Source organism: Humulus lupulus, chromosome 3 (genome assembly GCF_963169125.1).
Source record: "Humulus lupulus chromosome 3, drHumLupu1.1, whole genome shotgun sequence".
Lineage (NCBI taxonomy): Eukaryota > Viridiplantae > Streptophyta > Magnoliopsida > Rosales > Cannabaceae > Humulus > Humulus lupulus.
The window spans coordinates 117609507-117670454 of NC_084795.1; the positions used below are offsets into that span (position 1 = coordinate 117609507).

Consider the following 60948-nt stretch of genomic DNA (forward strand, 5'->3'; position numbering starts at 1 on the left):
TCAGATAGAGGATCGGTGTTTCTATCAAGATTTTGGGGAAGCTTACGACAAGCTATAGGTACTAAGCTAGATTTTAGAAGATATGCTACGCGCATGTGTACTTGATTTCGGAGGATCATGGAATAAGTACTTGTCGCTGATAGAGTTCTCCTACAATAATAGCTACCAGTCAACGATTGGGATGGCACCTTATGAGTTGCTTTATGGAATAAGGTGCCGATCACTGTTGCACTGGGATGAGGTAGGAGAAAGGCAGCTTCTAGATCCCGAAGCTGTTAGACAAGCTCAAGAAGCAGTAGCGCTTATTAGACAGCGTATGCTTGCTGCTCAAAGCCGTCAGAAAAGCTATGCAGATGCCAAGTGACCCGATGTAGAATTCAAAGTCAGAGTTCAAGTCTTCTTAAAGATATCTCCTATGAAAGGTGTAAAGCAGTTTGGGAAGAAAGGAAAGCTTAGTCCCCGATTTATAGGTCCTTTTGAGATATTGGACAAAGTGGGACCAGTTGCATATAGACTAGCCCTACCGCCAGAATTAGCAGATAGTCACAACGTGTTCCATATCTCAATGTTACGCAAGTATGTGTCAGACCCATCTCACGTCCTCAAGTACGATACGATAGCACTCCAAAAAGACTTGAGTTATGAGGAACGACCGGTTAGCATCCTGGATATGGGGGTGAAGCTGTTACGGTCCAAGAACTTTCCTATAGTCAAAGTCCTATGGAGTAATAATTCTGAACGAGAGGCAACGTGGGAGTTGGAGGAGGACATGCAAGGCTGGTATCCGGAGTTATTTGGTAAGTAAATTTCGAGGAAGAAATTCTTTTTAGTAGGGGAGAATTGTAGAGTCCAAGAACTTTACTTAGCTAGTTAGATAGTAGTATAATAGTAATAGTAGTAGTATTTTTTATGACTGTGGATTTTGGTTCAGACCGGGATTTATTTGGACACTCATAGTAACACTTGTAGATTTTCTAAGTTTAACCTATAGTTTAAGAATATTAATTTTAACCTAAGGTCTGATTAATATGACCGATATTGATGGTTATATTTATTATATTATAAGGTTTAGATAGACCCAATAAGAAAGTAACACTTGTCATGTGTATGTTTAATTATAATTAAGTATTTTTGAGGAATAAGTTTATTAAGAGTAATATTTGAATATCCTAGGGTCTGCCAGCAGCTTTGAAAATGTTAGAGGAGTTACTCAAGGTTGTTTACTCAATTCAAATTAAGCTAAAATTGTGTAATTTCGTATTTAAATATTCAGCGTATGCCGATATATCGCAGCTATAGGGGGCGATATATCGTAGTACGGGGATATGAAAAACACATAACTTCGCACGAGCACCTCGACGAGCCTCAGGCATGCTGGCCCAGACGATATATCACCTACAGGGGGCAATATATCGGCCCCTTCAGTGCATTTTGAAAGTTTTTGAAAACGTTCCCATTTTAAATCTTTAACCTCTTGATAAGTCCAGCATCTTTCTGAACGAGTCTTCAGCCTCTGCTGAACGATAATTCAAATATTTTTCACTTAAAAAGCCATTATTTTTATTCAAGTTAAATGAAGATCTTTTCATTCTTGAACTCTATAAATAGGACCTAGTACCCAACCATTTATTCATTCATCAAGCTAAGTTCAGAGGCTGCAAGTTGCTAGGTTATTGTGAGAGTGTAAACACTTGGGTTAGGAATTATAAGCTTAATCATTATAAGCTTACCAAACACTTGGGAAGTCGGGTTTATAGCACATTTCGGGTCAAGGTTTAGAGTGGCTATTGAAGCATTCAAGGTATTCCACACTCTAGTTCATTTGGTATTATTTTTCTTTAAGTTCTTATAGTTTTCTACTCAGCATCCTAACCTTATTCTTTATTCTTGGATAGGAAATCTAAGTTCTTGAACAGAAGGTTTTTGGTAAGTATATTCTTGATGGTATAGTTCTTTCATCACTTTCATCTCATTCTCTTTAGTATACTCACCCTTCCATTTATGGCTTTTAGGAGTGTTCCAAAGTCCCAAATCTGTTCTCATATCTCGGTATTTTTGGTAAGGAAAATAGGATAGGATTCTATATGTTATGTTATGTGTTATCTTATAATATATGTGTTATGATTAACCTATGATTTATGTGATGTTATGTTTGTTTGTAGACTTGGGCATATGACCTGTATAACTAACAAGCCCCAATAAATTTATGGGCATATGACTTGCTTCGCTAGCAAGCCCAACAAATCTAATGGGCATATGACTTGTTTGTTTATGGGACCCCAAGTAATAATGGCCATTATAGTATGTATGTGACAGATGTTTATGATATGTTTTATGTTACATTATGAATTTTATGTATATGGTTTATGTGTTAGATTTTCCTTGCTGGGCATTAGGCTCACTCCTTTTATGTTTATATGTGCAGGAAAATAGTTTTGGTGGCGGGAAAGGTTCTTGGTAGTTTGGGCATGTGTATTGAGGCGGAATGGAATCGAAGGGCCGAGAGTTCGATTCGAGGATGAAGTTTCTTTACTTATGGTTTATATGTATTTTTCGGCATTTTACTATGTAATCAATTATGTTACGTTTTTTCTTTTAAAACAATGGGATCCCATATCCTACCTAAAGTTTTATATAGTTTAAACATTTTTTTTACAAGTTTTTAATGAAGTAATATTTATTTCCCTTGTAAGTTTTATTAAAGATTAGTGTTTATGTATAGTTATCGTTAATGGTCCAAAGTCTAGAGTAGTTGGGTAATTACAATATGGCCCCTTTCTATGAAGTTCCCGACCAGCGCAGGCATAGGTTGCGTCCGAGGAGACCAGAGAGAAGTTAGAGAATGTTATAATGCCTTGGTGGTTAAAGCACGAAAGGCTGCTAAAGAAAACAACATGATTGTATGTGTAGATAGAGAGGAGGTAGAGGAGATGGATGTCGACCAAAGCTTTACAGTCGTAACCGATGAGGAAGGAATGTTTGAAAAGTTTGGCCAAGAAAGCACTCTGGGTTTAAGTAAACAACAAGCCCCATCTGGTGATGTAGTCACGAAATAGGGCATTGCCCAAAGTGAGGGAATGCATTTGGATCCTCGCTTTGGGGATTATGATAGTGAGGTGGGACCTGTGAAAGAGTTAGAGGAGGTTCCAATAAATGAGAATGACCCGACCAGAGGGGTCAAGATTGGAAAATAGTTAAAGTTAGAAGTAAAAGCACAGCTGGTAGAAGTTTTGCGGAGGAGTCAAGATGTCTTCGCCTGGTCTCACAAGGATATGGTGGGTATCTCACCAACTGTGATCACCCACATGCTCAACATGGATGAAAGCTATCCAGTAGTGCAGCAGAAAAGAAGGTTGCTTGACATGGATCGAGAAAAGGCTCTCAAGGAGGAGGTGGAGTGGCTAAAGGAAAATGGGTTTATAAGGGAAGCATATTACCCTGGCTGGGTTTCAAACCCAGTATTAGTGCCCATGTCCAATGGAAAGTGGAGGACTTTTGTGGACTTTACCAACCTAAACAAAGCATGTCCAAAGGACTGTTTTCCTTTGCCAAGAATAGATTAGTTGGTGGACACGACCTCTGGTCATGAAACATTGTCCTTCATGGACGCTTACTCAGGGTATAACCAGATTAGTATGCACCCTCCCGATGAGGAGCATACCAGTTTTCGAACAGACATAGGACTGTACTGTTATAAGGTCATGCCATTCGGCTTGAAGAACGCGGGAGCCACATACCAACGTTTAGTGAATGGCATGTTCCGTGACTTAATCGGCAAGAACATGGAGGTGTACGTAGACGATATGTTGGTGAAGTCAAAGGAAGCTGAAGGACATGTACGAGATTTGGAGGAATGATTTGTAGTACTGAGAAAGTACAGCATGAAGTTGAATCCCATCAAATGCTCATTTGGAGTAAGTTCGGGAAAATTTCTTGGGTTTATTGTTAACTCACGAGGAATAGAAGCAAATCTAGAGAAGATAAAGGCGCTCGCAGAAATGAAGTCTCCAGCCAGAATTAAGGATGTGTAAAGCTTGACTGGGTGGATTGCTGCTCTAAGCAGGTTCATCTCTAAATCAACGGACAAATGTGTCCCATTTTTTAACTTGCTTAGAGGAAGCAAGAAGTTTGAATGGATGGAAGAATGTGAGCAAGCTTTCCAAGCCATAAAGGAACACTTGGCTCAACCTCCTGTTCGTTCGAAGCTAGTTGATGGGGAAGACCTCTTTATTTTCCTAGCAGTCATAGAGCATGTTGTTAGTGCTGCTCTAGTGCGAGAAGAAGATAAAGTGCAGCGTCCGGTGTACTATGTAAGCAAGCGACTAATAGGAGCAGAGTCCAGGTATCCCGTGATCGAGAAGTTGGCCTATTGCTTAGTACTTTCATCTCGCAAACTGCGACCGTACTTCCAGGCACATCCCATTAAAGTCCTTACCGACCAGCCCCTACGTCAAGTCTTACAGAAGCCGGAGTCATCTGGTCGTCTACTTAAATGGGCAGTTGAATTGGGCCAATTCAAAATAAAATACCAACCGAGGTCAACAATCAAGGGACAGGCTTTGAAGAGAACATTGATTCCCAATTGGTGGTCTACCAAGTCTTTGGGGAATATCAAGCAAGGGGCCTACGCATGATGGTGTACTTGAATAAGACCAAGGATCTGCTAGCACAATTCGAAGAGTATACTATTAAGCTGGTACCACGGGAGCAGAACTCTAACACAGACGCTGTAGCAAAATTAGCTAGTGCAAAAGATGCTGAAACTTTGAATATAGTACCAGTGGAATACTTGGCAGAGCCGAGCATTAACGAACAAGAAACCATGCCCATCACAATAGTTGACACTTGGATGACTCCCATCATTACTTACCTTGAGCAAGGAATCCTCCCAGATAATCGTAATGAAGCTAAGAAAGTTATGAGGCAAGCTGCTAGGTATATTATGATGGATGGGGTGTTGTATAGAAGAGGGTACTCTTTGCCGCTACTAAGGTGCATAGCACCCGACCAGTCAAAAAACTTATTGGCTGAAGTGCATGAGGGGTTCTGTGGAGATCATGCTGGGGGCCAGAGTCTATCTAAAAAGATTTTGCGGCAAGGGTTTTTCGGGCCTACAATGAATGTAGATTCCATGGAGTATGTGAAGAAGTGTGATAAATGCCAGAGATTTTCTAAAGTACCCAGGGCACCTCCAAATGTCTTGAAGCAAATGCAGAGGTCGTGGCCTTTTGTAGTATGGGGCATTGATCTGATCGGGAAACTACCCAAAAGGAAAGGAGGAGTATAGTTTGTAGTAGTTGCTATGGATTATTTCACCAAGTGGAACGAAGCCGAACCACCAGCAACGATCACCTCGAAGAAAGTGTTAGATTTTGTGGTTAAGAATATAATATGTCGCTAAGGTCTGCCTAAGAAGATAGTCTCTGACAACGTCACTCAGTTCGATAGTGACTTATTTACCGATTTCTGCACTAGGCATGGCATTATGAAAAGTTTCTCCTCGGTAGCTCATCCGAAAGCCAATGGGCAAGTTGAAGCCATAAATAAGACTTTGAAAGACACTCTAAAAAAGCGTCTAGAGCGAGCTAAGGGTGCTTGGGCAGAAGAATTACCAGAAGTCCTTTGGTCATAGAGAACTACTGCCCGGACAGCAACTGGCCATACCCCTTTTTCCTTGGCATATGGATATGAGGCCATGTCGCCTGTTGAAGTAGACCCACCATCTCATCGGAGAATTATGTATGACTAGGAGGAGAATCACCGGTTGCTAGCTGAATCTTTAGATTTTCTTGAGGAGAGACGAGAAAAAGCAAGCTTGAGAGTAGCTGCTCATCAGCAAAAGGTGGCCCGCTATTTTAATTTTAATGTTAGAGATCAAAAGTTCCAGGTCGGAGATTTGGTCCTCAGAAAGGTGTTCATACGAGACCCAGCAGCTGGAGTGCTAGGACCAAACTAGGAGGGACCTTATCAGATTGAGCAAGTCTTACCACCCGGCACTTACAAACTTTCTCGATTAAATGGAGAGCTGATCAGGAACTATTGGAATGGCGAGCACTTGAGGAAATATTATCAATAAATACTGCTTACAGAGTAGTAGCTTTGTCTCAAGTGTTTAACTTGTTATTTAAGTGTGTTTGTGAACTGGCTATTTGCTAACCAGTCATTTATTTTGAACAATTTTATTTTGTTTGAGACTCGTAATTAGACACGCTTTGTCCTTTTTTTTTACGAGTAATAAATGAGATCATGCGCAGCGCGGTCGAATCTTGCTACAAATTTTGCATATGTGTTGATTATTCTTACTTTGGCAGTGTTCAACTGTCATTACATCTTAAAACAAAAAAGGTTTTCTGGAGGAAAGACCGGGCAGTGTTCAACTGGTCGGTATCCATCCGATGAATGACCAACGTTTAAATAGTGGCATGTTTTTGCAGTGTTTAACTGCTGAAATATCCTCTTTATATTCAATGTGTTTCACGAGTAATAACTGCTCGGACAAATTTGGTCAAGTAGCAAGTGATCAAGGATTTTTTAACCCTCAATCACTTGGGGGGCACATAGGGTATACTGGTATACAATTCAACACAAGCAATAAGAACACGAGCAAAGATATTTGTTTTCAGGCTGAGTTGTAAATCTTTGAAGTCAAAAGGGCCGTTAAGCTAACTTGTTTTACAAAGCTTAAGTAATTTGGAATTTTTTCAAAATTTCAAGTTAAGAACAACTATTCATGTGCACACAAAACCTATGCTCATAAAATGTTAGCGCAATAAGAATGTGAGAAAGCATGCTTAGTAGTAACTTATGAAATGTTTAGAATTTCTAAGTTACAAAACTAAGTACTCATATGAAAATATAAGGCATCTATTTAATAAAACTTTTAAATGAATTAAGTCTATAAAAGTGAAGTGTTCATGCCAATAGCTCACCCATGCGAGCAAAATTACAATAGAGAAATAGAAAATAAATGTCTAATAAGGAGTCAGCTGGTCGGATGGAGGCTCACTGGTCGGTTATTGGGCTCCCTGGTCAGGTTGTCACTCAGGTTGATTAACACCTTCCTCAGCATCAGTGACTTCTTCTTCCAGTCGGAACGATAGCGTGGGAGAAAAAGGTGTGGTACCAGCAGGATTAGCTACCTCCTTAGTAGCCTTTGCCTCACATTTGGCAAGCTCTTCTGTTTTGGCCTCCTCTGTGAGAAATTCAAGGTTGAGAGGTTTGTTCAACTTCCATACCTAGTAGAAGTAGTTGAAACAAATCTCCTCGTAGTGAGCAAGATCAGCTTCCTTCTCTCGCTTCAGCTCCTCATTCTCACGAGTCAGTCTTTCCAGCTGATCAGTCAATGTCTTGTTGATTTGAGTTTGTTTCTGGTTTTTCGTCGGCCAGCTCCCTAAGAGACCCATCGCGCTATGAAACGGTATTTTCTGCCTGCTCAACCTTGGATTTGAGATCCTTTTCCGAGGAAGTTAAAGTCTCTACTTTGGTCTGGATTTCCACCAGCTGATCATTTAAGACCTTGATGAATTCCTTGTAGTCTACTGCTCGATGCTGAGCATGGCTTATAGTGATAAGCGACTACATGGAAAACAGGAAGTTACTACAAGTAAAAACGATTAATAACAAACTGTCTTGTGATAAAATACTTACATTCATCAGTTGAGCGAGCCCTCTTTGCAAGACGACTTCAACACTAAGCCGAGGCAAGGATTTAAAGCTTTGAATCGTTGAAGCATCAAGAAGGGTTTGGTCGAGCAGTTCCTTCCCAATGTTACCAGCAATGTGAAGGGGCTCACTTAAGCCAGTCAGGCAAGTGGGGGTTAGGCTCACAGAGGGAGAAATCGATGAGGGGGTCAGCGGCGGGATTGTAATTAGCTGCTCGGATTGTCTTCCCTGGCTGGTCGGGGTTGTCCTTGGAACTTTGTTTGGGGGGTTTGAGCCACTTCCCTCCCCAGATTTCCTCTTTTGGGCAAGGGTGGTGTTGAATTGCTTGAACATCTCTGAATTTGCAAAAGAGTAAACACAAGATTTGTTAGTAAAATGTAGAGCAATATGTAGATAAATACTTTACTACTACCTGACAACTCTATATATCCCGTATAACCAAGTTATTTAGAAACCAAACATCACACTATGACTACTAGACCTGAGTTTAGGATTTGATCAAGGAAGACATCCTCTTCATCAGATGATGAGGTGAAGTCTCTATGAAGCTGAATGGTCTTTCCTTTCCTAGGATGTGTGGGAATGACACATCTACGTTGGTCCTCTGGCAGGGGTTCCCTAATGATAAGATCACCTGGTCTACGAGAGTAGGGAGACGGTCCGGGAGAGAACTGATCGGTCACTACCTCAGTGTCAGCATTGGACTAGTCAGTTGCATTCGCTTCCTCAGTAGTACTTTCTACTAGGATGTTTTGGTTACTTGGTAACAGCCCCACCATCTGAAGATTATCCACGGTAACCAACTCTTTTACATTCTTCTCCTCGGTGGGCATGTTAGCCAATTCTTCTGCTCGGGAACACATTTCCTTGGTAGGCAAGGGCTGGTGAAATGGACCCTCATGTGTAAAGGCTAAGTTGTTGGCTTTGATATCTAAAGTAAGAAAATACTCTGTATAGTATTTTCTAGGATTTGACTTATGAACGATACCATGGAGGTATTTGATCCCTTTATGCCTGTGGATGAGGTGGAAAAAACCTGTATTCTTGTGGCTTGGGTTAGTCCTGAAGTCAAAGAGATAATGCACTTCATGAGGAGTGGGTGGATCCCATCCTTGCAAGAAGTAAAGGATGTATAAAGCGGACAACGCCTGAATCCCATTGGGAGCAATCTGGAAGGGAGAGACGTTGAAGTAATTCGCTACTGACCGAAAGAAAGGATGCAGCGGAATGGTAGCTCCTTCGAATATGTGGTACCTAGACCAGGCACAGTAAGGTCCACCAGGCTTGTTGGCTCTCTGATGAGGGCGCAGACATATCGCGTTAACCCCTTTCAGGCCCGAGGCTTTAATGTGTTTGTCGAACATGAAGGGGTTAAGTTTGGAGGGTTTGGCTGTAAACCAAGAGGGTGTTTCTTCTCCTTCTTTTCTTGGTTTTTGAACGGATAATTGTTGGATCTCGGTAGTAAATTCCTTAATGATTTTTCTCTGAGGCTTGCTGGGTTTTTGTATCTGGCGAGGCGGTCTTGAAGAAGCCCCAGTTCGGACTTCACTACATTTCACTACCTTTTGTGTGGCCCTGCGAGCCACTTGAGGGTCTTGGTCCTGAGGAAGTCTTTTGGATTTCTTCACCCTCATTTCTGAATGTTCAGCCTACTGATTCAGAAACTATTCTTCGTGGAGGAAATATAAGGCTGATCAGGGAAGGATCTTTTTAAGACGACGAAGGCGATCTTCGGGGGTGCAACTGCTAGGAGACATCGATGAAGATTCGCTGCTTTGAGGAGTATCGCTTGATTGCGGAATGGAAGTGTCAGAATTTGTATGGTTGTCACCTCCCCTATAGTGGAAGCGATTCATCTACAAAAAATAAAAATGGGGAGGTGAGTAACCATACAAGTATAAATCAATTAGTTCAAGAAAACTATTTATTTTTCTACTCAGAAAATATTTATCTAAGTAGCGTGCATGAGGGAAAAAGAAATATTGTAAGAATAAAGGCTTGGAGGCGCAATATGTCCGAGCGGATGCACACCATGCCTGATCGGCTGTGTGTGTGAATCTGGGCGGTTGAAGGGTTCTGAGCCAAGGTGTGACCCGAGGAGCGCGGCAGGTGCGCATGTGCGAACGGCTGGGCAAGCGTGCCACCGTTCTGACCGATCGGGTGTGGCGTGTACCCTAGGGGGTGTTCAATCGGGTGCATCCTATCTGGCAGGCATGTGCGCATCCGAGGAGTGGCAGGCATGCTCGCACCCAACGAGCTTCCCAGGCGCGGTGTCCGCGAACTGCTGCGCGTGTCTGATTGGTTAGGTAGGTGATATCCGAGGAGCACCAAAGTGCCGAGGGGCATTAAGGCACCAGAGGTGCCTTTGTCTGAACAGCCATATGCATTTCCCAGGAGCGCAGCAGGCACGCGCGTGGTGACCGATCGGTGCACCTTTGGTTATGCCAAGGCATCCGAGGAGCATTAAGGTGTCCGAGGAGCATCAAGGGTCCGAGGGGCCAGCGCATAGTGACCGATCGGCTGGGGTGTTGGTCCATGGTGTCCGATTGATGGGACATTAATTCATACCAAATTGCTTGGAAAAGGCATGCCCGAATATTGAAAGGAAAAAGGACCATGACCGATCGGCACAAACACTTTTCCCTTAACCCATTTCGAAAAATTCTAAATCCCAAAGAGCATTGACACAAACACTTTTCCTCACTCAAAATAAACAACAACAAGATCAAAATGGGGGATTTCAAAGGTTTCAAAAGTTCTAGGGATCCTATCTATCATCAAATACCCAAGGACCTAAATATGCAATTTGGGATAGAAAGTTAATTTTTCATCAAATTTTCAAGAAATTGAAGACAAAATTGATCTACCCATAGCCTATATAACATCAAAACAGCCACAATACACATTATATATCAAAGATTCATACAAAAATTCAAGGGAGTATTTCCTATGGGGGTTTCGACACATATGGGTTTTAACAAACTTTTATGTGAAATTTTAAAGCTTAAAAAGCTTAAAAATAAAGATGAGGAAGAAGGACTTACCCAAATATATCTTGAAGAGGTTTTGACTTCTTGAAGAACCCTTGGATTTGCTTGAGGAAATTAGAGCTTTTTCTTGAAATCCTTGAAGCTTTTTGGCCAAGAGAAGAGTCTTTGGGGGTACACGGCCAAGAGAAAAAAAAGATGAGGGAGATGGGGAGCTTTTTGGTCTTCTTTTTCCTTATGAGATTATGAGCACTTATGGGCCTATTTAAAGGGAAAAAGTGGAAATTGTCACTTAGTCTTAGACTCTTGTAATTCCTTTGGGTATATTTTCTCCCCTACGATTGGAGCAGTTAATTACAGTGATCATGGTCTGCTATGGCGTCGTGGTCTGTTGCATAGGTGGAAAAATGTACAGTTATATTTTTTATTATTGTGCCGTCAGCAGTGGAGAAAAAAGTTTATTATGTGAGAATATCATATAATAAATTTGGGGGGCAAATGTTATCCCCAAAATTTGAAAATGATGATGTGGCAATATAAGTGACAAATGGAAAGGAATGGCTGGGTGATCTGTCTTGGGAGTGATCCAGTGGACCGGTAAAGATTTTTAACTGACCAGTCAAGTGTCGTGCCGACCAGTCATGTGCTTGACTGACTAGTCATGTGCTTGTCCGGCCAGTCATGTGCTTGTCCGACCAGTCAGGTGCTTGTCCGACCAGTTAGGTGCTTGTCCGATCAGTCAAGTGTTTGGCCGACCGGACATGTGTTTTGCTGACCAGACATGTTTTTGGCCGACCAGTCACTTGTCTTGGCCGACTAGTGAGGATGTGGCTGACCATGGTCTGCTATGGCATCATGGTCTATTGCATAGGCGGGAAAATGAACAGTTAGATTTTTTATTATTGTGCCGTCAACAGTGGAGAAAAAAGTTTATTATGTGAGAATATCATATAATAAACTTGGGGGGCAAATGTTATCCCCAAAATTTGAAAACAATGACGTGGCAATGTAAGTGACAAATGGCAAGGAATGGCTGGGTGATCTGGCTTGGGAGTGATCCAGTGGACCGGTGAAGATTTTTGACTTACCAGTCAAGTGTCATGACCGACCAGTCATGTGTTTGACCGACCAGTCATGTGGTTGTCTGGCCAGTCATGTGCTTGTCCGACCAGTCAGGTGCTTGTCCGACCGGTTAGGTGCTTGTCCGACCAGTCAAGTGTTTGGCCGATCGGACATGTGTTTGGCCGACCAGTCACTTGTCTTGGGCGACCAGTGAGGATGCGGCTAACCACTGAAGTGTTTTGGCCTTTCAGTTTTCCTTCTGGGTGTGGTGTGGACTGACTAAGTAGAACAGTGCTACGCAAAAAGATCCCAGTAACGGCTTCAGCTAGAATCGGTCATACCCGCGCGGGAATCTCTCATTTTATCCCAAAGGATCGTATATTGTTGTATTTTAGATATTATTATTAATTAAATATTGAAAGAATAACAGAAAGATCCCGATTATGAGGGACTGCATTTGTACGATCCTGGGCTGATAAATACAAAGCTCATGGTATCATAGAGAAAATTCAAATTCTAACTTTCCTAAGAGAGCATTTGTATCTTGAGAGAAATATTGTATTCTTTTCATCTGCACTGAAGAAACTCAGTTGACTCAGGTTCATCTGATCTTGAGTGTATATTCATAATCATAACTCTAAGTGGACTAGGCTATTACCAACACATTGGGGCTGAACCACTATAAAAATTGTCTGTGTCGTATTTTTCTCTTAAAGGTTTTTTGTCGTTTTGACGTCTACACGTCGTTGGCCAAAAACGCAGTCAACAGTTACATACTTCATTTGTTTTCTGTTTGCTTGGTTTTTAGAGGAACGAGCAAAAAATCTTTCGCTCAAAAACAACTTCAAATATTCTTCCATGTCTCCTTAGTGCAATGGTCAGGTGGCTTAGAGAGGACATTCTCCCAATCTTCTGGTCCAACGTAATGATTTTTGAAGTATTTATGTCTGATGTTCTTTCTCTCGCGATATCTTTTGCCCATCTCCTTATAGATAGTTGCCAGAACTGACTCATGTTGTGGATGACCGCCTATATTATAGTAATACTGCATTAAGAAAAAAACTAGATGAATTTGTAAATAATGGAAATAAACAATGTAAATCACAATCATTTGTAATTTTTTACCCTCATTCGATCAAGCACTTGATCCTTAAATTGTTGAGGTAAATCAGCAAAATCCAAGTAATGTCCCAGACACAAAATTGTAACTTGTGTGCCCAACATGTGAATAAAAGCTTGGTCCTCTTTCCCATCCACTTTGTTCATCACAAGATCAAGCTCTAGATCAAATGGTTTACCGGCTTTTTTCTTCGTTTTTCAAGAACATTATTACTAGCAAGACCACGACCTTTTTTTCTCGTCGGCGGGGCCTTAAAATTTATTAACAATAACCAGTATTAGTATTGTTGTTATATTTCTCTAACAATATAATTTCCAATAAATTTTGTTATGAAATATTTAACCTGACTCGCAAGATGATTGAACCCTAGAAGGATCTGGCGGGTCTCAACCACCACCATCTCCGCCGTGATAGGTTGCTATATCAACTGACATTATACTTCAGTTTAAAATTTATTAGTTAGTAATTAGAATCAAATTAAATTATAGGTATATCACATTCAATTTGTATTAATAATAATTACAAAAAAACTTTATTATATTTAAATATATAGTTCTGTAACACAAATAGAAAAACTAAACAGAATAATCACTATCATTTCCATCAGTAATCGGAGACACATTTTCATCTTCACAAAGCTCAACTCGCAATTCATCCTCTACATCTGAGACTTCTTCATGTTCTAGCATATCACATTCGTCATCACCCACTTCATCAGCCCCAACATATGCAGCAGGTTGATCAGATTGCATAATCAACTCTCCGAGGTCCACATTCCACAAAATTTGATGAGCTTGGTTCATGTACATAATTAACTTCAGCAGAATTGTCCTCAATATCCCAAATATGTCGATGATTCACATCTTCTACAATTTTCCAATCACAACCTCTAAGTAGATCATCAAGATAGAAAACTTGCTTAGCTTGGCTAGCAAGTATATACGGCTGATCTTTGTACGATTCACCATTGACGTTTATACTGGTGATATTATTTTCAATGATTGTTTTCTTCCTTCTTGGATTTGTATTGAACCATTTGCACTGAAATAATGCCACTAAATATGCACCAGTGAAAGATAGTATCACTACTTCTTCAAGCGTGTCGTAATAATTAAAACCTTCTGTTCCGGCAACAGACACTCCACTATTATGTGTGGTGCACTTTTTATCTCGGTCGTGTGCCATAATTCAAACACCATTGATTATAAAACCTTGGTAATAGGTTGCCAATTGATCTGACCCAGATGCTAAAGCTAGCAATTCATAACAATTTTCCGAAAGACCCTAGCTTGTGCAAGTCATATATCCAAACACATAAAACTGTATTAGATTCACAAAATATATCATTAATAAAATGAAAGTTCAAAGTTCAAAGCTACCTTTTAATGAAACCACGAACGAAAAATTTTCCTATGAAAATGATCATGCTCACAATCTGGGTATTTTTGTCTAATCTCTTGTAGGTGTTCACTATTAATTAGAATAGTGTTATGATTCTTGATAACAAAAAAATTATAATAACCACACATGTTCTAATTTAAAAGGGAATAAACTTACTCTAAATAAGGCTCAATTTTAGGAGAATTCTCAAGTCTAAACCACTCAGCTATTTCATGAGTGTTATGATTGAGAGGCTTCAAAGTTCCCTTTGTGAGTGAACGACATTGAGATTGGAAAAATGTAAGGCTCCGTGGTATATAAGTTGCATCTTCATTTCGATCAAGACGGTTAAATCTTATTTCATCTATATTGTGTTTTAATTTTTTTGTACACCAATACCCAAGCTCGTAATGGACGTGTTTTCATATACACCTCCACTTCAAAGTTCCTCCAATTACCTTCATCTACACCTCTTTTATTTTTCACACCCCCCAAATGGACATGTTTTCCCAGAACTTGTGCTGCAAGAGCATTAACTTGTTCTAGTATATCCTCACAAGTAAACCGTCTCGGAGGACGTCTCATCTCAACTTCTCCATCGAACTCGGTGTCTCTTCTCATTTGATGAGTACTTGGCAAGAATCTTCTGTGACCAACATAAGATGTCTTCACTACAAAAAACTAGGACTACTAAAACATTAAATTATAACAGTAATGAAAAAGTATTACGCTACATGTGTTAAAATTATAAGTCGGGCTCACTAAAATTTTAGGCGCCATATATGTTTACTTTTTCATTTATTTTTTCCGCCAAGTATATAAAATATTTATTTATCATTTTATTTCATTTTCTCTACATACTTCATCTTTCTCTGAGACCTATCTCTCTCGGTCTCTCACTCCCCTTCACAAAAGACATATCCCATTTCATTCAAAGAAAAATGAGAAGGGCTACACCACATTCGAAGGCGATATAGGAGTTCTGGTTCGTCGACGGTGGCAAAGAGGTGACTTCTCTTCGGCTCAATCTCTGCGGCTTCGCCTCATTGGCTTCTTTGACTCTCCCGTTTCCTAAGCCGCTTATAACTCCCCCATTTTCTTCTTCGCACCCATTTGTGCCTCTCCCTGCATCGAATCTTCCATTTACGCAATACCCACCTTTAGAATCGACCAGTCCCTTCTGAGGCTAGGAGGCACAATCTTCCCTGGAGGCTTTGGATTGAAATCAGGTAATGTTCTTGTCACCATCAAAAAATGCTTTCCCTTGCTCTCTCTCTACTTTCCTTTCTTCTCTCTCTTCTTCTTTCTCGTTTCTCCATTTATTCAGAGGCTTGAAAGAACCCAAAGAGTAATCGATTTTGAGAGGGTTTTTCTCTTTCATGATTGAGCTACTATTATTGGTATGTAGTTTTGTTTTCTTTTTTGATTTCTGAAAGCCCCAAAATAGACTCTCGAATTGGTTTTTGTTTCCCCTAGATATTAAAAATCTCTTGCATTTTATTTTTTAGATTTCTCTTTGCAGTTTGGGTAATCCATTGCTCTGTTTCTCATTCTTGTGAAATGAGATTGACTGGTTCAGGCATTCGCATGGAGTCGAAAGTTGCCGGGTTGGAGGTAGATTACTTGGATAAACTTTCTGCCTAGTGATACACTGTTTGGTTTTATTAGAATTGGAGAGGGTATTTTGCTCATCAGTCTTAGGCTTTGTGGTTAATTAGACAATGTGTTAATTTTATTTTGAATAAGATTAGTTATGTCATAGTTCTATGTGTGAAATAGAATGAATGATGTAATGTAGTGATAAAGTCAACATCCAGATGAAACTCAGTCTTGTGTATTTGGTTTTTTAGTCTTGATAAATAAAGAAAAAAAATGTTACTTCATAATAACATAAAGATTATTAATTGACATAGCAAAAAACTATCCAAACTTATGATTTGTTGTTTGATGGGAATGATATTACTTAGAAGTAATATTACAGAAAATGAAAATGCAGTACCCTAAGGTTTCATGAGAAATAGTTCTGCATGCTGGACTTTTCCCACACAATCTTTGGCCTTGGATTTCTAGCAAGGTGATGTCCCTATGGTTTGAACTCGCCTCCTTTTACTTAAGAGGATTTTGTTTCTGTCACTGGTTTGCTTTCATAATTACAATTTTTGTGTTTGACCTGTGTTGCTACTGAAATTAAAGGGTTGCAATTATTGTTGAGCAAAGCTTTTTGGAAAAGCATCTGTTATTCATTTCAGATGCTTTATAAATAATTATTCTCATCATTTTTGTTCAACAATTGTCATAATTTTTTGCTTATGTATAATTCTATATCAAGGTGTTCTTAGGCACTGCATTCTATTTGCACTGATGACCTTTTGTTTATATGTCTCGCAGGCCATCCAAGGTTCAAGTTGGTGGTGTGGCTCCTGACAAGCCTCTCGATTCTGCAATATTAAGTCGATTGAAGCAATTCTCTGCAATGAACAAGCTCAAGAAAATGGCTATTAGAGTAAGTCACTTTATGTATTAAATAAGTGAATGGTTTGAAGCCAAATAATTGATAGTCATATACCTAAATTAAATTAATAGATGACTTGTAATTATTCAACTCATTTCTTTCCCCTTTTTTTGGCAGGTAATTGCAGAGAGCTTATCTGAAGAAGAAATTGCTGGCCTAAAAGAAATGTTTAAAATGATAGACACTGACAGTAGTGGTCAAATCACTTTTGAAGAACGTAAGGCTGGTTTGAAAAGATTTGTAGCTAATCTTAAGGAATCTGGAATTTATGATTTAATGCAAGCAGTAAGTTCATATATGTTTAAAGATGATTCTATGCACCTAAACTATTATAAATGGGATATCCTTGTTCTTTTTATTAAGATTCCAAATGAAGAGGCTGAAAAAAATGTGCTTCTCCCAGAGGTAAGTATATATTAAAAGATGATTCTAAACATCTAAACTATTGAGAAGCTCTCCTTTTGGTACCCTAAACGTCAGAATATATTGTTTTTGTCTTTAAAACTTTTCCACTTTAGCCCCTGAACACACATGTTGTTAGATTTAATTTAAGGGCACAACTGTAATTTCATACAGAACTTAATATTTAGTATTGATCTCTAAGCCTTTTAAAAGCGTCATTTTATATTTTACAATTAATGTTAATAAGGACTATTGGGAACACTTTTAAAAAATTTAGGATCAAAATGAAAAGATTTAAATCTAGGACTAAAAAAGATTTTCCCTGTAGTTTGGATCGATATGCTAGTATATCATGGCATAGATTTTTAAGATTAGATATACACTAGTATGGATTATGGGTTTCCTTTTTTGTTCCTTTGGTGTATGCATAATATGAAAATCCTTTGGTGTATGCATAATATGAAACGCCTTTGGTGTAGAGTTGTATGGTACGTTCATATGCAAGACCTGATTCTGTTTTGGAAAGCCTTTCATTTTATTTTACTTTTCCATAAAACTTGTGGAAAGATTTTAAAGCAAGACCTGATTCTATTTTTGGATTGACTCTTTTAAATTTAATGGAGCATGATTGAATTGTGAAAAATGCTAAGAGACTACATGTGCTGGGCACTTTCTCTTCTGTTGAAATTTTCTGGCTCCTTTGTTTTTAAAGAGAATGTTCTTTCATTCTTAAAGAGTTTTGGGTGAGAGAATTATCTACATTTAAATTAATGTTCTAATTTTTCTATTGAATGAACTTTCTAAATGTGATTTTTTTTAATGAACTTTCTAATTTTTCATATCCGAGTGAGTTTTCTATGCTCTAATGTGTTACTTAGCTTTGAGAAATGTGGTTTGTAGTTGTCCAAAATTATGTGGTTAGTGTGAAATTGGATTGAGTTGGATAACAACTGATCGTGTTTAATGTTTATTGTGAGATATATATATGTACTAGCTCAACTTTTGCAGTTCTTTGAGATTCATTCTTTCAATTGTGTTCAGATAGGAACTGTATAGATAAGCTCTTCTCTCAAATAGAAACTTCACCGAATGTGTAAGATTCATTAATTTTTATCGTGATTTAAATACATTTAATTATAAATTTTAATTTGGTATGAGAAAAGGAAAATAATCAATGCTTTATTTCTCCCTTCATCTTTGCTTCAGCTAGTATCTGGAATTTCCCTTTCTTCTCTTTAGTTTTTCTATTTTTGGGTTGTGTTTTGAGTTTGGTAGAGAAGTTCTCATGTAGGGATGTAATGGGGTTAGCATAGAGGTATGCATCTGATCTGTTTACTGTTTAGTGTCTTAATAATAAGCCTAATAATAATTTAATATGCATCTGATCTGTGCTATTCAGGTGAGCCATATTGATAAGGGCATAAATCCACCCTCAGCTAATGAACTATTCCTCTAACAGTAAGTAAATGCTAGATATTAGGACATGTGTTGTGGCTGGTATTGTAGTGCTAATAGTAAGTATATATATGATGAATATTAATTATTTGTGCCATATGCGCATATATGATGAATATTAATTATTTGTGTGCCTTGAGTGTGTAATCTCATGTTTGATAGTGAATTTGACTAACGACCTTTATTGCCTTGGCTGTAGGAATAACCTGATTTGGTTAAGTCTGAACAAAGAAAACTTGGGTGTTTCTGGTGTGTTTGATTAAATTTCTGTCAGCTGACTTTGTCTTCGATATTGTTAGCCATTTTCTGTATGTTTGTAATCTGTTTCCTATCTTTTGAATGGGGATTGGAGTTCATGGACATGATTTGAAGCTAGAAAAGATATAAGATGTTTTTTTTAAAAAGTATGTTTTCTGGAGTTAAAAGTTTTTGCTGGGGAGCACTTGGAGTCCTGAAATTGATTGTTGATTATTTAGCAGATTAACCCTCCTGTTATCTAGTATTGTTAACTGGTCTTAATACATCTTAATTTAAATTATCTCTGATACATCTACTAAAACAAAGTTAGTCATATTATTTTTTAGTTATTTTTTTGTTGTCCTTGTTTTCCAAATTTAAAGGCTCTTACTCTACATGTGATGTCATAAAATGTTCTCTATTCCGTAGCTTGTGGAGATTTTAAAATCATGTGATTGTAGAACATTGGCCATTGGGGATGGAGGGAATGATGTAAGAATGATACAACAAGCTGACATTGGAGTTGGAATCAGTGGGAGAGAGGGGCTGCAGGCAGCAAGAGCAGCTGATTATAGTATTGGGAGTAAGTTGCTGATACCGAAACCCCTCCTCTCACTTTTTGGAAACTTGACTGAACGAACAGGGTAGAGTGATTTGTTTTTGTATTATTGTATTGTTTTGCAGAGTTTAGGTTTCTGAAAAGATTAATACTTGTCCATGGACATTACTCATACAATCGTACAATATTCTTTGGAGCAATTCTTGACAACATTTGTAGTTGAGGGCTTTATAATGGAAGAATTTATTTCACTAATTTTTGTATACATTTCTTGTTTTGAATTTAGTGATAAAGGAATTTGAATTTGGCATAAATTATGTTGTAATATGATTTCTTAAGCCTAGACTAGTAGACTAAATATTGTAATTACATTTGAGTAATTAATAAAAATCTATTTATGTTACCTTATTTGGCTTCAACTTTCATATTTGTTTTCCTAGTTTTGTGTAAGTAAAAAAAGATTATGTTTCTCTAAGCTAATATAACACATGTGTTATACTAAAGTGTAGTATAACACAAATAATGTGTTATACTAAAGTGTAGTATAACACAAAAAAAGTGTTATACTGAAGTGTAGTATAACACAAATTTATAAGTATTGAAATGTGTTATATAATCGACTATAAATAACATAATTAAACACTTATCTATTTATTAAAATAACACAGAAATTGTGTTATCATTGACAGTATAATAACACATCTGTACAACTATGATAAAGTGTTATGTAAAGTACCCTGACCTACGATAACATAGTCGGTCTTAACACATCAAAAAGTGTTATGGTATGTTTTGATAACACATTTTCGGTGTTATTAAAAGCATTTTTTCTTGTAATTCTTACCGATCACTCGGATGGAAGTTGTGTCTTCATTACACGTAGGACAAGCTTTGTATCCCTGACCACTCCATCCAGAAAAACTACTGCGAGCTGGAAAATCATTCACTGTCCACAAAAGGGCTGTCCACATCTTGAACATCCTATTGGTCATACTATCTCTTGTATTAACTCTGTTAACGCACAGATCCTTCAACTCATCCACCAATGGTCTTAGAAATACATCCATGTCCTTACCTGGTGATTTTGGCCCAGGAATAAGGAGGGTCAACATGAAATAATTATCTTTCATACACAACCAAGGTGGCAGATTATAGTTTGCCAACACCATAGGCCACATGTTGTATGCAAGTTTCATGTTGCCAAATGGATTAAATCCATCGGTAGCTAAGCCCAAATGAACATTTATGGGATCCCTTGAACATGAACATAAAGAGGCATACCCTAGAATTGATCCATTATTTTCTTCTTTTTCTCCTACTTCTTATCTTTCTCTCCTTCTCTCTCTAGAACTCGCCTCTCTCTCTCTCTCTCGTTCTCTCTCCCCTTCCCTCTAGGCCACGGTCCAAATGAGCAAAAATGCTCTTCACTTCCTTTGCTTCCCTCTTTATTTTATCTACCCATAATAGCTTAAGGACAATTATTGGTAAGTTTCTTTTAAATTTTATTTAATTTATTTTATCTTAATTGGTATGGAATAAAGATGACAACATCTCTTCCATTTTTAACCAAAATTCACCCAAATAAAATTGGAAATAAATACCCCTTTCCCACTATGCTTGCACGTCCAAGCCCCTTTCCTTTTCTTTATTTTATATTTTTTCTAATTAATATAATAAATAAATCTAATAAAAGGAAACTACAAAGTATGTAGAAAATTATACTCATGTGCACCATGCAACCATGCACATGCACACACTCAATAACTAGGGTGCATCATTACCTACCATGCACCTTAGTGCATTCAACCAAAACTCAATAATTCATATTTTTAAAATAAATAAATAAATAACAATTAACAATTAAATTCACAAAATTCTACCAAACAATTCTAACAATTAGTTTAAACAAATAAATAAATAAAATAATTCAAAACACTTAACAATTAAATAAATTAAAGCACAAAATTTAATAACAAATTTTTTTTTTGGTGCGCTACAATGGTGTAGGTAAGGGCAAGGAAAAGCTAGATTAGCCATGAATTGGAGAGCTTCGGGGGTGGCATGTATATATGCGGCCTGCTCGATCGCCACGGTCGAGACTTCTTTTGGTGATCTAGGGTTTCAGTTCATTTTGCCGCTTAGGTCGACCATGTTGTTCCTAGTTTACGGTTGTAACTATTTATAAACTATTTTCTGGAATCCAATGTATTTACTGAATTTTTTTAATGAACAGTAATATTCTTTTGGCCAAAAATTTTAATACCTAATCCTTTAATAAACTATAATTACATGTTTAAGTCAAAATGACTAGTTTAACGGATCTAGCACTATTTTTAACACACAGCGTAACAATCCCTAATAGTAAAGCATTACACTTATGATTGCTGCAATTCCTAATATCATTTGATGGCTTGTAATATTATTTGCTTTGGCCCATTTCAATTTTTGTTCCTAGCAAGGCTTTTGTGGTGTATAATTCTCTGATTCTCTGTAGGATTCAATATTTTTCCTCACGGGAAGATTGTTGATGGCATTATCTCTTATACGGTACTTTTCAACACTTGATTTTTTTCTATCATCTTTCATTGATTTTCAAAGAATGTTCTGGATTGTTGGACAATTACCTTAAGCTAATATATGTATTGATATCATCTAATAAATCTACAAAGAGCTAAATAAGAGGTCTTTTCAATTTCCTTGTTATTCTTGAAATAAATGTCTTGAATATGTATCAAATTAAGATGATATGAATGAATAGGTCTATATTTTTTTTTTTTGATGAATAAGGTCATTATATTGCTCAAACTTCCATGTACAAAACAGACCAAGTAATTCCATAAAGGGAACAAACTTGGAACAAAACACAGTATCAGCTATAGTAGTTAACTTCTATACAATCAATCCCCTATACACTCTCAGCTATAATCTATCCAGAAAATCTCTATCTTTACTTGAAGCTTTACATGGTAGTACACTATGTAATCTCAATTTACACTCATTTTGAATCCTACTCACTGTGTGATTATAGTGCCAGAGTTTCTGGTTCCAAAGCACATCATTTCTTGCCCTCCAAATATGATACACAGTAGCAGCAAGTATAGTCTTCAACATGCTCTTGTATATACTTGATGCCTTAGTATGGGAGATACATTTCAGCAGCCGCACCAGATTAATAGATTGAGGATGCCAGTTGAGCCAATTTTTAATAATGCTGAGGCACTTCCTGCTGTATAGACACTGGAAAAACAGATGCTCAATGCATTCATCTGCTTCCCCACAGAGTAGGCATACCGAATCTAGAGATGAGTTGTATTTGATGATACGATCCTTTGTATTCAATCTCTCCCACATTACTAACCACATTATAAATCTATGTTTAGGAGTAATTAACCTATCCCAAACAAACCTGTTCCAAGAAACTGCACTGTCAGGAACACTCATCAGTTCTAATCCTCTCTTGATGCTATATTGCTGAGATACAAATGAACCAAGTGAGACTTTATGCTTAAGACGTTCTTTCACAGCAACTATTCGTTTCCAATACCAACTGCAATCCAGAGGGCACGAATAATCCCACCAGCTCCTGTTTGCTATGTAAACACTATTAATCCATTTGACAAACAGATTATCTTTTTTCTTGGCAATATCCCAAACATATTTCCCTATGGCAGCCTCATTCCATTCCAGAATTCGTCTAAAGCCTAAGCCTCCAGCTGTTTTTGATAAACAGAGGTGATCCCATGCAACGAGGCCATGACTATGAGTATCCAAAGTCCCTTTCCAAAGGAAGGCTCGGCAGAGAGCTTCAACGTCTCTAAGTAATTTTTTGGGTAAAATCAACAGCTGTGCCCAGTAAGAATGTATAGAGATTAGAACTGAGTTAATCAACGTAACTCTCCCCATATACGAGAGGTTCCTGGTACTCCATAACTGAATTCTGCCAGTCATTTTCTCAAGGATACTGGTACATTCAGCTGCAGAAATCTTCTTCGAGCAAATTGGTATGCCAAGATACCGGAATGGGAGATAACTACGAGTATAGATAGATGTTTCAAGTATCCGATTTACATCAGATTCAAGCATGCCATGACAGTAAACCGCAGATTTAGATGAATTAGGACATAAACCTGAAGTTTTAGAGAAGAGTTTCAAACCTCTCAGCATCAAAATGATTGAAGGGTAGTCTCCATGACAAAAAAGCAAGAGGTCATCCGCAAAACACAAGTGATTCAGCTTTGATGTGGAGCATCGGTCATGGTACTTGAAGCTTGGCCGAGATCCCACCTCAGTCAATATCCTAGTCAAATACTCCATACCAAGAACAAACAACAAGGGGGAAATAGGATCCCCTTGTCTGAGACCTCTCCTTGCTTCAAAGAATCCATGAAGAGATCCATTAAGTAGTAATGAGAACTTAGGGGTGCGGATACAAGTCAAAACCAGATCAGTAAACTTCTGAGGAAACCCAAAGGCTTTGAGCATCTCTTCTATGAAACCCCACTCAATGGTATCATATGCTTTCCTTAGGTCTATTTTGAGCATGCAACTAGGTTTACAATTTTTCCGCCCATACAGTCGCACCAAATCTTGACAGACCATAATGTTGTGAGCTATATAGCGTCCATGAACAAAACCCCCTGATTTTCAGCAATTAAGTCAGGTAGAATTTTCCGCAATCTCGAACAGATCATTTTTGAGGCAGCCTTGTAGATGACATTGCAGCAAGATATAGGGCGGAAATCACTGACATTGCGTGGGCAACTACTCTTAGGAATGATGGTAATTGTGGTAGCATTGATTTCCTTAAGGATTCTTCCTGTATTCAAAAAAGATAGCACAGCTTTTTCAACTTCAGCTCCTACAAGATTCCAGTTATCTTGATAGAAACTTCTACCAAAGCCATCAGGACCTGGAGACTTCAGCCCTGGAATAGCAAAGATTGTATCCTTAACTTCTTCAGCTGAATAATCTGCTTGGAGAATACTTATGTGCCTATCTATGATTTTTGGTCCAAGGTCAATGATACTCTGAATAACCGAGATTCTTTGATGCATTTGAGAGCCTAACAATTGCTGGAAAAAATGCAGAAATGCATGTTGGACACTATCTGGTGTATCGCACCAAATACCCTGAGCATCCTCTATGGAAGAGACACGGTTATGGATCCTCCTTGCCCTCAAAGATGCATGAAATATGGCTGTATTATCATCTCCATTTTTAGCCCAAGTAATTTTAGCTTTTTGAGCTAGAAAAAGAGAATATGCTTTAAACAGTTTAATAAACTTCTCCCTGGCTGATTGTTCCTCTAACAGGAGGTGACTGTTAAGGGGATCAATGTTAATTCTGCCCTGCAGCTCCAGTAATGTATTCTTAGCTTCAAGCGCTTGCTGTTGCAGATCACTAAAACCCTCCTTATTAATACTCTTGAGAACCTGCTTCAATCTCTTCAATTTCATGGTCAGTTTAAACATCTCAGTTCCAACAGCTCCTTCATTCCAGCTTTGAGCTACTTTTGCATCAAAGTTATCTGCACCTTTCCACATACTAAAGTACCTGAAAGGCTTTTTCCCACAAACAACATCTTGGTGTAGAGAAACTAAGATGGGGCTGTGATCAAATATACCTTGAGGTAAGAAGACTGCCTCAGACAAAGGAAAGGAATCAGCCCATGTAGAATTGACCAAGGCGCGATCAATCTTAGAACAGACTCTGAATTCTGACATTTGCTTATTATTCCAGGTGAAGAAAGCTCCAGAGAATTTTAAATCCTCTAATTTACAATAATCCACACATTCTCTAAATTCTTGCGTAGGACCTTTAGTGCTTCTTCTTCCAACTCTTTCATTAGAAACTAAGATGTCATTGAAGTCTCCAATTAGCAACCACGGCCCCTGCACTTGAGCTAAAACTTCTTTTAAATCCTCCCATAGCTTCTTCCTTTTTCTGTCTTCATTGAACCCATATACTATGGTAATGCTAAACCGTGCCTTGCATTGCTTAGAGAGACCAATACCATGGATCATTTGGTCTGAACAGAATCTAATATCCAAATCAAAACTACTTGGCTGCCATGCTACAACTATTCTTCCTTTATCCAGCCATGGATTATTATTCGTGAAACACCAATTCTGAAATAAGCGAGAATATAAAGTACCCATGCTTTTATTCTTTATTTTCGTTTCGAGGAGACTAACTAGCCCAACTCTTTTCAAACAAATCAACTGCTTGATTTCATTATGCTTGTGTTGGCTATTAATCCCTCTCACATTCCAGCAGAGAATCCTATCCATTGGAGTTAGAGGGATCTCCCCCCTCTCGAGTACTACTAGTAAAAACCTCTTCCTCCTGATTCTCCAACATGTCAAACCGATTTTCCACTTCAGTAACAGCAGGTTTTTCATTTGTTACTACTTTGTTCCTCTTTTCAACTCTCTGAAACCCTTCCTCATCTACTAAAGTTGATTTCAGCTTCACCTCATTCTCTTGCTTCTTGGGAATCCACTTCTGTTTCACTGTGTCCTTCCCTTCCTGTTTCTTCCTGCACTGGTTAGTCTCGTGCCCCATTCCCGAGCAAGTGTAGCATACTAAAGGTAACCATTCATATTTCACCTCTAAATCAACATCATGGTTAAATTCGTCTGTGAAAGAAATCGTAACAGGAAACTCTTGACCAAGGCTTACCTCAATCAAAATTCTCGGATACATCAGCCTATCTCGATGCTTGGTGATATTATCAACTTGCAAAGGAGTGCCAAGCTGACCAACGATCTTGAACAAGGACTTTTCCCCCAATACTTGATATCCAAACCCTTTAATTGTACCCAGGTGGGAACACTGGTAATGTCATCCTTGGTGAAATCATCAATCGGATTCCATGGTTTCATGACCACTGGCTTCCGATCAAAAAACACATAACCACCTTGGAGGATTCTGTCGAGTTGTTCCATATTCTGGAATCGGATAATGAAAATGCCACGAGCTATCATTCCCACTTTAACTACTGCATCTTGCCACATCCTTCTTGCAAATCCATCAAGAACATGGAGAGGTAAATTAGCTCCCATTACAAAACAGACAATTGAGGGCTGCCAGTAACTTACTTCCTCCTCAATGTCGTCAAAATCAATCTTCACTTTGGATTTGGGGATCTGTTCAAGTTGTCCTTCTAGTTCAACCTTCTCTTGAATCGACCCAGAAAACCGAGAGTCCAGGTTCTGTACAATGTTAGATCGGAAAATTGGAGGAGGAGTCTTCGCCCCCGTGCTCACATTTTGGGCCACACGATTCGAGTGAGATAGCCAGTCCGAAAAATTCTGGCATATCTCAACACGATTCCTGGAATCCTCCGTATCTGCAGGGGAAAAAATCTCCTCAGCCCCCAGCTTCATATCTCCAGCGTCCTCATCAATATCCAATTCCTTCACTCCCAAAATCGCATCCATAGAGCGTGTCTTGATGATCCTATCAGAGGATGAAGGACCCTTTTTCTTTGATTTCACTTTCGATTTAGTCTTTCCAGCTACCTTCGCTCCTTTCGCCATGGCTCCGGTGGAACACTGAAGGAGAGAGAGAGAGAGGGAAAAACTTTATGAAAGTTTGAATAGGTCTATATTTGAATGGTAATAAAGTTTTGACCGCATGATTGAACAAATTAATGATATGATTGGACATTGGAATATATGTTGTTCTAATATAAAGGAAAGCATTAATTACTAAGCCAAAATATGCAATATTTAGTATAGTTATCTAACATCTACTCTACGTAAGATAGTTAATTTCTTTTTTTATATACAAGTTATTTTTTATTAAATAAAATGATAATCATGTTCAAGTTTTGATATGGATGGTTTCAACTATTTTAAGTTGTAACTTTTATTTTATCATGCCCAAACCACTTCAAGCAAATTCTATTTTACTCTGTTTTTATTCTTATTATATGTTCAACTTACTAAAAGAGAAACATTCAGTGTATATTTTTTTTAGATAGACATGACCTTTACTAAGGTGAAGTAGGGACTGCCTAACTCCATTTTCAAATTGCGTCTTGTTTATATATACACATACTGGGTCCGCCTCATTGGTATAACTAAAAGGAATCCAACCATTTGTTGTGATGCAGAAGTAATAATGATAATATTTTATAAAAAAATCTAAAAAATTTAATAGAGTATAGATGTAGCATATATATTTGTGTTATTGTATATGAAAGAAATAGAATGCAATGCGATTGCGAAAGAGGAACGTGGGCTAGCAACCTAAGTGGCAGGAAGAGAAATATCACGATGGCTTGTAAATTAAAAACTGTTTACATATAATTTATTCTTAGATTACTAAAGAAAAACAGTTTACATACCATTATTATTATTATTATCAATAATAATAATAATTTTTTCTCAAAAAAAAAAAATTTAACTTAAAAAAAGGTTTACAAACCATTAATATTAACAATAATAATGACAATAATTACAAACCATTAATAATAATTAAAATATTTTACTTCTCATATTACTAAAAAAATTATTGAGAAACATTAATATTAGTTATAAATTCTCTTTCTTTTGACTTGAATAATAATTACAATTTAAACCCAATGGATTGATTTTGCAGTCATTTCCCTTCACTATCTCCTCTCTACTCAATGATACCACTTATATAATAATAATAATAATTATTATTATGTATTTATTTATTTTGTATATTAATTATATATTTTGTATTTATTTTATCCTTGGTGCCTTTTAGCTTTTTTATATTCTTTAAATGCCATGCATTTAAGGATTGTTGTATTTGTTTTATTTTCTACACAACCTTCTCTTTACAAAGATTATGTTATATTATTTTATATAATATAATGTTTCGATTAAATAATGTGACAAACTTTAAAAGTAGGTGCTTCAAGCCACTCATGAGTAAGAATAGTGGTTTATATAGTAATGATGAAATTTTATTAGCATTTTTTCATATGTTGATATATGAATAATTGTGTGTAAATTTTAAACATGTTGATAGAATATGAGATACATGCTATATATTGACATGAAAATTATGTTTTGAGAATTTATAAGCATGACATATGCCTACATATTGATTTTGTGAATCAATAGAATATATCAATATGTGGATATGTAAATTATTGTATGAGTATGGTATTTGTGATATATACTTGCAATAAATTATGTGATTCTAAGGCATGTTAATAAGGTAGATCATAATCATATGGCTTATTGATATATGTGTTGGAGATTATAATTAATCAACCTGGTTTTGTATTACAACTCAAAGCATAAAACAACAAGTAATCTAACTCTATAATCACAAATTACATAAACAAAAAAGAATCAAAGTGTAGAGTGGACCTTTGAGGAAGAACAACTTTCAAACAAAAAATCACAAAGCTATATGTAAAACACAAAAGTGATAAGGCTCGACACAAATGTAGATTTGTTGTCCAAAAATCTCTATTTATTTCCTTCTCCTTGGAATTGCTTGAAGTTACTACAATAAAATGAGAATGGGATTCACAAGCCTTGATCCTTCATACAAGTCAAGCTTTCTTGATGAAGATCTTGGAGAAAATTAGTAATCTTGAAAGCTAGAGAGAGAGAGAGAGAGAGGTTAGTGATTACGTCACCAATTAACTCAAATGAACCTTTTAAATAGTATATGAACCTCATTATTAGGCTCAACCAATGAGATTAGAGAATTTTAATTTGAATTTTGAAGCCAAAACACGTCACTTTACAGACACAAACTGATGGCCCAGGCGACGAGTAGCCTAGTCTATTAAAATTTGGTCGTGCGACACGTCTCCTCCCACAAGCAACGAATCACCTATGGCTCTGTATTGACGCTCCAAATTTTTTCTCAAAACATCCCCAAAATTTTTGGGTACTCTCATATACTCTAAAGAAACACTTTGGTCCCAAAAAGATGATTTATAAATGCCTATTGAAAGTCATCTCTCACCTGGTGGCTTTTGTGAAATCATTATGATTTTTGCACCTCTTCGTGCCTAACCAATTTAAATGTATTTAACCAATCACAAAATTCCTCCACTTGGGTAAATACATCCTCAATTCTCTATCCAAACGATATTAGTGCATAAAGTAAAATACATTTTGGGTTAGAGATTTACCATAGTGAAAACACTACAAAGCTTCAACTGAAATGCTAAGGTGTTCTTAAAAGATTGAACCCAACATTCCTAGTGATAAAAACCAATAGTGTCTCACATACCTCTATGTGATTACTCATGTATCTCCCACAGTTCACGCTTAGAACTTTTAATGGTCTTGTGCTTGATCCATTCATGAAGCATCTGGAGAGAAAATTTCTACTCTCTCGAGAGGCAGCTCCACCTCTTGGTTCATGTATACATCATCTTTGCTCCCTTTAGAGATGCTTATTGCTCTTCAACTGAATTTCATTAAAAGCCTATGTCTTCAACCTCATGCTCGATAGCAACCAGCATTAACTCACTCTTGTTTGGACTTTTAAGTTGTTAATGTTGAAACTATTCCCTTATCAATGACTTGTTCTTACCCATTGAACTCTACCCTTGATGTATCAAGTTTTGAGTTGGGTAGCCATCACTGGGGAATCTATTTATGAAGGAGCTATAGTCTCAATTCACTATTTGTGGACTAAACAAATCTCTCCCAAGAGGTTTGGTAAACGGTTCCGTTAAGTTCTTACAAGATTTTGTTATATTATTATATAATATAATGTAATATTATATTAATTTATAATATAATGTTTTAGATTAAATAAATACGACAAAGAGTGTCACATATTGTAACATATAATAGAGAGTTACATTATTTAGATATATGTGAAATGTCAAAATATGCAACATATTTGGTGTTACAAATACAATCACAAATTTGTAACTTCCAAATATTAACCATTATTGTGTAGATTTGTTGTTACACAATATTGAGATAAATTTCTTAAAGCCATATGTGAAATGACTGTTAGAGATGTGATTTTGACTATGATAATGTGTATGGAAGTTACAAAAGTGGGAATGAATTTGGAATGTTTTGACAAATTTGGAAAATTGGTTGCTGAAAAAACGTCTTGGGCCACAACCAGTGTTTTTCAGGCCGCGGCCCAAGAGGCAGAAAACATCGTGGGACGTGGTCAGTGTTTTTCAGGTCGCGGCCAGAGCGGCTAACAACATTTTCCAAACTTCGATTTTATCCAATTTTGAACGTTTCCAAAAGCCAAGTAACTCCTAAATCTCTATTTTAATTCCATAAACATCCAATTAATCGTTGGTAATGGCCATGAGGGTTGGTGGAATTTGAAATTTAAAGGGTGTCTCAAAACTCTATAAATAGGAGCCTATCGCTCACTTGAAAGATACAACTTTTCTATCCATTAGAGCACTTGGCTAGAAAACACCTAGAGGCTTGATTATTCCAAAAAGTATTTCCAAAATCTATGAGAGATCCCTTAGTGCTTGAGTTAGGGGGAAATAAGCTTTTGGACAAAGGTTTCAAACCTTGTTCAAGTTGGTGATCCCTAACACTCTTCACTTTGGTTGTGTGAGTGAGAGTTCTTTGTTCATTGTTGTTGTTCTTTTATTTTATTACTTTTCCTTTCTTATATTATTCTCTATTTACTCTTTTATTTGTATCTTTTATTTTAGAGTTGTAATCTCATATATATCTTTCATTCTACTACTTCAACTTCATTTGTATCTTTTTGTATTAGAGTTGTATTTTCTACTTCTATCATCTTCTACCTCTTTCTCTATATTTACATGTATTTTTTGTCATAGAGTTGTAACACTTTATAATCAATAATTATTTATTTGTATATTTTGTCTAGAGTTGAATTTTTCTTGCCAATTTCCATTGAGGCAAATTACATTTTCCTAACATTCAAAAGCTCACCCTTTGTTTGTTTCAATGGAAGGTGAGACTATCAAAGTTATAAATCAAGACCTAGTGAGGTTGGATAGGTTTGATGGGTCCAATTTCACTAGATGGAAAGACAAGGTGAGATTCCTTTTGACCACACTCAAAATCGCCTACACTCTAGAATCTCTCCCAACGCCATCCGACAAGGACACTCTCGAGGAGGTGGAGAAAAGAAAGAAGAGGGAGGAGCACAATCACCTTTGTAGGGGTCATGACCTCTACACCGAGACCAAATCGGCAAAGGAGATATGGGATGCACGTGAGACAAAATTCATGGCGAAAGAGGAAGGTACAAAAAAGTTTTTGATATCTCAATATTTTGATTTCAAGTTTTTTTGGTGATAAACCTATTCTTCCTAAAATACATGAATTGCAAATAATTGTTAACAAATTGAAAGTTTTGAAGATTGAGCATCTCGAGGCCTTTCAAGTTGGTGCTATAGTGGCTAAATTAACACCAACTTGGAAAAGCTATAGGAAAAGAATCATTCATAAAAATGAGGATTATTCTTTGGAGGAAATCCAAAAGCATATTGAAATCGAAGAGGAATTGATATGTAGAGATAAACTTGTGGAAGGGTCTAATGAAGAGACTTCCAAAGAAAATGCAGTGTCACAACCAAAACACCCTAAAAACAAAGGGAAAAGCAAGAAGGGTAACGAGAAATCCTTGGGTCCAAAAACCAACCCAAACAAGTTTAAGAGCGAGAAAGGTCCTTGCTTTGTGTGTGGGAAATAGGGTCACTATGCTAGAGAGTGTAGGCATAGAAAAGACCAACAAGGACCTAAGGTAAACGCAACTCAAGAGGAAAACATAGTTGCTACCCATAGTGAGGTGAATGTGGTCCAAGGCAAGGTGAAAGGGTGGTGGTACGATACATGTACCACCGTCCATGTCACCTATGAAAAATCATTGTTCAAGACCTTTGAAGAGTCAAAGGACAACCATGAGATTCAAATGGGAAATGAGGGAAAATCCAAGGTACTTGGCAAAGGTACCATTGAAGTCTTTTTCACCTCTGGCAAGAAAATTATATTAGTGAATGTACTTTATGTTCCCGAAATGAGTAGAAACTTGGTAAGTGGTGATTTGCTTGGCAAGCCTGGCATTAGAGCCGTTTTTGAGTCCGGTAAACTTATTCTCACCAAATCAAATGTATTTTTGGGAAAAGGGTACTCTTGTGAGAATATGGTTAAGTTGTGCCCCAATGATGTAACTTTCAATGTTATCAATAAAAATGCTAATTCCGCCTATATAGTTGAGTATGATTATTTATTTTTTGTGGCATCTTAGACTATCTCATATAGGTTTTTTAATCATGAAAAGAGTAGTAAAATGTGGTATGATTGCATGCAATATTAAAAACTATGGTAAATATGAGACATGTGTTAAGGCAAAAATGATTAAGAAACCATTTCCTAGTGTAGAAAGATCATCTAATTTACTAGATTTAATCCATAGTGATCTTTGTGAATTAAATGATGTTTTAACTAGATGTGGTAAAAGTTATTTTCTTACTTTTATGGATGATTTTCGTAGATATACCTATGTGTTTCTTTTAAAGCATAAAGATGAAACTTTTGATGCTTTTAAATTATATAAATTTGAAGTTGAAAATCAACTTAATAAAAAGATTAAGGTGCTAAGAAGTGATAGAGGAGGAGGCTACTTCTCTAATGAATTCAATACATTTTGTGAAGAAAATGGTATAATCCATGAGTGCACCGCATCTTATACACCACAACACAATGGTGTTGCCGAAAGGAAAAATATGACTTATCAAGAGATGATAAATTCTAGGTTGGTGTTTTCTAAGTTGAACTTCAACTTATGGGGTGAAGCGCTATTAACCGCTTGTCACATTCTTAATCGAATATCGATGAAGAAAAATGAGATATCTCCATATGAGTTATGGAAAGGACGAAAACCCAACATAGGGTACTTCAAAGTGTGGGGGTGTCTTGCATATTGCAAGAAAAATGAACCTAATAGAACAAAGTTAGGCTTAAGAGCCATAAAATGTGCTTTTGTTTGTTATGCCAACAATAGTAAAGCTTATAGGCTATTAGACTTAGAGTATAATATTGTTATTGAATCTAAAGAAGTTGAATTTTTTGAGAACATGTTATGTGACAACAATTCTCAAGCTTCACATCTAAAAGGAGAATTTGTTATATGAGAACAATTCTCAAGCTTCTACATCCAAAAATGATTCTCAAGAGGAGAATTCTCAATAGAATGTAAAGCAACCATTTGATCTTAGAAGAAGTCAAAGGCTTAAAAAGGAGAAAAGTCTAGTAGTGGATGAGATAGATTCTCAACGAATTTCATTCTACATGGTAGCAGGAAATAGAGAGGAAGTCATTAGGAAAATTCCTATTGTACTTCTTGTTGAGGTTGATCCTAAGACTTATAGAGAAGCCATGCAATCAAGAGATAGTGCATTTTGGAAAGAAGACATCAATGATGAGATGGATTCCATTCTTTCCAACAACACTTGGGAATTAGTAGACCTCCCACCAGGGTCTAAGCCAATTTGGTATAAGTGGATATTTAGGAGAAAATACCACACCGACGACACTATCCAAAGCTTTAAAGCTAGATTAGTAGCTAAAGGATTTAGGCAAAAAGAGGGTATCGATTATTTCAATACCTATGCGCCTGTTGCAAGAACAACTTCTATAAGAATTTTATTCACTTTAACTTCTATGCACAACTTGTATGTTCATCAAATGGATGTCAAAATGGTATTCCTTAATGGTGACCTCAATGAGGAGGTCTATATGGAACAACCCGAAGGGTTTGTCCTACCATAGAATGAACATAGAGTATGTAGTCTCGTAAAATCCTTATATGGATTGAAACAAGCTCCTAAGCAATGGCATGAGAAATTTGATCAAGCCATAATGTATAATGGGTTTAGGCATAACAATGGAGACAATTGTTTGTATTCCAAAACTTGTAAGGGATACATAGCCATTGTTTGCTTATATGTGGATGACATGCTTATTCTAAGTGATAGCATGAAAGGGATAGAAGAAACGAAGAGGTTTCTATCATCAACCTTCAAGATGAAAGATCTTGGAGAAGTTGACACCATACATGGTATCAAAGTAAAGAAACATAGTTGGGGTTTTGCATTAGGGCTAGCAAACTATGTTGAGAAAGTATTGAACAAATTTAACTATCTCAAAGTTAAAGATGCCAATACTCCATTCGATCATAGTGTAAAACTAGGGAAGAATGAAGGAAGAGTGGTGGCTCAATTGGAATATACAAGTGCTATAGGGAGTCTGATGTACACTGTCCAATGTACTAGACCTGATATAGTATTTGCGGTAAGTAAACTTAGTAGGTTTACAAGTAATCCAAGTGTGGATCACTGGAAGGCTATTGGAAGAGTCCTAGTTTTCATATAAATATCTATTTCTGTTTTTTTTTAAATATTATAATTAATATGGCTCTCATTAAACAATTATGAATTGAGAGAATTAAAGCTGCTCATTTGGTGTTTTATTTAGAGGGGAAAACCTCTATATTTGATAAACAATTATCTTCCTTTATAATTCTTTGACTCTTAAAATGTGATATATATATTAATTTCTTTTATTTTTTCATATAATAAAGGACCCTATGGCTTCTTCTTTAGCCTTGCTCTGCCTATGCTTGTTGATAGTAATCTATTGAAGGCTTAACAACTTTGAGGCTTGAATATCAAGGTTCTGAGACTAGATATTATTTCATTTGAAGGAATAGTCATATGCACGACTGCTCATCAAATAACAGTTGATGTGTTTCCAGATTGGTTTTGATTGCACGCTTATATATAATTTGTTGTTAGAATGCCTTGGTATCAACTTATAGTTGAGAATTATATCGCAATAGAATTTGAGGCTGCGTGAATTATCAATGTTTGTTGTAGAGAATGTTAGAATTCTTTTATCCAACATTTATTTATTTGCGATCCTGTTGGAAAGGTTCTTCTCATGAGATCTTGTTGAAGAAGCTCAGAATAACATCGCAGTGTCACTACGTGGATGAAGCACATGGGTATCCTTTATATATTATATAAATATAATATAGATGGATTTTCTTTATATAATGTTGGCATTATATATGGATTTATATTTATATAATGTTGGCATAGTAGAATGAATTTTCATTTACGAATTAGTGATGTAAACAAGCGTGGAAACTTAGCTCTCTCCTCACGCACCTTTGATTATCACTCTTATCATCGTATATGTGAACATAGCCTAATTATATATATATATATGGTTTGTTATTCGTGCATGTCAAAACTGCATGTCGTGTCTTGGAGGAACTGACCATACTCTTATGTTTCTCATATATAACAAAAGCAACATTTGTTTTCTCCATATGAGAAATAATCAAGTATTTTTTTTTTTACTTTTTGTTGGTGATTAGATATTCATGTCCTGCTATAGATGCAAGCTTGAGTAGAGTTGACAGAACATGTCATAAATATGTTTTGAGATGACATTTTGTGGTTGGAAGAAGATAGTTTTTTTTTATGATAAATATATAATAATTTCTATGGCCAAGGGGCACTGTTATTTTGGAAGGTGATGATGCTTTGTTGAAACGTTATTTTAGTTCATTTGGAGGGTTAATTTATGTTACTTTATCATCAATCTGAATTAATTTTACTAATGTCAGCTTCTTTTGACATGTATGGCTATATCATTCCAGAAATTTAGTGATCCCTCTATGGTATTGTATTTTGTATTCATCTTGATTTATCTTGTACTGATATTGAAATATTGGGCAGCTGAGAAATGTAACTCGCAAACTTGAATCCGATCTTCATAGCAGTAAGAAGCGGTTTGCAGAACTTGCTGAGCAGTGTGAATCGTTAAAGAAGGGGCGAGAGGCATCTGTGAGCATCCTTAAAGACCCTATATGTCTTACCAGGGTTTGAACTAGTTTATAGAAATGAACTCTTAGGTTATTATTTGTCTGACATGTTACCATTTTCCAGGATGAAAGAGAGGAGGCTTTAAATGAGTTGAAATCCATTCAGCAAAAGCATACTAAGCTGAAGGTTGTTAAATGATTTGGCATTCCTTAATTCAGCCAAGGATTCTAACTTTGCTTTGAGTTTCTAATTGCATTTTGTTTTTATTTTTAGGAAGAAATGGAACAATATGCAGACAATGATCCAGCTACCTTTGAAGCAATGAGTTCAGACTTTCTTCTTAGGCCTAAACTCTAGATACTGTTAATTGAGATTAACTGCTTGATACTAGATAGCTTCTTTGTTATGCATACTAATTGTGGTTATTACACCGGCAGGAAGTGCAATTGAAGTTGCTCATTCAGCAGCTAACAGATGGACAGGTATTTAATTCATGCATTGTTTCTTTTTAGCAAATTTTAAGCCCAGTTTTTCCCACTAAGAATAAGTTGATGACCTTGTATAACCATATTTATTCTCTTTTCTTCTTAAAGCTTCTTCTTTTGTAGTTACTTTATTTTTGTAGGCCAAAGAGTTCATTGGATTTGATTTGATTTGATTATGTTAGTGCAAGGCTGGAGTTGGTGGACATTGACATTATGATTTATATACCTTGTTTGTGCCTATTTTGGTTAATTGTTTTGTCCTTGTCTTTGTTCTGCCCTTTGCTTTTCTGTTGTTTCTTTTAGAGATACTGACTAGAACAGTAAAATTGAGAATGCAAGGATCATGTAGTATTCTTTTTTATTTTATTATTAGTAAAATGGGACACTTATAGTTAAAAGTTAAATTGGTTGGATTTTTTTTTTTGTCAAAGTAAAGAGAATTTATTAAATCTGAGAAGTGGGTATGTTTGTAATAGTTTTTTGGTTTGTTCATGATATTTTTCCAAATTAGGTCATGAAACATTCTATTTGTTACTTCTATGTTAGGCTCATTGTATTGTGGGGTTAAAACATTCTTATAAGACTTTCATTGATAATTGGGGTTTTGGTTTTATTAGAATTCACCTATGATCTCCGAACTGGTTATGGTTGTGATGGTAATTTTGCCTAACTGGCGCTGCAGATGATGTCTAATCCGGAGTTATTGAAGATGGCCTCTGAAGGCATGAAGAACTTGAGGCATGAAGACCTGAAGAATGCAGCAGAACAGTTGAAGCATACCCGTCCAGAGGAGATGGCTGAGATTGGAGAGAAGATGGCTAACTCAACGCCTGAAGAGATAGCAGCTATGCGTACACGTCTTGATGCCCAGATCACTTATGAATTGAATGGAGCTCATATGCTGAAGAAACAGGTTTGTTTTTTCTGATCTTTTACTTTTGCATTTTGAGCATTTTTAATGTTAACATTGAGATTCTTAATTTTTATGGCTCAGTAAGCATTGCATTAAGTTGGCCACCTACACGATGAAAGATAGTATGCCTAAGCTTAAGTTCTATTCTCAATACATTTTGAACGTTAAATTCATTAACTTTTGTTTTATTGACTTAGAGGGTAGCGTGGATTTTGTCATTTGTAGTGCTGCCAAAACGAAATGAACTATTGTATTTGTTTGGTACACCAACTTTATTAATAATTACTAGCACCATAGAATGTTCTCAATCTCACTGGACAGTTCCCTCTGTCTCTCACCAATCTCTCCAACTTATACACGCTGTAAGTGACAATGTGTACTATAACTTCATTGCTCAAATGAACCAACATATTTTAGTTCAACAATAGTCACGTTAATCTTGGTGACTCATGTTTTCCATTGCAGTAGCATCAGTAGTAACTACTTCACAGGAAGGATGCCTGAGTTTGGAAATTGGAAGCAACTTCATTATGTGTAAGAGTTACTGATCTCTTTGTTGGTTTTCAAAATTTATGAGCAATTTACATTGATTTTACATGCTACTCTCCACAGAGAGATGGAAGCAAGTGGTTTCAGTGGGCCAATTCCTCCTAGTATTTCTACCTTGGCATACTTAAGAGAGTTGTAAGTTCTTTTTCATTATCTACTTTTCTGTCTTCTTTAGATATTAATATATATGCTTGCTAACTTCGTTTGTGATGAGGCAATCTTTACAGAAGTATAACTGACTTAAATGGGGAGAACTCATCAGATTTTCCCGACTTGAGTTAAATGACAGACCTTTCTAAGTTGTAAGCTCCATATATACATAAAATTTTGTGATGGAACTCAACCTAATATTTGATTATTTTTTAAATTATTGGACCATGTTTGAAATTGCAGGACAATGAGGAGCTGTAATTTAAGAGGAAATATCTCTGAATATATTCTTTATTTGAGAAGGCTAGATGTCTTGTAATTGTTCGATTATTCTCTTGTCAAATTTTCTATTCCTGTATAGCATTTCCTTGGAATTTAAACACTTAATCTTTAGCGAATTTAACAGACATCTAAGATCTTTATTTTGCAGGGATCTTAGCTTTAATAAACTAGAAGGGCCACTTCCAACTTTTCAAATATTACCTTTTTATATGTAAGTAACTCAAACTTCATTGGTCCCCTTTTTTTTTATTACTCTTTTCTTTATAATTAAACTTCTCTTATGCTATGGTGTTGCACATTGAATAGATATTTAACAAGTAACTTACTCAGTGGGCCTATTCCAGCGTGGCGGAACATATTCGGAGATGCACCCATGTAAGTTACCAATGCTATGTTTTATAAAAATGTGTAAACCAGACCAAAATTACCAAGAAGAATGCTTATGATGTGCAGAGTAGTAAATGAACCACTTGAAAACATCTCTGTTGACCTTGGTTTCAGTGGTAATACATTGGCAGAAGGTGAGATGCATTATTCATCCTCTTCATTTTCCCCCCTTTGGGTGCGCTCTCCAACTTTTAATTTGAAGTCTGCTTCCTCTTCTATAACATTTTAATTTTTCATGTACAGGTCTGGTGGTGAGTACATGTCTGAGTGGAGCCTTTATTGGAACTTTGTTCAGTGGTTGGATTGCTGATGGACTTGAGCGTCGTAGGGCATTTCAGCTATGTGCACTGCCTATGATTATTGGTGCTGCTATGAGGTGATGTGAATCATGTAATTGTTCCATAAAGCAACTGCTATCAAAATCATTTCATTATGGTTGAGCACTTAACAAACATTATTCTTAAGACCATAGTGGTTTGAGATTGGCTTTGAGCTATTCCTGTACATTTCTGAAACTATTTCTTTATGATATATCATATATGTGCACTTGTTACTCTACGGTGGTAGGTACATTCCTTGATACTCCTACGATGTAGCTATGATATCCTCATTTTCTCCCTTCGTTTGTGGGAAGAACTACAGTAGTCTTTTGCTTTTCATCTATAGGCTCATTGACTGTGTTTAAGATTTGACACACGACGTAGTGAACAATTTGACCAATCGGACAATTTAGCCTATTACATTTAAAAGGCGGAAAAAATTCATTATTAATAAATTGATTTTGTATAATACACAGATTTTAGTTTGTCTAGATTTGAGCTTTTTATATGTGTTTGCATCAATTAATTTCCTAGTGGCCTTTTCATATTTAAACACAAGTGTCGTTTATGTTTTTTTATAAAAAATAAATAAATAAATATAGAAGTGCTCTCAGTAGTTATATTGCTCTCTTTCATCCATTTCTTATAATTGATACTCTTCAGTTGAAGACTTCCATTCTAAAGATAAATCTTAATTTTTCAGTGCAACAAGCAAAACCCTTGCTGGCATGCTTTTAGGAAGGTTATTTGTTGGGACTAGTATGGGTTTGGGACCTCCTGTTGCTGCTCTCTATGTAACTGAGGTACAAGGACCATTAAATCTTTCTCGCAGGTGTTGGCGTGTGTTTTTCCACTATCTCAAAGGTGTAGTTTTATCTCATCCAATTTTTCCAATGTTTATCGTTGGTAGGTTTCACCTGCTTTTGTTAGGGGTACTTATGGAAGCTTAATCCAAATTGCTACATGCCTTGGGATCATGGGGGCTCTTTTAGTTGGAATCCCTGTCAAAGATATTGCTGGCTGGTAAGAATGAATTCCAGATCTTCCTGTCTCTGGTTTTATATATTTAATTGTTTGAAAGTACATTATAGTTTATTTTCTCAGGTGGCGCGTTTGTTTTTGGGTATCTACAATTCCAGCTACAATACTTGCTCTTGCCATGATTTTCTGTGCGGAAAGTCCTTCGTGGCTGTACAAGGTTTGCATGCATTCATCTTTTGCACAGAAGATAACAGCTTTATGTTTGACTAGCAAAAAGAAGATGGTCTTCAGACTTTTTTTATTATTTTTTTCTTTTCACGGGGAAAGTTAGTTCCATTTGGTTATGTATCCATTTCATCTCTTTTTTGAACAATGATAAATTTCCTGGGATTTTTCTCACTTTGGCTGAGACCTTCTCCTTTTGTCTGTCGTATCTTTTTTCCTATTCTTAAACAGAACATACATGAAAGCGACTTATTTTTCTACTATGTAGACATAATACAGAAAACACATAAAATTAGTTAAAAAAATACGTGTTTTGCATAATCTGAAAATTATGTCAGCGGCTCTATTGAAAACATCCTATAGCATTCTCACTATTATTTTATTTGATAGCATGGAAAAGCTACTGAAGCGAAAGTTGAATTTGAGAAGCTTTTTGGAGTAGCACATGTCAAAGTAGCAATGACAGAGCTGGCCAAGTTAGACAGAGGAGATGACATAGATTCTGTTAAGATTTCAGAATTGTTATCTGGTCCTCATTTTAGAGGTATAGATAAGATACTGTCTTGTATGATTGGTAATTTCATTTGTTTGTGAAATTTATAATTCTAAGCTTCCATTCATCTATTTTATATAAGAATATGTATCCTTCTTTTCCTTGTTTTCAAAATCTGTAATACTACACTTCCGTTCATCTGTTTTCTTTGTTCCTTCTCCGAAAGTTCTTTGTTATTCACACATTCCTTTTGCAGTTGTTTTTATTGGGTCAACCCTATTTGCTTTACAACAACTATCTGGTATAAATGCTGTGTTTTATTTCTCTTCGACTGTTTTTAAGAAAGCGGGAGTACCATCAAGTCTTGCAAATGTCTTCATAGGGATTGTGAACTTAACAGGTATAATTTGTTTCTAGATACAAGGTTACATGTGTTGAATTATTTCAGTCCGTCTCATTACCATTCACTTTTATTCATTTATTCTTTTAAATTTCTGTTGAGAGTTTAGCTGTGGAATACAGTAGCCTTTAGCTGTGTAAGTTGTTTCCCTTTATCTTGCCTCGACCTTGCCTGCCATTTCTATTTAGGTCTCATGTCCTACTTTTCCTATTTTCATTTCAGTGCTGTAGAAGAGGGGTAAAGGTGGCTAATTGGTTAGTTATTTTTGAGATTCTGTACTGATACTGGTTTTATACATTTAAGGCACCTTTCCATTTACATGGTCCTCATGGTGTTTTGCGGCATCTGAAATACCTCATTGAGACAAAAGGATCAGCAGTGGTCTGTGTTGCTGAGGGAGCAGGGCAGGTTAGTCATAGTATAACATCAGTTTTTCACTAGTTGAAACATGATCAACTGATTGGAACTAGTATATTTTTTTTCCTTCTGGATCTAAATATTATGAAACCCCTCCAAAAACAAAATGCCAGACATATGTTGAGATTCAACTAGCTAAAAAGAAACAAAAAATTGATGTTTATCTTTCTAAGGATCTAAGTTAGGTATGTTACATCAATGGTTTTGAAGATACAGTTGGATCATTAAATTTTGATAGCATGTTGAGTGTTTTGTTATGATTGGCCTGGGAATAGTGACTGTTTTTAGTTTAACACATTTTTGCTTGTTAACTTGTTTTTCCAGCTTACTAATTGTTGTTCAAATATTGCCTTTCATATTTTGGAAAAGGCCTAAAGGAACAATTGTTTCAGATATATGATGTGGTTAGGCCAAAGAAGCATGAGATTGAGAATTTGTGAAACCACATTCTACATATCCTATATATAAATTTAAGCCCAGTCAAATGTTGCCAAATTACTCCTTTCCCCTTGTTGAATCTATTTATATACATAGTGTAATCTTTTAAGAGTTTTTGACATATAGAGCACTCAATTATAAAGTTCACTCTTACAACAGTCTAGAGGAATTCCATTAGGAATATATGTGAAGTTGTATTATTTTGCATAACTTTTTTTTTTGTAGCATAGTTTCTTGAAGTATTTTTTAAAAAAGACTTTTGTGGCTCCTTATTTCCTATGCAGAAACTGTGAAGCTATATGAAACAGTTGGAATGGGAAATGGAGAGAACGAGCCAAAGCAAGAGTGAGAGTTGGAGGATGTTATAGTAGACAATACTCTCCAAGTTTCTTGTTATAGTAACTTTTCAAAATGTTGAATATTTAAGAATACTTGAAAACTTAAAGAACATTTTGTAGTTGATGACAGTGTAGAATATTTTAAACTAATTTGTGGATTGTTAATACAATGTTGAATGCTTTTACTTTTTGTTATTTGAAAATCAAGTTTATTTGATGATGCTAGTATATTAGAAAGTTAATTTTAATTATATAAATAAAAAATAAAAATATAATAGAATAAATTAGTGTTATATAAATGAATATATAATGAGAATTTAAACTTATCTAAATATTAAAATAATATAAAAAATGTGTTATAATATCTATTATAATAACATTTTTTATAAGTAAAGAATTTTGTTATGCATACTTCATTATATAACACAAATATTGTGTTATAGTAAAGTGTAGCATAACACAAAAAATGTGTTATACTAAAGTATAGTATAACACAAAAAATGTGTTATAGTAAAGTGTAGTATAACACAAAAAAAGTGTTATACTAAAGTGTAGTATAACACAAAAAAAGTATTATAGTATCGACTATAAATAACATAATTCAACACTTATATATATATTAAAATAACACAGAAATTGTGTTATCGTTGACAGTACAATAACACATCTGTATAACACTAATAAAGTGTTATGTAAAGTACCCTGACCTACGATAACATAGTCTATCTTAACACATCAGAAAGTGTTATCGTAGGTTTTGATAACACATTTTTGGTGTTATTAAAAGCATTTTTTCTTGTAGTGCTACCTATATGGACCTAGGGGTGTTGCTGCCTCTCATGAGAATTGGGAGTATTCTCAAGAACGTTCATATATGGAAAGTGCACATGGCCATTAATGGTGCAAGGCGAGACATAGAGGTCTCAAGTGAACATTGCAAAGGTGTGTGTGTTATCACTGATTTGTTATCATGGAAAACTTGTTCAATGCCTAGTGCATCCAAATTTTCAAAAAAATTTGTGATAATTACACTATAGTAAAGTTCAAGTTGAAAAACACTTTATTTTATGCACCAAAGCAATGACTCCTATAAGAGAGAGTTCTTATTTAATCAAGTGGGGGATATGTTTTAGTTTAAAATATAATGATTGACTAAATAAGTGTTACAATAGATAACTATTTAATATAGTGGGGGAATGTTATATTATTTTATAATATAATGTTTTGGATTAAATAAATGTGTCAAAGAGTGTGACATATTGTAACATATAATAGAGACACTACTACAAATATAGGCTTTCTCTGCGGTTTTTTTTAAACAATAAATAAAAAGCGCAGTGAAAAGGTTTGAAAGAGTCAAAAAAAGTATATTTAATGTCCGCGCCCTATTTTATTGCGGTTTTTTAAAAAAACGCAGTGAAAGGTTTGAATGGGACACTTTTCTCCGCGGTTTGGGGTCTAAAACCGCAGAGAAAAGTGTGGCACCTTTCTCCGCGGTTTTATACCCAAAACCGCAGTGAAAAGTCCACTTTTCTCTGCGGTTTTGGGTACAAAACCGTGGAGAAAGGTGGTCTCCACCCACTAAAGCCCAAAAACCTATTTTTCCCACTCATTTCTCATCTTCTTCTTTGTTGAAGTCACGGCCGAAGCTCTCTCCCACCACGCCGTCCCTACCCACGGTAAGCCCCACATTGTCTATTTCTTTTTGTTTTTTTTTTCCATTTTCTTGCATATTAAAGCTTGAAATCATGTATATATAGTTAATCTTGAGTTATTTTGAAGTTTTAGGGTAAAAATGAAGAAATATTATGTGGGTTTAATGGTGGTTTCTATGTATGTTCATATGGTTATTTTTTGTAATATTTTTGAAATTTTATATAGGATTGGAGGACATTTTCATTGTTTAAAACGTTTATTGATCACTAAAACTTGATTTATTTAATGTATATTTCAGTTTAGGGTATTTTTGTATTATTTTATTTAGAATAATGTTGTTTACAAAATTTTTTATATTAAAAATTAATTAGTGCTTGCATAATTTTGTATATTATTTAGGTAATGATTTTTTAAAAGTATATTTTTGTTAATTATATTATTTTAGGATAAATTCAATTACCATATATTTACTAATGTTTAACTTTTTATTGTAGGAAATATTTGTTTGAGTGTGAGCTCCCACTCAAGGTTAAAATATTTGTTCGAGGTTGAAATTGGTGAATATTAATTTTTAAGGTAAGTAGTAATTACTACTTAATTTTTTATTTTTATTTTTTATATTTACAAACTATTGTTAGAGGAGTTTGAATATATTAGATATTCATCCATAGTGAAGTAGGTTCTGAGATAAAATTGTGTGCTGCGGAGATAACAGAATGTTGAGAACATGTGTGCCTTAGTGAAGTAGGATCTGTGAATTTTCTGTGTGCTGCGGTGACTTATGGTTGAGAACATGCATGTTGTTTGTTATATGTTTTGTTTGATGTCAATTTATAGGTAGATAACTTGGGATATGCTATAAATACAGAGGAAACTCTGCCCAATTTTTTTTTGATGATATTAGTTGAACATGTTTTATAAGTTACTATATATAATAATAATGTTTTTGTTTTTGTTGAAATTTTAAATACATATGAATTTTGGATATGTTATAGAAATAAATGAAACTCTGTCCATTTCATTTTATAATTTAATAATTGAACATAATTTTAGAGTATTACTATACTAATTTTCTTTTCATTATCAACTTAGGAATTAGGTAGATATTATCATTATGGATAAGTCATAGATTCTTGAGAATAGAGAAACACAACAATTTCAAGACGGATTCAACCAATTTTTAGAATTTTTCCAAACAAATTGTAGTGATCCAGAAAGAATTCATTGTCCATGTATAGATTGTGGTAATGGAACAAAAGGAAATATTACCATGATAAAAAATCATGTATTTTGTCGGGGATTTGATACAAGTTATCGTACATGGTATTGGCATGGGGAATCATTCAAAAATAATAATCCATATCCATTCGGGAGGTGAGGGGTTGATGATTTGGGTTATAGTGATTTTGACGATCATCCTATAGAATTTCTCGATGAAGCACAAGAAGAGTTTATTGATGATCCTTCAAAATTTGATAAATTGGTTAGAGATGCAGATAAACCATTATTCAATGGTTGTCTGAAACAAAGATTACCAACGATGGTAAAATTTTACAACATAAAAGCAGAAAATGGAGTTAGTGATAAATGTTTTAGTCAATTTTTAGCTGCTTTTAAAGAGATTTTGCCGTCAGATAATTGCTTCCCTGAGTCTACGTATGAAGTGAAGAAAACTTTAAATTGCATAGGCTTGAAGTATGAGAAGATCCATGCATGTCCGAATGATTGTGTGTTATATCGTAAAGAGTATGCAGACATGGACACTTGCCCAGAATGTGATTCACCCCGCTACAAACCTAACAAGAGTAAGGAGATCAGGAAATTTATTCCTCAAAAAGTGATGTGGTACTTGCCTTTGATTCCGCAGCTTAAGCGATTATATCGAAGTGCAGAACACTCTAAAAACATAATATGGCATGAGACTAGGCGAGTGAAAGATGGTAAACTTCGACATCCTGCAGATTCGCAGGCTTGGAAAAAAGTTAATAACTTAAATCCAGAATTTAAAACTGAAGCAAGACATCTTCGTCTAGGTCTAGCTGCCGATGGTGTAAATCCACATAAATCTCTAAGTAGTAGGCATAGTTCGTGGCCTGTCTTCCTTGTTATGTACAATCTTTCTCCATGGTTAGTGATGAGAAGAAAGTTTTTGATGCTCACGTTAATGATTTCAGGCCCAAAACAACCGGGACACGATATAGATGTTTATTTGGCACCATTAATTGATGATTTGAAAGATTTGTATGAAAATGGTGTTGAGGCATATGACGGTTTTAAGAAAGAAGTCTTTAACTTAAAAGCTGTTTTGTTGTGGACTGTTAATGATTTCCCAGCTTATGGTAATCTATCAAGGTTAAGCACAAAAGGTTTAACTTAAAAGCTGTTTTGTTGAGAACATGCATGTTGTTTGTTGTATGCTTTGTCTGAATTGAATTTATAGGTTCTAATAATTTTGGATATGCTATAGAAACAGAGGAAACTCTGCCCAATTTTTTTTTTGACGATATTAATTTATTAATTGAAAATGTAATATGAATGATTGATTCTCTACAGATGCATTTGGGAAAGCATGCACCCAAATTCACGACAATTATATAAATTTTTTGACACCGAACATCTTTCTATTGGCAATGATGAAAGTAAAAACTATACGGTGGATCTTATAGCCAAATGGATGATGACTATGGATAGACGAGGCCAAATATATTTCATTCCTTGGATTGTTGAGTAAGAACAAACTACTTAAACATTATCACTTCTATGGTTGAATTTTAATTTTATAATAATCATATTTTATTATTATTTTAGTCGACATTGGATGTTGGTGCTCGTGATGATGCGGGGGATGACCATAATTTTGGACCCTTTAAAAAATCATAAATCTCCACCAATAATTACGGAGGTTATGGAAAAGTAAGTTCTTCAATTGTAATGTATGCATTATTAATTTTTAAAAGTTGAGAGCATAATATGTATTTAATTAATTTTAATTTTTGTAGAGCATACGCACAATGTTTGGAAAATGAATACATCGGCACATTTACAAAATTGGTGAGAGGTTCTTGTCCAAAACAACCTGAAAGTCATGAATGTGGTTATTATGTACTAAGATACATTTATGATCTTGTAAATGCACTGAATCCAGCAGAAGTTATCAAGAAGAAAGTATGTTATATTTTAAACTCTTTTTTGCTTAAGAAAAACTAGATATAGTATTTAATTATCTAATCTATATTAACTTTTCAATTTTGCAGTGGTTTGACAAAAAGCAATTCAATGTCAAAGAGGATCTACTACCACTACAAAGTGATTGGTTAGCTAGATTAATGCCACTTGTTTATGAAATCTAAATTTTTGTATGTATGTAAGATTAAAGTGCTAACTTATATTGGTTAGAATGATTAAAGTCTTTGATTCATTACTAGCCAATTATTTTGTATTAGATATGAAATGTATATATAACAATTTAACAAATTAGTTATACTATTGAAAATAATTATTTATAATTAAAATTGAAAATTAATTATTATTAGAAATAAAAATGCTGGGTTATCAACCGAAATTGAAATTTTTTTTTCAAATTAAGCTCTTTTCTCTGCGGTTGTAGTAAGCCAACCGCGGAGAAAAGAGAGCTTTCTCTGCGGTTGTAATAAACAAACCGCAGAGAAAGCTCTCTTTTCTCCGTGGTTTGCTTATTACAACCGCGGAGAAAGCTTTCTTTTCTCCGCGGTTGGCTTACTACAACCGCAGAGAAAAGTGTAGCTTTTCTCCACGGTTTGCGTAACACTTTTCTCTGCGGTCGAATACACTGCGCTTTTCAATACTCTCGAAAACCGCAGTGTATTGAGTAAAAAAACCGCAGAGAAATGCCTTTTTTTTAGTAGTGAGAGTTACATTATTTAGATATATGTGAAATATACAAATATGTAACATACTTGGTGTTACAAATTCAATCACAAACTTGTAACTTCCAAATATTACCCATTATTATGTAGATTTGTTGTTACATAATATTGAGATGAATTTCTTAAAGCTATATGTGAAATGGCTGTTAGAGATGTGATTTTAACCCCCACAATGTGTATGGAAGTTACAAAATCAAGTGGGAATATATTTGAAACATTTTGGCGAATTTGGAAAATTGGTGGCTAGAAAAACGTCTTGGGCTGCAACTAATGTTTTTCATGCCGCGGCCCAAGAGGCAGAAAACATCGTGGGCCGCGGCGAGTGTTTTTCAGGCCGCGGCCAGAGCGACTGGCAGCATTTTCCAAACTTCAATTTTATCCAATTTTGAATGTTTCCAACAGCCAAGTAACTCCAAATCTCTATTTTAATTCCATAAACATCAAATTAATCATTGGTAACAGCCATGGGGGTTGGTGGAATTTGAAATTCAAAGGGTATCTCAAAACTCTATAAATAGGAGCCTATTGCTCACTTGAAAGACACAACTTTTCTATCCATTAGAGCACTTGGTTGGAAAATACCTAGAGGCTTGATCTCCAAAAAGCATTTCCAAAATCTGTGAGAGATCCCTTAGTGCTTGAGTTAGGGGGAAATAAGCTTTTCGACAAAGGTTTCAAACATGGTTCAAGTTGGTGATCCCCAACACTCTTCACTTTGGTTGTGTGAGTGAGAGTTCTTTGTTCATTGTTCTTGTTCTTATTCTTTTATTCTATTGCTTTTCATTTCTTCTAGTACTCTCTATTTACTCTTTTATTTGTGTCTTTTGTTTTAGAGTTGTAATCTCATCTGTGTCTTTCATTCTACTACTTCTAGTTTATTTGTATCTTTTTGTCTTAGAGTTGTATTTTCTACTTCTATCATCTTCTACCTCTTTCTCTATATTTACATGTATTTTTTGTCGTAGAGTTGTAAAACTTTTTAATCAATAATTATTTATTTGTAATATTTTGTCTAGAGTTGTATTTTTCTTGCCAATTTCCACTGAGGCAAATTATATTTTTCTAACAGATTTCACATATGAAATTGATATGATACTCTTATCAATCAATTCCCACACATAATCATGTCTTAGACTTATATGTCTAGACATCCTATTGTTTATGTAGTGTTGTAAGCTTTAATCAATGAGGCTTGATTATCACAATGTATTGAAATTTTTGATACATCAACCGCGGTATTCGATTACTGAAACATGAGATCTCTTAGCCACTCGGCTTTTTTATCGGTTGATGCTAGAGCTACAAACTCAGATTCCATGGTTGAGTGACATACAAATATTTTTTTCTTAGATCCCCACGAAACCGCACCACTACCAAGGGTGAAAACCCAATAGGTTGTGGAGAGATTATCACCTACACCGGTTATCCAACTTCCGTTTGAATATCCTTCAAGTATCTTAGGAAACTTAGAATATTGGAGACATAACTCTTTGGTCCTTTTAAGGTATCCATATACTCTTTCCACGACCTTCCAATGTAAGATACTTGGGTTGCTAGTAAACCTACTTTGTTTACTAACCGCAAATGCAATGTCTGCTCTAGTTTAATGAGCGGTATACATCAAACTTCTAATTGCACTCTAGTTAAGTCACCGCTCTCCCTTCATTCTTCTCAAACTTTTTACTTTATTTGAATGGTGTGCTTGCCTCTTTGATATTAAGATGACCAAACTTGCTAAACATTTTCTCAACATAATGAGCTTGATCTAAGGCATAACCATCCACATTTCTTCTATCTTTGATACCTAATATGGTATCAACCTCTCTAAGGTCTTTCATTTTGAAGTTAGAAGATAGAAACCTCTTTGTTTATATTATGTCTTTCATGTCATTACTTAATATAAACATATCATTAACGTATAGACACGCTAAGATGACATATTCATCACAAGTCTTAGAGTATAAGCACTTGTCCGCACTATCGTGTCTAAACCCATCCGAAACAATGGCCTCATCGAACTTCTCATGCCATTGTTTTGTTAATATTTTTAAATCATATAATGATTTAACAAGCTTACGTACATTATGTTCATTTTCCCTTAGAACGAATCCTTCCGATTATTCCATGTACACTTCCTCATTGAGGTTACCATTTAGGAATGCTGTTTTGACATCCAATTGATGAACATATAGGTTGTGTATTGATGGTAAGGAAAACAACAATCTTATAGATGTTATCCTTGCTACAAGTGCATAGGTATCAAAATAATCTATGTCCGCCTTTTGTCGAAACCCTTTGTCAACAATCTTGCCTCATAGGCTAGAATGGTCCCATTAGCGTTGTATTTCTTTCGAAATACCCACTTGCAACCTATTGGCTTTGATCCTTGTTGTAGATCAACAATCTCCTAAATGTGGTTAGACATAATTATATCCATCTCAACATTTATTTCCTCTTTCCAAAAGTTAGAGTGACTCCCTTGTGGTTTCCCTCTACAAGGTAAGGAGTCTCCACTTGAGATGTTTCATTTTATGATCCACTCTTTTTAAGGCTTTGGTTTTTTCTAGGCAATGTTGGTTGCTCTACAACCCTTGAACGTAACTCCTCTTGAGTTCACTCTAATGAGATGGATTCTTGAGGCTTATTGTCACTATACAACAAACTGTCAAAGAACTCAACTTTTCTTAATTCAATTAACACATTGGACTCCAAGTCTAACAGCCTATAGGCCTTGCTATTTGAGGCATAGCCTACAAATTACATATTTGATGGCCCTTGGACCCAAGTTGGCTCTTTTATGATTTGTGCTCTTGCAATAAGCAAGGCCCCCACACTTTGAGATACCCTAGGTTTGGCCTTTTTCCTTTTCGTATCTCATATGGTGAAAGTTGATTCTTCATGTAGTAGATACCATACTGTGGATTTTGGTTGTTGTCTGCACTATTAACATAGACTAATATAAAAATATGTTACATATACTTGTTAGTATACTTATAATTTAAATATTATGTTTTATAAAGTTGAATGTTACTTACCTTTGAACTATAATCCTTTAGGCTTACTATTCTTTTTCCTTTTTTTGTATCATATAGCGTGAAAGCACTATACATAATAAACATATTTTAATTAGCAAATAAGTACTATTAAAAAGATAATATACTTTAAGGAATGAAATTTATATAAACTTGCAATCTAACTATATTTTTAATCTCAATGCATAACTGAAGGTTAATGAGATCCAAGAACGTCACTGAAAGTGAGTGAGAGGTTGAAATAGCAATAACATCCAATGTTCACTAGAAAACAAACAATCAAGTATTTAGAAGATAACTATATGAACTTAACATTTCAAAACTCAATATAAACTTACTTGTTATTCCAGGACAAATAAGGAATTGCTTCTCACCTATTTGAATTGATCGATCTTTAAGTGCTTGAGCATACTTATTCTCATGACCTACACTAACTTCACCTGGATGCTGAAATGCGTACAAATGATCCAACCCATTGGTATGTAGTATATCATCCAAAAATCTAGAAATGAATCATATTTAATTATAAAAGGCGTGCATATAATTTAAACTTTAAATTATAGAAGACATGAATATATACCTCAAATACAATATCATTGGCATTTGCCCAATCTCATCCATGTTGAAAAATTATGTCACATCATCTTTGAAAAGCATTGCAATCGTGTTGTATCCAAAAACATGCGATTGGATATTAATCTTGTTGTTGTAGTCATTATCCCATGGTGATACAAACTTCAATAAAGGGGTCAAAGTACTTGACATAGATGCCAAATCATTATGAGAGATTGACAGAGTTTTCTATTAATATAGCATATCCAATTTCGAATATGATTGAAATTAATGAGTGAAATATTATAACATGGAATATATTGTACTCTAAAGTAATACAAGTATTTTTAATTAATTTTGTGAGTATAGAAATGAGTGTTTTATATGTATTTATTCAAAATTTTCAGAAATAAAATATTGCAAGAGATAAGTTAATGATTTGGAATGCAAGCTTTAGAAACTTAACATTCCAAACCCAAATAACTATGTTTGAGTCGTTCATTCCCTTTAGTTAGTGTTGATTGTGACATATGGCTAGGCTAGAAAATTAGGGGATATGGTGTTCGATTTCCAGTAGATTTTTTTTATACTTAGTTTTATTTTGTATGTTTATTTTATTTTCTTAATATGTATTTTTTATTATAGCAAATAGGCACAATATGGAAAATGCATGCATTGGCTTCGGGTTTTGCATATAAGCTCGGTTCCCTATTCTTATCTTGCAACTTTGCAAGTTGAATCAATTTGGTGAGTTATCAATAAGTATTACATGTGTCAAATTATAATAAGTATTAAATGAGTATTACAAGTGTCAAATTGTAATAATTTAGTCACCAAATTGAGACACAATTGTAGACAACATATTTGAATCCAAAAGAAACTTATTATTGGGAGAGTTTAGGTATGGTATAGGAGTTTACTCAATCAAAAATGGTATTTTATTTTTAATTTAGATCCTATTATTTATTTATAGCTCAGAAGGCTTACAGTTTAATGAGATTCATATCAGCCTCATAATATGGTCTAAAAGGACCATAAATACTAACATTTTCTCATGAGTACATATGCAAACATTGGTCAAATTACTACATTAAATTTTATTGTTTATAATTATTTTATCAATACATATTACATGTGATTAGACTTAAATTCAATATAATATATGAAAATTTAATGAAATTATATTATTGGCTATGTATATATGTCACGCTTTAAGTAACTCAACTGCATTATAGCTTTAGTATATAAGTTAACACTTATTAATTTTGTAGTTTGCGAGGTGCCAATGTCCCGATCATGTATATAAATATTAATGAAATTGGCTCACCAAATATTAATAAGGTGCAATCAATTATAACCCACAACTAATCTTTTAACAAAATTCCACACATGGAATTTATAGATTAGTTCAATTACAAACATTTTAGCAAAATTAAATGAATTCATATATTATTGTTGGTGTGACTATTCGCACCCATCCTTTTTAATATTTCTCACTTGTTTCTAATTAATTATTTAATAACAAATATTTATTAATGAAGTATTTTGATATATATATATTATTACTGATGAATATGGTGTGGGGTTGGTGGCATATGCATCTTGTTTACCTGGAGCTATTTTCAAATGGTTCAATTGAAGTCTCAAATGTTTCAAATGTAGTAGTTTCTAAAACATTCATACTATCTTATCTTTTATGATTTAGTTAGTGTGTTTAAGGTCTTCAAGAAAAAAACACAATTTTTATCTCTTGCCCCATTATTTTTAATCATCATTGCGAAATTTTAAAAGGACGACACTTTCCTTATATTTCTAACCTAACAATCTATCAATATCAATTCAAATAATGCAATCAATTCAAAAACAGAAGCGATTTTTCTTCCTTATATATCCCCCAACATGCAATTATATATATCAACCTATTTGATTAAGACATGCAAGGTCTCAACCTTCCGTTATCACCACAACATGCAGTTATAATCCCATAATCTACTTCACTATGGATGAATATGTAAGATATTCAAATTCCTCTAACGTGCACTTGTATAATATTAAAAGGATAAAAGATTATAGCTCTTCCAATCAATAGCAAGCTTTTTTAATACTCCTTGCTAATTCCACTACCTAAAAATAAAGTTAATGCTTGAATATTATAACATAGAATATATTGTACTCAAAAGTAATACAATGTCCCTCGCTTAATAGTACATCTACATTTGTACCACCATTAACTATGACACACAAAGCTTGTATGGTCTATAATTTTTTTTTGAAAAGTTATAAGTTTGAAATTACCTAATTTATAAAATTAAGATTAGATTAGATCAACTCACCTATAATAGATTGTAAGTATAAATTTTGGTGAGTGTGTTTGAAAGTGGTGGAACGCTAACCCGACTAGCTAAGGGCTAACTATATCTTATTAGTAAATGGGGATTCTTTTGATTCTTTATTGATGCATTGTATACTTACCCTCTCTTTGGAATTCAGATTTTAGGAAGATAAAAAAAATGAATTCCAAAGAAATTTATTCTCTTGTTTGGATTAAAAAAAAAAAGAGGGAGAATCTTCTTGAAACAATAGTGGTTGTTTTTATTGGTATGTTTTATCTATTTATATATATATATATATATATATGAAAGACTTCTCAATGGTTACTACCCATAAATGGGTACTAACAATTACGATGATGTAGCAACATAGTGACTTGGTATACCAAGTCACCAACAAGTAAATATTTTTTTTCTATATGAATTTTGAATTTAGTTTTTTTTTGCCATAATTAATGGTGTTTTCAACCAATGAGAAACACTAACTATATTTAGAAATTGACATACATTTGAAAAATGAAAAAAATTTACAATATTATATTTTCATAATAAATACATATTTTTCATCAAGTAACCCTTTCAAAAATTTGAAAAAATCAAAATTTATTTTTAGAAATATTAATTAACAACTATAAATATGTACCATTGATCTTAATCCAATGATTAATGTTAAAGTAATCATCCATGACTAGTAACTATTAAGAGTGCATCCATATATATATATAAATATAAATATTTATATGTATATCAAACATTAAACATTTTTTTTACTTGTACATTTAAACCTATTTGTACATTGCGAACCTTTTCCTGGGCTACTTATCAAGGGCATAGATTGGGTGTGGCGTATTTGTGTCCAGCTTACACATAGTTGATATAACTGTAATGGGTACTTCTATGGTATTCATGAGCCTAATCAATATTCTCAAAAAGTCCAAGCTTACATCTTACAATATTTTCAAAGTTTGATATTCTCTTGGTTTAAGTTTTGTATGGTAGTGGTACTTTTATTAGTATATTACCGTCAACTCTACTTTACATCTTTGAAGTCCACATCTTACATATATTCTATCAACTTAACTTACAGACCTATTGTAACTGTAAAAAGGTTTAACTAGATTCCAACAATTCCATGTATATTAATATCAATGAGTAGTGAAGTTTATCCAATTCTATCAAATTAATTAGTATTTTATTTATTAATATTTTTCTATATTCAAAAGTTTCAATGAACTATTTTTTTTCTCTCGAATACTCTATATCAAAACAAAATCAATAAATCAAAAATTTCAAACTAGAACAAGACAAAAAAAATACAAAGTATCAAGGCAATACCTTAAGCGCATTTTATAAAACACTTTGTGTGCAACTCAAAATCCAAATTACAACACAGTTATTTACCAAATTACATCCATAAATGACAAAGTCTAACAAAGAAATCAAATTCGGGTTTTAACCTTGAGATTTTAGGGTCTTAAACTTTGAAATCTTTAAATCTAACAAAGAAATCAAACAATATGTCAAAACTACAATTAAAAACATTTTATAAATAAATGGGTTCATATAACCTTGGGCAAAGATATTCATACAACCCGCACCAAGCTTGAGGAGGCCTTCTCGAGTCCAACGGCTGGAGGATCGCCGGCCTTCGTGGAGCGTAGGCCGGTTGCTGGAGGGTCGCTGGCGTCGCGATGGTTGGAGGATCTTCGGGCGTCGCACGGCTGGGGCTTCACGGCAAGAGCAAATCGCACAAGAGAGAGGGAGAAAGAAGAGGGAAAAAAGGAAATGCTGACACAATATTGGAGCAATGCCGACAGCTTATAGCTGTTGCTATTGGCAATAGCGACAACTATAAGTTATCGGCATTGATCCAATAGTGTGTCGAAATTGCCTTTAAAAAAATAATATTTTCAAACATACATATTAAAAAAATTATAACCAAAAAATTTATAGAAATTTTAAAATTATTTTACAATATTTAACCAATTAATAAAACAACTCGTTTTTAACTAATACTAATTTTATAAATATGTTAATTTAACAATATTATTCTTTATGTCATAAATAATTTAAATTTTAATATAAAAATTATTATAAATGCAAAAGTTAATAATATGAAAAATGTAGAAAAAAAATCTAGTTTTAAAAGTTTTTAATAAATACATAGTTTTTATAAATATATATTTACATAATTTAGTTTATTTTTAAAAGTAAAATTATTCATTAATTATATTTTTATATTTTTATATTTGAAAATTTTGGCAACATATTATAACTGTCGGCGTTGACGTCAATACCGACAATCTTTAACTGTCGGCATTGGTCTCGAATTAACTGTCAGTGTTGGGGGTTGTAATGACCCACTAATCTAGACTTTTGGACCATTAACGAAACTATACATAAACTTACATTTTTGCGGAAATACCATAATTTTATTGAGTAACTTGTAAAAAAATAAGAGTTACTTACAAAATAAAATACTAAGAAGGATATGGGATCCCATTGTCTTTAAAACAAAACATGATTTAAAATAAAAAGATATTACATAAGAAATGCGGAAAATACATGTAAAACCATAAAAAAAGGTAAAACAAGACTACATCCTCAAATCGAATAACGCTCGGCTCCTTGACTCCATTCACCATCGATACACATCCTCTAAGCGTCCACGAATCTTACCGCCTCTTAAAGATATTTTCCTGCACATAAAACAAAAAGGAATGAGCCTAATGCCCAACAAGGAAAATCTAACACATAGTCATAAACATAATTTCATAAGAAACATAAAGACTTAACATAATACATATAACATACACTTATTATAATGGCCATTGTTACTTGGGGTCCCATAGACTAAACAAGTCATATGCCCATTAGATTAAGTGGGGTCCTACTAGCTAAGTAGGTCATATGCCCATAATCTTTTGGGGTCTTGTTAGTCATATGGGTCATATGCCCAAGCCTACATACATACATACATATCATAATACATTTAATAACATAAAACATAAGATGACATAAGCATATAACATATTGATTCTACCCTATTTTCCTTACCAAAGTTACCGGGATATGTGGACTGAGTTGGGAATTTTGGAACACTCCGAAAACCATATATAAAGAGTGAGTCTAAAGAAGAAAAGAGATGAAAAGGAAATGGGAAGACTAAACCATTGAAAGTCACACTTACCAAAACTTATGTGCTCAAGAGCTTAGATTTTCCTAACCAAAATAAGAATGAGGTTAGGAAACTGAGTAGAAGGCTATGAGAAAGAAAATAACATAAAACAATGAGCTAGAGTTTTGGTTTACCTCAAAGACTTGAAAGACCAATCTACACCACAACCGAAATACTATAGAACCTCACTTCCCAAAGTGTTTGATAAGCTTATGATGTTTAAGCTTATGATTTTCCCAAACCAGGTGTTTACACTCTCACACTCACTTAACACTAGCAACTTCTGAACTTAGAGCAAAAGGTGAATAATGGCTGGGTACTAGGTCCTATTTATAGAGTTTGGGAATGAAAGTATCTTGATTTTACTTGAATAAAAATAATGGCTTTTTAGGTGAAAATAATTTGAATAATCGTTCAGCAGAGGCTGAAGACTCGTTCAAAAGATGCTGGACTTATGAAGGAGTTTGAATGGCTGAAAGGAAAAGAATTCAAAAATGTTTGAAAACATGCTGGAGGAGGCGATATATCGCCCCCTGTAGGCGATATATCGCCTGGGCCAGTATGCCTGAGGCGACCGTGCATTGTCTCGTGTTTTCCGTATCTACGTGCTGCGATATATCGCCCCTGTAGCTGCGATATATCGGCACACGCTGAATATTTAAACACGAAATTACACATTTTTAACTAAGTTTGAATGGAGTAAACAGCCTTGACTAAGCCTTCAACGTATTCAAAGCTGCTGACTGACCCTATAACATTCAAACTTTACCCTTATTTAATTTAATCCTAAAAAATACTTAATCCTTAATTACCCATTCCTAACATGTGCTTAAAATCCTATTGGTTGAAATCTAAACCTTATAATATAACAAATATTATCCTTAATATCAGTCATATAATCAAACCTTAGGTTATACTTAATATTCTTAAACTATAGGTTAAACTTAGAAATTCTATAAGTACTACTATGAGTGTCCAAATAATTCCCGGTCTGAACCAAAAATCCACAGTTACAAAGATAATACTATACATACTATAATACTACTAAATAATTAGCTAAGTAAAGTTCTTGGACTCTACAATTCTCCCCTACTAAAAAGAATTTCGTCCTCGAAATTTACTTACCAAATAATTCCGGATACCGGCCTTGCATGTCCTCCTCCAATTCCCACGTTGCCTCGCGTTCAGAACTATTGCTCCATAGGACTTTAACTATAGGAAAGCTCTTGGACCGTAACTACTTCATCCCTCTATCTAGGATGCTAATCGGTCGTTCCTTGTAACTTAAGTCTTTCTGGAGCGCTATTGTATCGTACTTGAGGACGTGAGATGGGTCTGACACATATTTGCGTAGCATCGAAATGTGGAAGACGTTGTGACTATCGGCTAGTGCTGGCGGTAGGGCTAGTCTATACGTAACTGGTCCCACTTTGTCCAATATCTCAAAAGGACCTATGAATCGGGGACTAAGCTTGCCTTTCTTCCCGAACCGCTTGACACCTTTCATAGGAGATATCTTCAGGAAGACTTGATCTCCGACTTGGAACTCCACATCGCGTCGCTTGGTATCTGCATAGCTTTTCTGACGGCTTTGAGCAGCAAGCATACACTGTCTAATAAGCGTTACTGCTTCTTGAGTTTGTCTAACAGCTTCGGGCCCTAGAAGCTGTCTTTCTCCTACCTCGTCCCAGTGCAACGGTGATCGGCACCTTCTTCCATATAGCAACTCATAAGGTGACATCCCGATCGTCGACTGGTAGCTGTTGTTGTACGAGAACTCGATCAGCGGCAAGTACTTGTTCCACGATCCTCCGAAATCAAGTATACACGCGCGTAGCATATCCTCTAAGATCTGAATCGTACGCTCGGACTGCCCATCTGTCTGAGGATGGAAAACTGTACTAAGACTTAACTTAGTACCCATGGGTTGCTGTAAGCTTCTCCAAAATCTCGACGTAAACACCGATCCTCTATCTGACACTATCGTCTTGGGGATTCCATGCAATCGTACAATCTCTTGGACGTAGATGTCTGCATATTGGTCTGCCGTGTATGAAGTCTTAACAGGCAGGAAATGAGCCGACTTGGTTAGTCTATCTATTACTATCCAAGAGGAATCATGCTGCCTATTTGTCTTTGGCAGGCCCGTCACGAAATCCATGGCTATATCGTCCCACATCCATTCTGGCACGCTAAGTGGTTGCAATAAGCCTGCAGGGCGCTGATGCTCCGCTTTCACTTGCTGGCATACTAGACACTTAGATACATATTCCGCTATGTCCTTCTTCATCCCTGGCCACCAATAGATTTCCTTGATGTCATGAGTCATCTTGGTAGACCCTGGATGAACTGAGTACGGGGTGTTGTGCGCTTCTTCTAAAATCTTCTTCTTAACACCTTGATCATTCGGCACGCATACCCGATCCTTGTATCTCAATAAGCCTTGGCTAGATATTGAGAAATCGGTATTCTTGCCTTCTTTGACTGCTTCCATATGTGCTGCTAGTGATTCATCATGTCTCTGAGCCATCCGTATGTCTTCTAGCAGATTCGATTGGATAGACAAGTTAGCCATCTTGCCTACAATCACTTCAACTCCGGCACTGATAAGCTCCTGCTGCAGCGACTTTTCTATTCCGGATAAGGCTGCTAAGTTCCCATAGCTTTTCCTACTAAGCGCATCGGCAACTACGTTCGCCTTCCCTGGGTGGTATAGGATTTCACAGTCATAATCCTTGACTAACTCCAGCCATCGGCGCTGCCTCATGTTAAGCTCCTTCTGAGTAACAAGTATTTTAAACTCTTGTGGTCCATATAAATCTCGCACCGTTCTCCGTAAAGATAATGGCGCCAGATTTTTAATGCAAAGACCACCGCTGCCAACTCCATATCATGAGTTGGATAGCGTTGCTCATACTCCTTTAACTGACGTGAGGCATAGGCTATCACCTTGTCGTTTTGCATCAGCACGCATCCCAATCCTAGCTTTGATGCATCGCAGTAGACAACGAACTTATCGTTGGGTGTTGGGACACTAAATACTGGTGTTGAGCAAAGCTTATCCTTAAGCAATTGGAAGCTTTCCTCACACTTATCATTCCAGTTAAACTTTTGTTGCTTTCGGGTCAGGTTGGTGAGTGGAGTGGCTATCTTAGAAAATCCCTCTACAAACTTCCTATAATAACCTGCTAGTCCTAAGAAGCTTCTTACCTCTGACGCGTTCTTTGGTCTAGGCCAATCCTTCACGGCCTCTACCTTTGATGGATCTACTGCAACTCCGTCTTTCGATATGATGTGCCCGAGGAAAGCCACTTGCGAAAGCCAGAATTCGCATTTCTTGAACTTGGCGTAGAGTTGATGCTCCTTCAATCGTGTCAAAATCAACCTCAAGTGTTCCTCGTGCTCTACTTCATCCTTGGAGTAAATTAAAATGTCATCGATGAACACAACGACGAATTTATCCAAGTAGTCTTTGAAGACCCTATTCATTAAGTCCATAAACGCAGCTGGCGCGTTAGTAATACCAAAAGACATAACCAAGATCTCGTTATGTCCATAACGAGTCCTAAAGGATGTCTTGGGGATATCTTCTCCCTTTACCTTGAGCTGATGATACCCGGACTGTAGATCGATCTTAGAGAATACAGTCGCACCTCAGAGTTGATCAAACAAATCATCTATCCGAGGTAGCGGGTACTTGTTCTTGATCGTTACTTTGTTCAGCTCACGATAGT

At 35.4% G+C, this 60948-nt stretch overlaps 2 protein-coding genes and 2 long non-coding RNA genes across 6 annotated transcripts; 3 read left to right on the forward strand and 1 right to left on the reverse strand.

The window, feature by feature from the left end:
- Positions 1–23986: 23986 nt before the first annotated feature.
- Positions 23987–25940, reverse strand: LOC133824968 (uncharacterized). The gene is made up of 2 exons (XM_062257978.1): positions 25713–25940; positions 23987–25504 (listed from the first exon to the last, which is right to left on the reverse strand). Exons 1-2 carry the CDS (start codon positions 25938–25940, stop codon positions 23987–23989), a joined length of 1746 nt encoding a protein of 581 aa, XP_062113962.1.
- A 9603-nt stretch (positions 25941–35543) lies between these two features.
- On the forward strand, positions 35544–36358 carry LOC133821319 (uncharacterized). Its single transcript, XR_009887472.1, has 2 exons — positions 35544–36204; positions 36307–36358. It is a non-coding gene; the product is annotated as an uncharacterized LOC133821319 (long non-coding RNA).
- Positions 36359–38092: 1734 nt separating this feature from the next.
- Positions 38093–41494, forward strand: LOC133823081 (probable plastidic glucose transporter 2). Of its 3 annotated transcripts, none has more exons than XM_062255670.1 (12): positions 38093–38115; positions 38194–38265; positions 38358–38432; positions 38524–38595; positions 38711–38725; positions 38972–39083; positions 39193–39325; positions 39973–40072; positions 40180–40292; positions 40374–40467; positions 40866–41019; positions 41311–41494. In XM_062255670.1, exons 6-12 carry the CDS (start codon positions 38999–39001, stop codon positions 41475–41477), a joined length of 846 nt encoding a protein of 281 aa, XP_062111654.1. In that variant the 5' UTR covers positions 38093–38115; positions 38194–38265; positions 38358–38432; positions 38524–38595; positions 38711–38725; positions 38972–38998; the 3' UTR covers positions 41478–41494. The 3 variants fall into 3 exon arrangements, with proteins under 3 accessions (XP_062111654.1, XP_062111655.1, XP_062111656.1); XM_062255672.1 differs by having other exon boundaries at positions 38100–38115; positions 41225–41494; XM_062255671.1 differs by having other exon boundaries at positions 38524–38725.
- Positions 41495–46749: 5255 nt separating this feature from the next.
- Positions 46750–47353, forward strand: LOC133821320 (uncharacterized). The gene is made up of 3 exons (XR_009887473.1): positions 46750–46944; positions 47026–47130; positions 47217–47353. It is a non-coding gene; the product is annotated as an uncharacterized LOC133821320 (long non-coding RNA).
- Positions 47354–60948: the final 13595 nt, after the last annotated feature.

What these genes read in the sequence shown, in the direction of transcription:
- LOC133824968 (XM_062257978.1), bottom strand. Translation starts at nt 25,940, where the DNA reads ATGGGGCACGAGACTAACCAGTGCAGGAAGAAACAGGAAGGGAAGGAC. An exon ending in TGGAGAATCAGGAGGAAGAG is followed by an intron (nt 25,505 to 25,712) that starts GTTTTTACTAGT and finishes CGCTTATTTCAG; the next exon opens with AATTGGTGTTTCACGAATAA.
- LOC133823081 (XM_062255671.1), top strand. Translation starts at nt 38,999, where the DNA reads ATGCTTATGATGTGCAGAGTAGTAAATGAACCACTTGAAAACATCTCT. An exon ending in CTGCTCTCTATGTAACTGAG is followed by an intron (nt 40,073 to 40,179) that starts GTACAAGGACCA and finishes TATCGTTGGTAG; the next exon opens with GTTTCACCTGCTTTTGTTAG. An exon ending in GTCAAAGATATTGCTGGCTG is followed by an intron (nt 40,293 to 40,373) that starts GTAAGAATGAAT and finishes TTATTTTCTCAG; the next exon opens with GTGGCGCGTTTGTTTTTGGG.